This window comes from Humulus lupulus, chromosome 3 (assembly GCF_963169125.1).
Source record: "Humulus lupulus chromosome 3, drHumLupu1.1, whole genome shotgun sequence".
Lineage (NCBI taxonomy): Eukaryota > Viridiplantae > Streptophyta > Magnoliopsida > Rosales > Cannabaceae > Humulus > Humulus lupulus.
The window spans coordinates 177,971,747-178,043,446 of NC_084795.1; the positions used below are offsets into that span (position 1 = coordinate 177,971,747).

The window sequence follows — 71,700 nt, forward strand, 5'->3', positions numbered from 1 at the left end:
AGTCTCTGGGAGAGGTTTATCAGGCCATAAGTTCTAGTGTGCCTTATAAAAAACCTGGCCCCATTCGAAAGGATATTTCGAAGAGGGACACTACCAAATTTTGTCGTTACCATAACGACTACGGACATGACACCAACGAATGCAACCAGCTGAAAGACGAAATCGAGTTCCTTATTAGACAAGAACACTTGAGAAGATACGTACGGGCCTCGAGAAATTCCCAACGAGAAGCTCCGAGTAGCAATGTGCAGGCGCCCACACGCCAACGCTCGCCACCCTTACAGCCTGCCCCCGTGACTGGCACATTATTGACCATTTGTGGAGGCTCGCACCTCGCGGGAAATAGCGGAAAGGCCAGGGAACGATATGCTCGGACCCTGCGCCACGACCAGGACATCGAGATGATGACTGTGGAGGACCGCGTGCCAAAAAAGGCTCGATCAGAAGAAGGCGAAATAACCTTCTCTGGTGGCGATGCCCAACACGTCCGATTCCCACATACCGATCCTCTGGTCGTGGATATCCAGATGGCTAACATGATGGTAAAGAAAGTGTTGGTCGATACAGGAAGTTCGGTGAATATCTTGGATAAGTCTTCGCTGGAACGCATGAAGTTGTCCGTTAAGGACCTGGAGCCCTGCAACCAAACGATATACGGCTTCTCTGGAGAAGGACTCGCCCCCGCCGGATTGATCAGACTACCGGTGACGACAGGTACAGCGCCTGCTACCAGGACATTACTCGCCACTTTTATAGTAGTCGATTGTCCTTCGGCGTACAATGTCGTCATTGGAAGGCCTATACTAGTTGATCTACGGGCCGTCATCTCTATGTGGCACTTAGCCATGAAGTTCCCAACGGACGCAGGGGTAGGACGCATGTTGGGGAACCAGAGGGAAGCCATGGAGTGCTACAATGCCTCAATCACAAAGGCAAAAAGGGGAACGCCAAAGAGCCCTACCTCAGATAGGTTGCAGATGGCAGTTGATACACAAGCCCAATCCGATGATGAAGTCACCAAATAGGGTGTTGCCCAAAGTGAGGATAGAGACTTAGATCCTCGCTTTGGGGATTTTGAAGAGAACGTTGGACCCGTCGAGGACCTGGAAGAGGTCCAACTCGATGAAAAAGTCCCGACCAGAGTTGTGAAAGTCGGGAAAAAACTAGAGCCCACCACGAAGCACACACTGGTGGAATTTTTGCGGAAGAACCAGGAGGTTTTTGCCTGGTCGCACAAAGACATGGCTGGGATAGATCCTGCAGTTATCAGCCATGTCCTAAATATAGACAAGACTTTTCCACCCGTGCAACAAAAGAGAAGGCTGCTCGATAAGGATAGATCGAGAGCCTTAAAGGAAGAAGTTGAAAGATTAAAGGAGAATGGGTTCATCAGGGTGGCATTTTATCCATCATGGGTCTCCAATCCAGTGCTGGTTCCCAAGCCTAATAGAAAATGGCGAACCTGCGTGGATTTTACAGACCTCAATAAAGCCTGCCCAAAAGACTGCTTCCCACTCCCAAGAATCGACCAGCTGGTCGATGCTACTGCAAGACACGAGATCCTCTCGTTCATGGATGCATATTCGGGCTACAACCAGATTAGCATGCATCCCCCTGATGAGGATCACACCAGCTTTCGGACCGATACGGGCTTATACCGTTATAGAGTAATGCCCTTCGAACTGAAAAACGCAGGTTCGACTTACCAGCGGCTAGTCAACCACATGTTTAAAGAGTTTATCGGAGTAAACATGGAGGTATACGTAGACGACATGCTGGTAAAGTCTAAGAAGGCAGAAGGACATATAAAGGATTTACAAGAGTGCTTTGATGTATTGAACAAGTACTAGATGAAGTTAAATCCCCTCAAATGTTCCTTCGGAGTTGGATCAGGGAAGTTTTTGGGGTTCATTGTAAATTCAAGAGGAATCGAGGCCAACCCCGATAAGATAAAAGCCCCGATCGACATGAAATCGCTGGAAAGGATCAAAGATGTGCAAAGTTTAACTGGGAGAATCGCAGCCCTAAGTAGATTTATTTCGAAGTCAACAGACAAACGCGTCCCCTTCTTCAACCTACTTAGGGGAAATAAGAAGTTTGAATGGGCAGGAGACTGCGAGCAAGCTTTTCAGGCCTTAAAATCTCGTATGGCACAGCCTCCCATCTTATCAAAGCTAATTGAAGGAGAAACTTTGTTTATTTACCTGGCGATTACAGAAGTTGCTGCGAGCGCGGTGCTAGTACGAGAAGAAGGAGGCGTACAGAAAGCGGTCTACTATGTAAGCAAAAGGCTGATCAGGGAAGAGCTGAGATATCCGCCCATTGAAAGGTTAGCATATTGCTTAATCCTGGCCTCTAGGAAGTTGCGCCCTTACTTCCAATCCCATCCTATCATAGTTTTAACTGACCAGCCCTTACGGCAAGTCCTCCAAAAACCAGAGGCGGCTGGACGATTATTAAAATGGGCAGTCGAACTAGGGCAGTTCGATATAACTTATTCACCGCGAGTAGCAGTAAAGGGACAAGTATTAGCTGATCTTATTGCAGAGTTCACAGAACTCCCAGACAGCGAGCAGTGCGAATCGCCTAGTGCGCCTGAGCCTAAAGAGAAAGCTCCTTCGTGGAAGTTATTCACGGATGGGTCATCCAACGAATCCCACACAGGAGCGGGAGTGATATTGATAATGCCTGAAGGGCATTGATTTCACTGCGCCATCAGGTTCGACTTCACCGCATCAAATAATGAAGCCGAATACGAAGCGCTCCTCGCTGGATTGAGAATGGCGAAAGATATGAACATAAAGACGCTTGATATTTACAGTGACTCACAGCTGGTCGTGAACCAAGTTCTAGGAGAATATCAAGCGCAAGGTTTAAAAATGGTGGCCTACTTGAATAAAACAAAAGACCTGCTAGCCTAGTTCACGGAGTACACCCTCCAGCAAATTCCGCGAGATCAAAATTCAAACGTAGATGCCTTAGCCAAACTCGCAAGCGCGAAAGATGCAGACACTTTGAACATCGTACCAGTAGAAAGATTGAGTGAGCCAAGCATGCAGGCGGTTGAGGCCAGTATGGAAATTCGAATGAAGGATACGTGGATGGCACCTTACTTGGAGTATCTGACAAATGGTGCGCTACCAACAAATAGAAACAAAGCCAGAACTCTATAGAGGCAAGCTGCTAGATACATACTGGTCGATGGTGTTATGTACCGAAGAGGATATTCAATGCCACTACTCAGATGCGTTACACCAGAAAAAGCTAAGGAACTCATGAAAGAAGTGCATGAAGGCTTCTGCGGGGATCACGCTGGGGGGCAGAGTTTGGCAAAAAAGATTCTGAGGCAAGGCTACTTTTGGCCAACCATGAACGAGGATTCGATGAAGTTTGTACGAAGATGCGATAAGTGTAAAAGGTTCTCCAAAATTCCACGAGCAGCTCCAAACGAGTTGAAACAAATGCAGAGTCTGTGGCCTTTTGCTGTTTGGGGCATAGATTTAATTGGATCTCTGCCAACGGGAAAAGGCGGAGTAAAATACGCAGTCGTAGTAGTTGAACCACTCGCTACCATAACAACCAAGAAAGTTCTTGACTTTGTCATCAAGAACATTGTTTGTTGATATGGTTTGCCCAGAAAGATAGTTTCAGACAACGGAACCCAATTTGACAGCAATTTATTTACAGACTTCTGCAAAAGACATGGAATTATTAAAAGCTTCTCTTCAGTTGCGCATCCCCAAGCAAACGGGCAGGTCGAGGCCGTGAATAAAACTCTTAAGGATACACTAAAGAAGAGGCTCGAAGATGCCAAAGGAGCACGGCCGGAATAGCTGCCTGAAGTCCTCTGGTCGTATAGAACATCTCACCGAACAGCGACAGGTCATACCCCATTTTCCCTAGCATATGGATATGAGGCTATGTTACCTGTCGAGTTAGATCCCCCCTCACATCGACGTATAACATACGACCAGGACCATAATAGCCAACTAATGATGGAGTCCCTAGACTCAATTGACGAGATACGGGAGAAGGCCCAACTCCGAGTTGCTGCATACCAGCAAAAAGTCGCCCGGTACTTTAACTCCAAAGTTAAGGAAAGAAAATTCAACGTCGGTGATTTGGTGCTACGACGAGTTTTCTTAAATACCCGCGACCCCACTGCTGGAGTACTCGGACCAAACTGGGAAGGACCGTACCTGTTATCCCCATTTCCTCTCAGGGTTTTGGGCCCTCGCCCTGGCCCACGGTTAGAGGGGCCGGTTCGGTATTCGGGCCCAACCCGCGGACTACGGACTGGGCCTGTGCAGGAAGGTCCGGGAAGTATCTCCGGGTTCATGATTCGGCTCGAACGGTCCCGGCACTGTCCAGAGTGCCCCGGATCATCGCGGCCATCGCGTCCCGCTCCCGGACCCAGAATGGTCCGGGTCCGAAGTAAACACAGCGGGCCCAAGGTAAACTAACCTGGACCGCTTCATCCCCAGGCTATGGGCCAGGCGTCCAGGACACTGTAGCCGCCTCATTTCGCGTGGGTCTTGTCCCCCCACTTTTCACCTGCAGAAAGGGTCTCCTTGGGATTGTCTGCTGGCATGTCAGGACTGCGCAGCCAAGTACTCTGACCGGTCTTGTCCCCTGAATCTGCCTCGTGATTCGAAGTGGTCAGAGCCAAAGTGCCGTTTTGTCGGGGGAATGCTTGCATCTCAGGGCAACTAATTGGGCCTGAGCTGGTTTGGGCTTGATGTACTATATATCTTTTTAGCTCGGACCTCTACTAGGAAGGCCCCCTGTACACATATTCCAAATGGGCCCGGGTCAGGCCCGGCCCAAACCTGGTGTCCCCCTCATTCTATAAATATAAGTTGTAATGCTCCATAGAAAAGGGGGCAAGAAACTCTGCTGAAAGACAGTTAGACAACTCCATTGTAAAAGCTTATTCTAGCTCTAATACAGATTTATATACAAACTCGTGGACTAAGGCTAGTTAACGCCCCAACCACGTAAAAACCTTGTGTCGATCCTCTATTCTCTTTATTATAATCAGTAAATATCCTTCTTTAGGAGAGTTGCCGAAAATCTCGGTTAACAGTTTGGTGCTTTCATTGAGAGCTGAAGGAAGCTAGCGCCAACGTCAGGCCTTTACTACGATGGTGAACACTCGTAACACCACCTTCGACCCTGCCAACCCGGAGCAGGGCAACGGAGACTCACTGCCTTCTCAGCGCGTCCCTCAGAACCTGCCTGAAGACGTGCCTCCTCAGACATCTCACCAAGACGAGTCGCAAGACTACGAGGGTGAGACGGAGTACGAAGTAGGAAACGAAGAAGAGTACTATGAGGAGGAGAACGAGGGGGAGTATCATGATGAAGCCGCGGATCCCGAGGTCCCTCACGACGATCAGCAAGACCCGGAGGTGACTAGACTGAGGCAGCAGATCCAGGATCAGGAGGCCAGGATGGCTGAGCAGGCGAGGGCGCACCGCCGGGTGCAAGAGTCTCTCCATGCCCTGCAAGCGCTGATGGCCGCACAGGGCCCGGCGGCCAACCCCGCAGGTGGCCCGCGCCCAGAAACACAACATCCCGCTCCCCAAGCACAAACCGAGGGCCCCAGGGGGGCCAGCCCGATCCGTTTCCCAGAGCCTCCCCCCGACACGGCTCCGAAAGTCCCGGACAAGGAGCGACGGGCGACTCGGAAAAAGACTACCCCCGTCAGTAAAGCCGGGGCACGTTCACGACCGTTACCTAGGAAAGAGAAGGTGTGCCTCGTCCCAAGACGAGGCCACCCAATCGATCCGCAGGGGGTACAGCCGCAGGACGATCAGCCCCGGCCCGCCCCAAGGGCGAACGGGAGGGAAAAGTCTTTGCACCCGAGTGCCTCGGTCAACAAGAACCATCGGGAAAGACCCCGCCGCGAGGATCGTGACATTCTCAGCTCCGGGGACGACACTTCCCGGGTAGATTTACGTGACGGACTGAATGCCCAGAAAGAGCGGGCCCGCAAGCAAAAAATCCTTCCTCGAAACGGAGATCTCAGGAACGACATAAACGACAGGCAGAACGAGAGAATCCCCCTGGAGGACAGCGCGGCCAGGCAGCTCATGGAGCAAATGGCAGCATTAAAAAAGGTCACCGACCGCTTGGTCCGCAAGCAAGAGGGCGCGGACACTGACTCCGACGAAGAGGACAAGGAGCCGTGCGCGAGACATATCTTAGACGCCGTGTTGCCCAAGGGGTTCAAGATGCCAAATCTCACCGCCTACACTGGAAGCACGGACCCTAGGGATCATCTGTCCCGGTACAACCGACTCATGACCGTGGCTCACGTCAGCGACAGCGGCAAATGCCTCTGCTTCTCCATCACGTTGGGCGGTCCCGCCGAAGAGTGGTGGAAAAGGCTCAAACCGGGGTCCATCCAAACATGGTCCGGGCTACAGTCGGCTTTTCGGAAGAAATTCGTGGCCGCCATGAGGATGGATATGCAAATTAGTGCCCTCGCCAATATTAAGCAAATGCCCGCAGAAACATTGAGGGCCTACATCCAGCGCTTCACTGAAGAAGCCTCCAAGACGAAGGTCGACGACGGACAGCGCCTGGTGGCACTACAGTCTGGAATCCGGGCCGGTTCCCCGCTCTGGGACGACATGCAGCGCAGTAAAGCCGCCACCCTAGAAGAATTTATTAGGAGGGCCCAAGGATTCATCAACTGGGAGGAGGCCCAGATCCAGGCCTTCGGGTGGCCCTCGGCCCCTCACCCAGTCGCTCAGACGATTTCGGGAGGTGCGGGACATTTCCCCGCGCAGTCCTATGCATCGCCCCCCATCGTCCCGGGGGGGGGGGGGGGAGTCGCGCCCGGCATTAGTTACACGCCTACGGTGTACGGTCCTGCCGTTTCGGGGTACGCCCCGGCCCAGTCAACGCCCTTCTCCGGGTATGGTGTCGCGCCGGCGGGGCACAGCATGGCCCCCGTCGTGGCCCAGCAATCGCAGACCGGGGTAACCGAGGCAAGCGTGAATCCCTCCCGGAGTAAGCGGGCCGGCAAAGGCCAGAACCGGCCGGAATCGGCCAAAAAAGGGAAGAGGGGCTATGAGCCCCAATACTCGGAATACACTAACTTGGTGGATACTCGGGAAAACATCTACCTGGCTACGGAAAGAGCGGTCCATTACCGGAAACCTAGCCCCATGTTTAGGGGGGGGAGGAACCCCAGAGACACCAGCAAACGATGCGCCTACCACAAAGATGTGGGCCACACCACCGACGAGTGTCGGCAGCTCAAAGATGAAATTGAAAACCTCATCAAGCTGGGACACCTCCATCAGTGGGTAAGGATGCCCATAGGCGTCCCGGGCATGGCAGCAAATCCCGCGCAGTCCGCGGCGCCGGCAACGACCCGTGCATACCCGCCCCAGGGAGGGTACGCGCAAGGGTTCCCGGCACAGACCCCTCAGGGGGCTGGCGCCACGCAGGCCCCCGGTCCTGGGATGCCCTACCCTTCCGGGGCAGCTCCCCCTCGAGTGGACGGGCACGTGTCGACCATTTCAGGCGGACCCCACCTAGGGGGCCCTTCGAAGGATGATCAAAAGCGCTATCTGAGCGAGCTGGACCATGACCAAGAAGTCTGCGCCCTCGTCCAGGCCCCCGCTCAGCGCCCCAAACTGATGAACCTCCCCATCACGTTCACAGAAGACGACGCCCGTAACGTCCATTTCCCGCACCACGACCCACTGGTCATAGATGCTCAAATTGCCAACAAGATGGTGTCCCGAGTGTTGGTGGATGACAGAAGCTCCGTCAACTTGTTGTTCAAATCCGCCTTTGCCGCCATTGGCCTGACGGAGGCTGATCTGGCGTCATGCCCGACCCAAATCTACGGCTTCAACGGAGACGCACTCCTCCCCATGGGAAAGGTCCAGCTGCCTGTTACTCTGGGAGACGCGTTGCAGCAATCGTTCAAGTTCTGCACCTTTGTGGTGGTGGATTGCCCAACCGCTTACAATGCCATCTTTGGCCGGCCCGCCCTGGTCGAGTTCGGGGCCATCACCTCCATCCGCCATCTATGCATGAAGTTCCCGTGCAGCAGCGGAGGGATTGGGACGGTCCGCGGAGATCAGAAAAGCACGTGGAAGTGTTACCATATCTCTGCCCGTCCTGTTTGTATGGTCCGGGATGAGCCCGTCGGGCCGGCACTCCGCCAGCCCGAGCAAGCTATTCGGGACAAAGATGATCTGGACCCACGGTTGGGAGAGGAACGAGCTCTTGAGCCAATGGACGAAATCGAAGAGGTATGCATCAGCGAGTCCGACCCTGCCAGGGTCATCCAAGTGGGAAAAAGCCTGCCGGAAGACATTCGGGCCGCCATTATCGCCCAAGTCAAGAAAAACCAGGATCTTCTGGCATGGTCCCACTCCGATATGACCGGGATCGACCGTAACATCATATGCCACGCGCTGAGTATTGACCCAAACGCAACCCCGGTCCGCCAGAAGCGCAGACCTTTGGGGACGGAGAGGGCCGAGGCCCTCAAGTTGGAGGTAGAGAAGCTGTCCTCCATTAACTTCATCCGCGAAGCCGTGTACCCCGTATGGCTGTCCAACCCGGTCTTAGTACCGAGGCCTAACGGGACGTGGAGGACCTGCATCGACTTCACGGACCTCAACAAAGCATGTCCGAAGGACTATTTCCCGCTCCCCCGAATAGACCAGATGGTGGATGCTACGTCCGGTTACGAGATCTTGAGTTTCATGGACGCCTACTCAGGCTACAACCAGATCTCCATGCGCGTGGCAGATCAGGAGCACACCAGTTTCCAAACTGACAAGGGCATCTACTGCTATGTCGTCATGCCTTTCGGACTCAAGAATGCCGGGGCAACCTACTAGAGGCTCGTCAATCGAATGTTTAGGGCCCAGCTGGGTCGAAACATGGAAGTATACATTGACGATATGCTGGTCAAATCCAAGACGTCGCGGGAACATTCGAGCGATTTGGCGGAGGCCTTTGCGGTTATCCGGAAGTACGGGATGAAGCTGAACCCTAAGAAGTGCACCTTCGGCGTCGCATCCGGGAAGTTCCTGGGCTTTATTGTGAGTTTCCGAGGAATTGAAGCCAACCCCGAGAAGATCAAGGCCCTGATCAACATGGCCTCTCCCCGGAAGCACAAGGACGTTCAAAGCCTGACGGGGCGAGTGGCCGCCCTAAGCCGTTTTGTCTCCAAGGCCACGGACAAGTGCGTCCCTTTTTTCAACATCCTCCGGGGAAGCCAGCGGTTCGAATGGTCACCCGAGTGCGAAGAAGCCTTCCAGAAGCTGAAAGAGCACTTGGCCAAGGCCCCCATCCTGGCGAAGCCAGTCGAAGGAGAACTTTTGTACTTATACCTGGCCGTGACCGAACACGCCATCAGCGCCGCGTTGGTACGCGAAGAGGAGAGGACTCAACTCCCGGTGTACTACGTGAGCAAGCGGTTACTAGACGCCGAATCTAGATACCCACTAATCGAGAAGCTGACTTTCTGTCTGCTGACGGCATCCCGGAAGCTTCGGCCTTATTTCCAGGCCCACACGATAAAGGTCTTAACCAACCACCCCCTGCGGCAGGTGTTGCAGAAACCTGAGGCGTCGGGGAGACTCCTGAAATGGGCCATGGAGCTGAGCCAATTTGATATATTTTACATGCCCCGGGTGGCCATTAAGGGACAGGCTCTGGCCGACTTCATCGTCGAGTGTTCCGGGATCACCCCAGAAGAGAGTGCCCCCGCGGCCTACATTTCTCCCGTTTGGAAGATCTTCGTGGACGGAGCATCGAACGTAAACGGGGCCGGCGCCGGGATCATCCTGGTATCCCCGCAGGGGCATCAGCTACAAAACGCTCTCCGTTTCCAGTTCAAAGCGTCGAACAACGAGGCGGAGCATGAGGCCGTCATAGCAGGTTTGCGTCTGGCCCGAGAAGTAGGGACGGCGAACCTCGAAATATACAGCGATTCTCAGCTGGTAGTCAGACAGATTTCGGGGGAATATCAGACCAAGGGAGAGCGAATGGCGGCGTACGTAACCCAAGCGAGGGAGATGCTCCAAGCGTTCGCAGCGCATTCCATCCGCCAGATCCCTCTGGAGAATAACGTCTTTGCGGACACATTAGCAAAGTTGGCAACCGACGCAGAGGGCGAGTTGACCGGGCTGGTCCCCGTCAACCATCTCCCCGTCCCAAGCATAGGGACTCCGACCGTCCATGCCGTCGATCACTCCAATTCATGGATGGGGTCGCTGATCCACTACCTGTCCACCGGGGAGGTTCCAAACGAGAGAACCGCGGCCAGGAAGCTTTTGTACCAGGCCCACCGATACGTCATGATGGACGGGAAACTTTATCGCCGGGGACTGTCCATGCCTTACCTCAGGTGCGTGTCCGGGACTGAGCTGGGCGCCATCATGCATGAGGTCCACGGAGGCTTTTGCGGAGACCACATAGCCGGACCCAGTTTGTCCAAGAAGATTCTGCGCCAAGGATACTTCTGGCCCACCATGAAAAGGGACTGCATAGACTACGTCCGCAGGTGCGAACAATGCCAGAGGTACGCGAAGATCCCTCGGGCCCCCCCAACAGAGATAACCTTGATGAACAGTCCCTGGCCCTTTGCAGTGTGGGGGATCGATCTTGTGGGATCCCTCCCAACCGGGAGAGGAGGGGTGAAGTATGCCATTGTGGCGGTAGACTATTTCACGAAATGGGTTGAGGCGGAGCCTATGAACACGATCACGTCCAAGAAGGCCTTAGATTTCGTCGTTAACAACATAGTGTGTCGGTATGGCCTCCCCTACAAAATCGTGTCTGACAACGGGAAACAATTTGACAGCCATCACTTCACGGATTTCTGCGAGAGGCACAGTATAGTGAAGAGTTTCTCCGCCGTGGCCAGGCCCCAGGCGAACGGACAGGCCGAAGCCGTGAACAAAATCTTGAAAGGGACACTAAAGAAAAAGCTTCAGGCCTGTAAGAGCAAGTGGCCCGAAGAGCTCCCCCGCGTGTTGTGGGCCTATCGGACAACCGAACGGACATCAACCGGGCACACCCCATACTCAATGACGTACGGATGCGAAGCCGTCATCCCAATCGAAACCACCATCCCGTCCCATCGTCGCGACACGTATGATCCCACCCAGAACCATGCCTTACTCCAAGAGTCTCTGGACCTTATCGAGGAAATCCGGGAAGAGTCGCAAGTGCAGTTAAAGATGTACCAGGGTAAGATCGCTCGGCACTTCAACTCCAGAGTCAAGAGCCGCAAGTTCGAAACCGGCGACCTGGTCCTGCGGAGAGTCTTCCCGGCCACTCAGGATCCGGGAGTAGGGGTTCTGGGCCCCAATTGGGAAGGGCCGTATGAGATCCAGCAAGAGATCTGCCCCGGGACGTACCGCTTGAAGCGGCTCGATGGTTCCGAGGTTCCGCGAGCCTGGAACGCAGAACACCTCCGTAAATACTACCAGTAGCCTAAGGGCTCGTCCGAGTTTAATGTTTACGCTATAACATGTACGCCTCAGGGCTAATTCCCTTTTGTAGAACAATGAAAATGACGTGTGCAAAACGTCATAGAGGGCTATTATTTCCATGAAAATGTGTGCCTCAGGGCTATTATCTCAAGTGACCATAGACCAGTCTCTGCTCACTTGCGGGGGGTGTCATCCCAGGCATAAAAATAAAAATAAAGGAAACCGAGCTCAAGGCCGGTCCCACCCCGGACGAACGATGTCCGGGAGTATAAATAAAGAGGACCGAGCCCAAGGCCGGTCCCACCCCGGACGAACGATGTCCGGGGGTATAAATAAAGAGGACCAAGCCCAAGGCCGGTCCCACCCCGGACGAACGATGTCCGGGAGTATAAATAAAGGGAAAGGAGCCCAAGGCCGGTCCCACCCCGGACGAACGATGTCCGGGAGTATAAATAAAGGGAACCGGGCCCAAGGCCGGTCCCACCCCGGACGAACGATGTCCGGGAGTATAAATAAAGAGGACCGAGTCCAAGGCCGGTCCCACCCCGGACGAACAAAGTCCGGGGGTATAAATAAAGGGAACCGAGCCCAAGGCCAGTCCCACCCCGGACGAACGATGTCCGGGGGTATAAATAAAGAGGACCAAGCCCAAGGCCGGTCCCACCCCGAACGAACGATGTCCGGGAGTATAAATAAAGAGGATCGAGCCCAAGGCCGGTCCCACCCCGAACGAACGATGTCCGGGGGTATAAATAAAGAGGACCGAGCCCAAGGCCGGTCCCACCCCGGACGAACGATGTCCGGGAGTATAAATAAAGAGGACCGAGCCCAAGGCCGGTCCCACCCCGGACGAACGATGTCCGGGGGTATAAATAAAGAGGACCGAGCCCAAGGCCGGTCCCACCCCGGACGAACGATGTCCGGAGGTATAAATAAAGGGAACCGAGCCCAAGGCCGGTCCCACCCCGGACGAACGATGTCCGGGAGTATAAATAAAGAGGACCGAGCCCAAGGCCGGTCCCACCCCGGACGAACGATGTCCGGGGGTATAAATAAAGAGGACCGAGCCCAAGGCCGGTCCCACCCCGGACGAACGATGTCCGGAGGTATAAATAAAGGGAACCGAGCCCAAGGCCGGTCCCACCCCGGACGAACGATGTCCGGGAGTATAAATAAAGAGGACCGAGCCCAAGGCCGGTCCCACCCCGGACGAACGATGTCCGGGAGTATAAATAAAGAGGACCGAGCCCAAGGCCGGTCCCACCCCAGACGAACGATGTCCGGGGGTATAAATAAAGAGGACCGAGCCCAAGGCCGGTCCCACCCCGGACGAACGATGTCCGGGAGTATAAATAAAGAGGACCGAGCCCAAGGCCGGTCCCACCCCGGACGAACGATGTCCGGGGGTATAAATAAAGAGGACCGAGCCCAAGGCCGGTCCCACCCCGGACGAACGATGTCCGGAGGTATAAATAAAGGGCACCGGGCCCAAGGCCGGTCCCACCCCGGACGAACGATGTCCGGGGGTATAAATAAAGAGGACCAAGCCCAAGGCCGGTCCCACCCCGGACGAACGATGTCCGGGAGTATAAATAAAGAGGACCGAGCCCAAGGCCGGTCCCACCCCGGTCGAACGAGGTCTGGGGGTATAAATAAAGGGAACCGAGCCCAAGGCCGGTCCCACCCGGACGAGCACCGTCCGGGTGTATAAAGTCCGTCCGACCCGGACGTGTTGGTCCTCGGAGCACAGAAGCACCAGGTCAACCCCGGAACAGACCCAGGACCTAAAATTCCAGGGAAAGCACACTCCAGGTTAAACAAAGCCCCAAGGGCCCCGAATAGAGCAAAGACTAGTCGTTGGTTTCGGTCCCGGCCGTTGGAACCGGGACAAAACCCCCTGCAATCAGTTAGTCGCGACATCCACTTCTTACTGAATGGTGAAAGGAGAAATCTATTAAAAACCAAAGGAAGAAGCAGTGTTCGAAATTAAAGTACAAGCTAAGCTAATTAACAAAAAAAAACGAGGCCGAGACAAGGGCCTACATCGCGTCCGCCCGGAGATCCGCATCCTCCCTCTCCTTGGCCTCATACTCGGCGCGCTTCGAGTCGGGATCGGGGAAGATAAGGAGATTCATATTCTTGTCCTTGCACCAGGCCATATAAATGGCCTCGTTAAAGGTGACATCCACTAAGTTGTCGGCCTCCTCCTTCTCCCGACGGGTGGTGCCGTGTGCCGCTTTCTCCTGAAGAAGGGAGTCACCCAGCTCAAGAACACGGGCTTTCAAGACCCGGATCTCCTCCTTGTCCTGGACGGACTGTGCCGCCGCCGTCTCCAAGAGAGTCGCCCTTTCGTCAGCCACCTTCGTCGTCCGGGACAACTCCTCTTCCACCCCGGTCTTGGCACGGCAAATTTCCTCGCGCTCCGCCTTCGCGCGGGCCAGCTCTTCTTGGAGGCGAGCCGTTTCCTTGCTGAGATTTTCCTTGACGATCTCCCTCTGGTTCTCGGCCGCCTCTAATTCCAGCCTGGCTGTCTCCATCTTGAGGGCAAGCTCGGCCATCAAATCGGCACTCCTTTGAGATAACAAGGCAACCTGGAACAAACGAAAGTTAGAAAAAAGAGTCACCATCAACGAACGACTGAAGAACATGAGTTGAAAATTACCGCGGTAGCCTGGTGGCGGAGAGCCTGAGAAATGAACAGCCCGTCCGGATTGGCTATCGTGGCGTACCTCTTCAGCTGGAGGTTAGACATAGTGCTCCCGACCTGATCGAGCAGATCAGCGGCCATGGGGGCAATGTCCTGGCCCAGCTTGGGGCGGAAGCCCGCCTCAGCAGCTAGCCGATCCACGATCGGTTGAGGAGCGCTGAACTCAGCGGGACGATCTGAAAACTCGACCTGGCGACGGATCATCAGGGCCTTGTAAGCGTCGTCTCTCCAGCATCGGCCGCTCTCCCAGGTCCGGTTGACCAACCGGGACTGCTCGTCCCGCAGGGCGGACTCCCCCTCCTCGAGAAGGGTTGGGCGGAGTGGAAGGACAGGCAGAGCAGGGATCTCCTTCGCGGTTAGCCTGCTCTCCCCGTGAGACTCCCCGGCTGTCTCTGACAACGTCGTCCGAGGCCTCTTCCCGAGGTTGCCCTCCCGGGCATCATCTCCAGGGCCCCTCTTCCCAGAGCTCCGGCTTGTGGCTTCGCCCGCTTCCAAATCGATTACCGGGGGCTGGTCCGGGAGACCGTCTGCGGCCGGCTCCATGGCCCGGAGTGGTACAACTGCCAGTGCCTCGTCTCGGCCGGGCGTTGTGCCGGGTTTTTCACTGGTTGGGGGGAGCTCCGCGCCGGCCACGACATTTGACCTCCTGGCCGCCTTCAAGGCTGATCTTTCCTTAATAAGCCTCCTCATCTCGCTGGCCGGGTCAGACATGTTGGAATCCTCTGCAAAAATACAGAAAAACAAAGTTAGTATGATAAGCCGAACGGGAAAGCGCAACAGTAAGAAGAAAGTATAAGCCCGGGACAAACCCTCGTCTAGGCCCCGGGCGAGACTCAATTCCCTTAAAGCAAATGAGTGCATCCGGTCTCCTACGTCGTCCGGGATTAGAAACCCCCCATACTGGACGAACCCGGACAAGAACATTAGGGTTTCTGATCCTACAGGGATGGGAGACGAGGGCCTCGTCTCCCCATCAGCCCCAAACGCGGGGCCCGGCGGCTCTAGCCTATCCTTAGCCAAATCCCCAACTTGAGGGGCATAAATTAAGACTAAAGGGGAGTTACCTCGCCCCGATACGCTAGCCCCGGGAGTCCCAACGTTTGGTAGGGCATCTTCGAAAATCCCTTCCAGCTCTTCCGAGGTGGCCTCTTCCACCGGGGGCTGATTCTTCTTACGCTGGGCTGCGGTGGCCCGCGCCGCTCTCACCACCCCGGCGATGTGGTCAAGGGCTAGCTGCTCCCGGACCTCGACGTTCTTCTCAAACGGGATGCCCCGGAAGCTAGGGACTACAATGGTCTGAGTGGCCGCGAGTAACCCTACTAGCCGGAGGTTTTTGTCGTTGACATAGCCCCCTACGTCCAGATCCTCCGCGGTCAGCTTGGCGTAGAACCTCCTCCTTTCCAGGAGAAAGGCGGTGAGGGGGGTTTGGATGAAGGGACCTGCGACCAGGAAGATACGATGAGAGATGAAAAACGAAAGGGAAGTGAAATAGAGGGTCCGGGGAAGTACTTACCCACTCGCTGGAAGTCTAGCAGCAGCGTGGGATTCTCGTCAATAAGGAACCCGGATGTCATAAACCAGTAATGCCTGACATCCAGGGGGTGCTTCCAGGTACTGGTAGGAGCCGGATAGCCACTCCGCGGCTGCAGCCTGTAAAAGCCGTCCTGGCTCTTGTCTTTGACGTTGACCTGCGGCACCAGCTTGTAGAAGTACAGGACTTCCGCCGGGGTAGGATCCGCGATTTCTTTCGCGACACAGAACACCTTCCACCCAGCAAGCAGACGGTACGCTTGTGGCAGCAGTTGGAATGGTGCGATCCCCACATACGTCAGGAACCGCACGAAGTAATCATGAAGCGGAAGCGTAGCTCCCGCGCTAATGTGGCCGGCACTCCAGGCCCCGAATCCATCCACGGACGTGTGCGCCCGCTCCTCTAACCTGGCCATACGATTGTGAAACAGGCCCGGAGTCGATTCGATGCCCAGCCTCGTCTCCAGGAGCAGCATCATCCGGTAGTTCCGGAACAGGTTGGGCGTTACGTCCATCTCCCACCTGTTGCCTTTGGGCGTCTTGGAGCCAGGGACGACTACAGGGGCCCTATTAACCTCCTCTTCGGAGTGAAGTGTGACGCCCGTGGCCATGAGTGACGATCTGGGAACAAAGAAAGAGAGGCCAAGCAGTCAGTACCTGAACCCAATAGAGTCGGTCGAGGTACAGGGAGTCTCCTAAGGACTGCTCGGAGTCCCGACGGATCAGGCTCGGGACCCCGAAAAGCCCCGGGTCCCTGATCGGGAGGAAAGGCTACTACGGTCCATCCCTTATCCAGGGGTCATCCGAAACGGTGCCGCCCAAACTGGGCGGCCTTCCTAGCAAATTCTAAAGCACGAAGCCTAGGTGCATGCGTCTAGAGAGCCTAGGTTCACAAAATTGACAACAGAATCAGAAAATACTTACTGTGTGGTGTCGATGGCTGAAGCTGGCGGTTGTCCGATCGTAAGGACGGCAAAACCTCGTTCTTGAAGTGGCACAGCCGGTAGAGCAGTTCGTCGGCGGGGCAAGTCCGAGAAGTGCCGTCGGGTTGCAGAGCGAAAGTTGAGGCCCTGGGAAACAGGCGGTGGCGCAGAACTAGTAAACGGCGAAGTATTTCGTCGGCGAGGTTGGACATGCAAAGCTCTGCGAGCGTTCTGGTTTTTCTTTTCTCTCAAGTCGGGTCGGAAATGGAAAAATGTCGAATGCCTGTAGTCTGAGTCTTTATATCAGCCCTCAAATGCTGGCCCCCGATCCAACGGTCAGATGCCTCTTCATCCGACGGCCGAGGATCGCGCAGAGGACATTTATGAGCTCTTTTGTGGTCGGGATCCTCAGCACCTCCGATCCGACGGTCCAGGAGTGGTGGATTTCAAAGGACGCCCCATCCAACGGTCCGCCCCTTTCCAAGGAAATCAATGATGACTCTCCCCGTGCGGATGAGATGCCTCGTGACGTGCGCTGACACCCTAGCCCAGGCCTAGCAGGCTTTAAGAGGCCTAGGCGACTCTTCGAGGCCCTCGCAACAATCACATGGCGACACGTGCCGCTATTCTTGAAGCAGGCCAAGGGTAAACGTCCCCGGGATACATCCAATGGTCCGGGCTGGGTAACCTGGCCCAGCCACTGCCTTCCCGCGAGCCTCCTGGCCCTGGCAGAAATTCTGGAGGCAACTTGGCAAGAACCGCGAGGGTGGTGCAACCCTCCCTCCGGATAACCGGGATGAAGGCTTGGGGGGTAAATGTTATCCCCATTTCCTCTCAGGGTTTTGGGCCCGCGCCCCGGCCCACGGTCAGAGGGGCCGGTTCAGTATTCGGGCCCAACCCGCGGACTACGGACTGGGCCTGTGCAGGAAGGTCCGGGAAGTATCTCCGGGTTCATGATTCGGCTCGAACGGTCCCGGCACTGTCCAGAGTGCCCCGGATCATCGCGGCCATCGCGTCCCGCTCCCGGACCCAGAATGGTCCGGGTCCGAAGTAAACACAGCGGGCCCAAGGTAAACTAACCTGGACCGCTTCATCCCCAGGCTATGGGCCAGGCGTCCAGGACACTGTAGCCGCCTCATTTCGCGTGGGTCTTGTCCCCCCACTTTTCACCTGCAGAAAGGGTCTCCTTGGGATTGTCTGCTGGCGTGTCAGGACTGCGCAGCCAAGTACTCTGACCGGTCTTTTCCCCTGAATCTGCCTCGTGATTCGAAGTGGTCAGAGCCAAAGTGCCGTTTTGTCGGGGGAATGCTTGCATCTCAGGGCAACTAATTGGGCCTGAGCTGGTTTGGGCTTGATGTACTATATATCTTTTTAGCTCGGACCTCTACTAGGAAGGCCCCCTGTACACATATTCCAAATGGGCCCGGGTCAGGCCCGGCCCAAACCTGGTGTCCCCCTCATTCTATAAATATAAGTTGTAATGCTCCATAGAAAAGGGGGCAAGAAACTCTGCTGAAAGACAGTTAGACAACTCCATTGTAAAAGCTTATTCTAGCTCTAATACAGATTTATATACAGACTCGTGGACTAAGGCTAGTTAACGCCCCAACCACGTAAAAACCTTGTGTCGATCCTCTATTCTCTTTATTATAATCAGTAAATATCCTTCTTTAGGAGAGTTGCCAAAAATCTCGGTTAACAGTACCAAATCGAAGAAGTCCTTCTTCCAGGCACCTACAAACTTGCACGCCTAAACGGAGATCTCGTTCCACGTTATTGGAATGGAGAACACCTGCGCAAGTATTATCAGTGAACAATCCTTTTTAAAGAACTGGCTTGTATAAAACTTTTCTTTTTACAAGTTTAGCAAAGAGGGTTAGCCACGTTGTATGGCTAATCGCTCGTATATGTAAGATTCTATTTTAGAATCACTCGTAAATACATGTTTAGTCCATTTTTAATACGAGAATATAAGGGACTGTGCACAGCCAGTCATTCTTGCCAACTTTTGTGAATTCATTTTTACAAGTATTTGTTCATTACGTGTGTTGTTTTGCTGTATTACAAGTATTGAGTTTCGTATCGAGCAGAAATGTTCAAACAGGTCGTGGTCAAGGCAAGTGACCAAGGACCTAAAGCTCCTCGATCACTTGGGGGGCATACAAGGCACATCGATAGCAAAGCATACCATGAGGTATGTAAACACATGAACAAAATAAGTGAAAGCATGCTACAGTACTTAGAGTATTTTTCAAAATTTATGATTTTGTTAAATCAAACTAAAGTACTATGCTAAGTTCGGTCATGCGAACAGGTATTATAATAGAAATATCATAATATCATTAAGGCAACCGTTTACACTGCGAGCATTAGTGCTCGGATGTAAATATGAAATTAAAAGGAAAATCCGTACGTCGCGAGCAGTACTGCTCGGATGTAATTGTTCAAACATAAGTAAAATTAGCTGCCCATGCAGCAATAAAAGGAAATTGTCTTTACAGAAAGGCCAGTGGGCTGCAAAAATTGTGAAAGATAAAAATATAAGTTATTTCAGAGCAGGAGCATTCTTGTCAGCTGGAGGATCATCTTTGGCACCAGTAGCAGGGGTCTGGGCCTTGGCCTTCTTTTCCGCCTCAAACCGAGCAGTGCATTCCGCCATTAGCGACTGTTACAAGTTCTCAGCTAAGTAGTCGATTTTGGCCCCTGGTTATGTTTCCAGAAATCATAAAAGCTTAGGAAGGTGGCTTCCTTATACTTCTCCAGATTTCTGGCACCATCCTCCTCGAGCTCTTGAATGCGCCCCTCAAGTTCCTCGACCCGCTTCCTGAGCCTCGTTACCTCATCTCTGCTGGCGGTCAGATCAAGATTCAACTACTTACACTCTTGGGTATTGAGGACAGCACTCTCCCTCCATTTTTTCTGCTCCTCGTTGGCTTTTTCTCGGGCATCTTCACTCTCCTAAAGCTCTCGAGTAAGAGTGGATTGGTCCTCGCATAACTGCTCGTTTAGCTTAGACAACTCCTTGTTCTCCACAAGCAGCTTGCTGTTTTCCTCGAGCAGCTTGCTGTTTTCCTCGAGCAGCTTGGTTTTCTCATCCTCAAGCACTTGCTTAGCCTGGGCAAGCCTGGATTCAAAGTTCTTCTCTCGAGAGACCATTGCCCCAACTCGGCGCCAGCTAGCAGTCAAGGATAAAAACCCCTGAAGGAAAAATGAGTTAAGTAAGGAAGTTTAGCGTAAAGGACAAAGCAACAGGAGACAACTTACACTGGCTTTCTCGTTCAGCCCTCTGTAGATGATGTCGTGGACATCCATTGTCGCAGTGTCATTGATGGCGACCTGGGAGCGCTTATGCTTGGAGAGCCGATATATCCTCTCCCTGGCCATGCCAACTACGTGGCTGGGCAGGGAACCTTCGGGCAAATGATCCATGGCCTCTTTGTCTACGGCCTTCGAGGAGGACCGAGGATTAGCAGGAGAGGGAGTTTGCTGCTCGGGAGCAGGCGAATGTGTTAAGTTCTCTTTGGAGGGAGCATCTGTGGAAGCATTTTCTGTTCGGGCTTTCTTCGCTGGGGTCTTGCTACTTTCTCCTCGGACCCTTTTACCATCCTTCGGGACAGAAGCTTCGACAGCTGCTTGATAGTGTGCGAAGAAGTCCCTTGAATTCATGCCTGCGCAAAGGATAACATTCAAACAATAAGTTTAAAGGATCGCAAAGAAACAAAAGTTAGAATGTAAGAGTTGCAAAAGTAAGGTACCCGAGCTATGCCTACTGGTCGTAACATTATCTACAGAACTACCTAGTTCCTGGAAGAAATCTGAATTTAAAGAAGGAGCGTTCCTAAAGTTGCTGTCCCCGTCAAATAGATGGACGGGAATGGGCAAGTTATTTAAAAACGAGAATTGTGTACCATGTACATCCGACGAGTCGTCAGATTGTTCGGCAGGCTCAGTAGTCTTTTGTTTCCCCTTGCCCTTAGGGACTGACGGTTCTGCTGCTCGATGGGTAACAGCAGGCTCCTTGATAGTAACCCCAGTTGGCCTCCTCCTAGGAGGTGACTGAGGCTGCTGCTCGGGACCCTGCTCGCGCCCCCCAGCATGAACACCACCCGCCGCAGGTTCACTGGTCGTAGGTGGAGAGCCCTTAAGGCCAGCCAACCTAAGGTTAGCCTCAGTGATCAAACTTTTTACACTCTTAGCAGCATTGGACATACTCGCTAAGAGTGCTGCCCTCGACTCCATTCCTGGAGTGGGGGTCGGGCGCAACCATGGACCTGGAATATAGTGGAACAGTAGAATGTTACGACAAGAAAAAGTTAAAGGGCAGGAACTACTGGTTTAAGGCTCATTAATTTCCTTACCTCCTCGGGTGAACGCCAGGTTGTTTGCAGCAATATCAGGTGTGAGGAAGTACTCCAAGTGATATTTCCCAGCATTAGAGATATGGGTGGTCTCGGACAGGAAGGTGCGTCCGGTCTCTTGATGGCAAAAATGAAAAAACCCCGTACCGTCTTGGTTAGGGTTGGATTTGAGGTCAAATAAATAGTTGACCTCGTGAGGGGAGGGGGCTGGCCATTTCTGGATTTTGTAAAGGATGTAAAGCGCAGTCAGCATCCTGTATCCGTTTGGGGTAATTTGGAAAGGAGCCACCCCGAAGTAATTAACCACCCCTTGAAAAAATGAATGCAAAGTCAGGGTGGCACCCGCCTCAAGGTGGTTTCTCGACCAGGCGCTATAAGCCCCACCTGGAAGGTTGGCTCGCTGGTCGACAATAGGTCTGACTAGGGTCACCCCCGTCAGATTGTACTTGGTTAAATAATTGGAGACCATTCAAATGGTCACCGTGCTCGGAGCTACCACGTGCCACTCGACAGCCGTCTGGTTGGCATGGCGAGGTCGGGCACGTGCCTGAACTTCAGTCTCAGGAGGAAATTCTCCTCGACCACTGGTTGAGGGAGCGTCAGCAGGAGGCTGACTTTGAGGAGGGTCGCGTCTTTTTCTGACCTTGGTTTTTGTTCTGGCCATTTTTTGGGCAGGAGCTGGTGGAGGATTTGGGTTAGGGCGTGAAAACGGGATTTCTGGAATCAATGTGGATGGATTCTCTTCACCTTCGAGCAGCTGGGCTAGGAGTTCGTCTTCGATAGGTCTCTCTCCCCCCCAAGGGTCTTGCATATGAACTGCAAACAGACAATGGAGGAGATCAGACACAATCCGCGAAGTAGTGTGGGGAAGCTGGGATAACGTTGCTCGTGCCTAAGTAGTCAGCAGCATTGTAACGCCCTACTACGTTAGAGGCGTTACTAAGTGAGTTTAAAACAGAAATTGTGCATTTAATTGACTCAAAGTGGTTTCTAAAACCAAAAGTGTGATTAAACCAGAGTTTAAGGCTGTATTCTTTTAAAATGGTCAACTTCATTGAAAACGTTAAATATAAAACATCTGGGATCCCAAAATAAGGTTTACAAAATGTTTACAACACAAAAATAGATTTACACTTGATCAGCTATCAAAAGAATGGTTAAATACAGCCATATACAAAATGCCCCCAACCAAAGCAGTCGGGCAGGCCGAACATGTACGCGCCGCCCCCACGCTCTCCATACTCATGGCCGGTTGACTGACTCCTTGCTTTTACCTGCCACACGGAGCACCCGTGAGCCGAAGCCCAGCAAGAAAACCCAAATAACACATAACATATGCAAAACAAATAGCTGGCAATAATTCACTAACACAAAGGAAAACCATCATAATAAACAAGTACGGCCATGCCGCTCCCAAGGCCTTACCAAAGCTTGGAGTTTCGGTTCTCACCGCGAGGATAACTCATGTATCCCTTGGGTCCCACCCTGAATATAAGCATCCCATGTGCTGTGTGTTACTTTCGGCCCCACGGCCGCCCCGGCCTACGCCGTACCCGGCCTTTGCCGTTCGTTTCATCATAATCACACATATAGTACATCCAAAATAAACATTCACACACATCACGGTTCATTTAAGGTTAAGCATTTGCACGTAATACAATCCGGGGCCATGCCCTACATCACACAGTGGGGCCATGCCCTAAACTCGGGTGTTACGGTTTTCTTACCTGTATCCCGTGCTTTCCAAAGTACCACGGTCACGAGCACGGTCCACAAGCACGAGCCTCTCCCAAAATCCTAGTCACAACACACAAAATACACTTTTAACAACCTTAAATGAGCTTCCAGGCCAAGTTCTAATACTCGGAACGTTGAAATTCACCAAACATGGTAAAAGACTCAACCCCGAGCACCCTAGGTTAAATTCCCAAGCCTAAAATCCCAAAATCCCTTAAGCGCCGCGGCATAGGCCACCCATGCCGCGGCATAGCCCCCAAACAGAACCCTCAAAGGCCCAAAAACAGGTAAAGGCCGCGGCATTGCTTGGGCCATGCCGCGGCCCGCCCTTCTCCATCAGCATACAACTTCTTCGAAGGGCCGCGGCTCACCAAGAACCATGCCGCGGCTCGACCCTTCGAACCCAGAAAAACCCACCATTTTACTCTCTAATCCTCACCTTAAACCATCCCAAACACATATCTCAACCACAAAACTCAATTCCAAACTTTATATGAACAATCTAACACCCTATAAACACTAGAATCAATTCAAAACATCAACACACCCAAGATCCACTCCTATGATTTCAAATTTCAGCAACTAACCCCAAAACCCAACAATGTTTAGCTTAGGCATTTAAATTCCTTAAATCAAAACAAAATCCATACTTAGATATGTATAAAACCTTTACCTCAAATGAAGAATCCACACAAGTCCTTGATCCACTCCTAGACTCCCACTTCTCCTTCTCTTCTTCTTCTTCTTCTTGCTTGCCCTAGCTTTTCTCTCCTCTTCTTTTCCTTCTCTTCTAATTTTATCAAGACACTCAAATGCCCAATACCCCAAACCGTGCCCCCCTATATCCCAGCTGCCTTTTGTCTATTACCCTTGCCAAAAGACCATTTTACCCCTTCTTAATAATCCTTCCTAACTAAACCTTCAAGGGCACTTATGTCTTTACACTTCTATTTCAATTCTATCACTTTCTATCTTAAAACTTGTTACCCACCACAGTTACAAATGGTTACCCAAGTTACCCAATAACTAATCACTCGTTCTCAACTCAACTTATAAGATTCCCGAAGTACCCCTAGGCTCCTCCCGAGCCGGGTACAACATCCCGTTGTGACTTTTAGACTAACTGGCTCACTAGGACCGTCTCGATGCGTGCATCCTGATAAAACATCACACTCACATGGCACAATTCACATAGTACAATTATCACAGATATGCCCAAACATGGCCAGATTACAATCATGCTCATTCTAAGACAATCAGGTCTACATGCATACTAATTCACATAGTCGTGCATCTCAATTAATCAACTAATCACATAACGTGCAATAAATCGTAATCATGCATTAAGCTCATTAAAGTCACACACAAAATCCCATCATGCCCTCCAGGCACACTTCCCCAGGCCCTTAAGCCTAAACACTGAATTTGGGTCGTTACAAGCATCCTAATCCTACGCTGACTTTAACGTGGATAAATCGAATCAGAAAAGGAAAGAAAAACATTTTCTAAAAAGAACCCTTTTTCAACTCCTAAAGGGCGGTAAAATTTTTCAGTTTTTCTTTCGTCTAGCCTAAAGGGTGAAACTTTCAACAGCCTAACAACCCAAATCAGAAACTCTACCTATCAAAGTCCTAAACAGACCCATACCAGGTATAAAGACGCACTTCTACAGAATATCAAGTGGTTCCTCTCAAAAACCCTAAAAGCCCTATTCAAGAACGCAGCACATCAGAGTAGAAAAATAGCATGCATGACGTAGTACAGATAAAAAAGGAACAGAGTTCTTACCTGGGCGAGAAGATGATTCGGAGGAAGGTGAAAACTTGAATCGGAAGACCCGCAACACAACGTCGAACTAGTTTTTGGAGCTCTGAACACTGGTGCGGGTTCTTGAAGACTTTAGCAAAGTTGATGAATAAAAAATTTTCTTGAAGGAGAAGGAAGATCTACTTATAAAAAGCAAAGGGACAGCCAAAAGGCGGTAATCATCATTTCTCATTTTTAAGACGTGGGGAAGTGGACAAGCCGTCAAAATTACATTTTTGGAAACTGAAAAGACTTGATTAGACATAATTATGTCACGGTTTACAAGAACGCACGAGGGTTCTGACAAACATCGTGGGGATATGAACAGTTGTTCCCTTAAGTTTCTTCGTTACTGGTCGTAACAAGCATATACATATAACATAATATTAATATATTTAGAATAAAATAGTAATTTGCTAAATAACATATTTAGTAATATATAATATTAAAAATATGATTAGACTATTTTACCACAAAATACAAAATAAAAAATATAGAAATTTAATTACTTTCAAACCACCATTTCTTTTTTGCACCAATCACCTTAATTAATGGATGATCATTGGGCTATTTCTCTACATAGCCCATAATGGAAAAAGTCACTGAAAGCATAGCCTTGTGCTGGACTTCAGGCATCTGCAAATGTGAGAGGCCAGGTTCAGTCCACAAAAAGAATTTTTGCAAGTTCTATAGTTCTGCCGAAAGTCCCACATTGCTAAGCTAACATATACTAGAAGCTTTTATATGGTTACCTTATAACTTATGTTCGTCCCTTCGGGACATCAGATAAAATTGTAACTCTACGGAGAAGATTAGCATGCCCCCTGTACGACACGCACAAAACGAGAAATGGTATAATTTTATTTCTTCCTACATTTGATGATTCTTCTTCTCGTTAACTTAATATTTCTTCCAAATTCCACGTTTCTTCTTTACTATGGTTGGGGCTTCCTCAGATTAGAGGTGTGTTATTTAAGGCTTTTATTTTCATTATTCTTCTTCTTTTTACAACTTCAGGTTTCTAAAACCCTAAAATCTATTATTTTCCAGAGTGCTCCTCCACCACCTTTCCCTTCATCTGCCGATCCAGCCATAGCCGAGGTGCCTCCATTTCATTCCTGGCGAGTTATCATCTGTTTGATTGAGTTTGTTATTTATTCTACTTTTGATATTGTCATTTATGCCTTTGGTTGCTTACCTAATTTTCTCTTATGGGTCTCTGGGTAGTGTCTGAGTTAAATATTCAATAGTTTTGAGTTTCTGTCTTTGGGCTTTATATATATATATATATATATATATATTTATGGTGTTGTGGACCAGCTGGGAAGAAGATGGTTGGTTTAGAAGTATATTAATTTTTTGCTTATTAGCCATGGAAATGCCAACAAGGCTTCATCATCTTTTCGAACCAATCTTAGTGTCTCAATAAAGAGATTTTTTTCTTTCTTTTTTGGATAATAATTATGATTAGCCTTTTGGGTTTTGATTAGGCAAGGGGTAGTAGTTTGATGTTTATAACTATTGTTCTCTTGTAGTCATCACCAATAATAGTTCTGAAGGCACTAGCCAGCAAATACGCCACCTGTTTTTTATGATCTCTATAGATATATGATTGTGGTCATTTGCTATTTTACACTTGAGTATCATAGTTTATAGCAGCTTGGCACCAAGTTTTTTTTATTAATCAAAAGTTCTAGGACGCTTTTGGTTAGGCACTATGACTTAAATTCTATTTAACACATAAAGTGATTAATGGAGGAGAAAGAGAACTGTGTGTAAATTTTAACCAATTGATAATGTTTTTAGATAAAATTAAATTATAAACAAAATTATTGGGGAGTTGGGATGTGTATGGGAGAAGTTTAATAACATATTTTCTTCTAGTGTTCCAAATTTAGGTACTACAATATGTTTTTCCTACTTATGGTTTCACTTCGTGTTAAACTGGGATTAAAACAGTCAATGTTGAGTTTGATTTAGCTTTGTTTTTGTCTATTTTCTAGATGTCTATTTTTTTCTCTGCTCATAAAATGTTAAAATACGATTCTTTCATATATGTAAATAGTTGACAAGGATGGAAGGCCAAGAGAACGTTAAGCATCTTGAGGACTGCTCTGTCTCCAAGTTAGTTTTTTTTATTTTGTTTATTCTGTCATTTTTATTAATTCACATATTGACATATGCTTCATTTCTTGTTTGTAAATATCCAACCCCCCATATCAAATGGGTGGGTTCTCATTCAATGCATTTTTAGACCTCTCTAGTTTTTTCATGTAATAAGAGTTTTGCCCATTTTGGGATATCTCTAGTTTTAACATTGACTATCCCTTATGGTAACTCAGTAAATCTGGTCAGCTAATGAATTTTTTTGGCTAGGTGCAAATAACGGTTTTCTTAAGGTCAAAGTTTAAAGTTGTCTTCATTTTTCAAATGATCATTTTAATTGATACAACACTATTCAAAGTTTTGTCTACACTACTCTGTGCATGCAACTCATATTCTTATCAATTTTTTTTTCCTTCATACACGTCTCAATGTTTGGATTAGATACTGCCTTTCTTCTCCATAGCTCTTGTGCATGTTACTCATATATTTAACATTAATCATTTAACTATTTAATGATAATAACCCTGAGTACATTGAGTTTGAGAGCACTTGATAGGCCACCATTGACCTATGTCTATGCGAGGAAGAAAGGGAAAAGTGAATTGGCTGCCAAGTCAGTGGAGGTTATTGCAGGGAATTTGTTTGTTAGAAAAGTTGTTATGTGAGCTAGTATAGCCTATGGGCGGGTACAGGGGTGCATGAGTGCACCGAGTAGTAAGGGAATAAAGAGTAAGGAGAGTAACTTGAGTGGGTGTGGAATAATTGAGTTGTGTAACTCCAATTTCCATTTTCCTTCTACCTTGGTTCAATATTTGTTGTTCTATGGGGTTTGTTTGCTAACCAATTTGACAGAATAAACCTATCAATTGGTATCAGAGCTCTCCGATCCTCTATGGCAAAGAAATTCAAAGCAGTGGGTGATGCTTTGGAAGGGAAATTTTCGGAACTTCGACAGGAGGTTCATTCGGAAATGGCAGCAATGAAAGCGGACATGGGTTTCACTGAAGGAAGGGATGGCTCGCATGCCTGCAATGGAAAAGGCCCTGCAATTGATTGTGGCACAGATGAATCAATCGACTTGCAAGGATTTGGGCGACTCTTTGGCTGTGAGCGCCGACCAAGCTTGCTGGGTAGTTGACGGCGATACAGCGACGTGAGGTCGACCATCGAGCTCGTAGGAAGCTCGATCTACGCATTTTCCTTCGATTACATAGTCCGACCAAGTGTTTTCAGGTTCGTGGTTTGGACGAGACTACCACCCTCCACAAATGGAATTACCTTTGTTTTCTGGTGAGAATCCTGAAGGTTGGATATATAGAGCAAAATGGTATTTCTTGTTGTCGAAGATGACCGAGGCGCATGTGCTTGAGACAGCTATCATCGGCTTGGAAGGCGACGCGTTGGCGTGGTTCCAATAGGAGAATCAACGGAGATAAAACACATCGTGGGCAACTCTGAAAACTCTTCCCTTATCTTGTCTTGATTTCGTGCTCAACCAGTTGGGTCTTTGTCGGAATTTCTGTCATTGAAGCAAGACTCCACGGTGAAGGATTATCGGCTCAGATGGGAGGCTTTGGCTTCTCGGGTACCCGACACCCCTGAGCACATTTTGGAAGGCAATTTTGTTAAAGGGCTCCAAGAAGAAATCAAAAGTGCTATCCACATTCTGAAACCTGTGGGTCTGGCCCAGGTAATGGATATGGCCCAACGGATGGAAGAGGGACACCAAATGTTGGGTGGGCCAAACCCTAGTAATCGAGCAGCCTCAAACAAGCCGACTCTCAGCCCAATCATTCCGACTCGATCGTCAATTTCAGCATGGACACCCAAGCCGCCGTTGACGTTCAGAGCGACCTCTTCATCTTCTTCGGTTTCAGCTCTGGTGACAACCAACACAGCGTTGGCGGGGAAGGGATCACAGGTGTGGTGGATCACGGAGGTTGAATATCAAGATCGTAAAGCTAGAGGAGTTTGCTTCAAATGTGAGAAAAAATGGCATAGAGGGCATGAATGTGAACAAAAAGCTTTGCAAATGATTTTGCTAATGGACGAGGAGAAAGGCAGTCTGCAAATGGAGTCCCCACCTTTGACCTCGGAACCTATGGAAGATATCATGAGTGAGGAGACCTTGGCCACATCATCCCTTAATTCATTGGTTGGAAGCACCTCCGCCAACACAATGAAACTGGCGGGCAAGATTGGGTAGCAACCAGCTATTGTGCTCATCGACAGTGGAGCAACACAATTTTATTTCCGTGGACATGGTTAAGGTAGCCAACATTCCTATCACAGCCACATGGTGTTATGGAGTGTTGTTGGGGGGGGAAAGTGCGAACTAATGGCATTTGCAGTTCTGTGGAGCTCGATCTAGGCATTCTTCGGGTAGTTAATGATTTCCTATCGTTAGAGTTGGGTGGGGCAGATGTGATTTTGAGAATTAAATGGTTGGAAACGTTGGGGAACATGCAAGTTAATTGGCGGACTATGGTTATGAAGTTTGAGGTAGGGGGGTCATGGATAATGTTGCAAGGGGATCCCAGCCTTTGTAAGTCTCAGATTTCTCTCAAGGCAATGATACACACGGTGCATCAAGAGGGTGGGGGGTTTTTGGGTGGAATTTGGGGCATTCGCAGTAGAGGAAGAACCAAGGATCAACCCAATATCGCCAACCGTGGTGGCCATTTTGGAGAAGTTTTAAGCTGTGTTTGACATGCCGCAAGGATTACCACCACCTTGAGCAAGGGAGCACGCCATATGCTTGAAGGAAGGAAAGGGATTGATTAGCGTGCGGTCATACTGGTATGCCCCAGCTCAAAAGGATGAAATTGAGAGGTTGATGGCTGAAATGCTACAAGTTGGAATTGTCAGACCAAGCACTGGTGCTTTCTCAAGCCCAGTACTGTTAGTGAAGAAGAAAGATGGGAGTTGGTAGAAGATGGGAGTCGACAATTTTGTGTAGATTACAAAGCTTTGAATAGGGCTTCTATGGTTGATAAATTTCCTATACCGGTCATCGACGAGTTATTGGATGAGTTACATGGTGCTAAAGTGTTCTCCAAGTTGGACTTGAAATCCGGATATCACCAAATTCGAGTTTGGTTGGGATTGTGAAAAGGGTGTGGAGAAAACAGCCTTCCGAACACATGAGGGGCATTATGAGTTTCTTGTTATGCCTTTTGGCCTCACCAACGGCCCCGCCACTTTTCAAACATTGATGAATGAGGTATTCCATGACTTGCGAAAGTTTGTCCTTGTTTTCTTTGACGACATTTTAGTGTACAACTCTACTCTTGAGGATCATGAGCGTCACTTGGGGATGGTTTTTGACCGGTTATGTCAGCACCAACTTTATGTAAATCGCAAGAAGTGTCTATTTGTGCAAAGTCGGCTTGAGTATTTGGGTCACATCATTGTCAGAGGAGGGAGTTTCAGCTGACCCGAGCAAGCTGGCTGCCATGGCCTATTCCCTAGACTTTACGAGATTTGAGAGGATATTTGGGCCTCACCGGGCATTGTTGTAAGTTTGTGAGAGGATATGGACAGTTTGCAAGGCCCCTAACGGATAAACTGTGGAAGGATGCCTTTGGGTGGTCAGAGGAAGCACAAGAAGCCTTTGTTCGTTTGAAGGAAGCTAGGTGTGCAGTACCTGTTTTAGCCATGCCTGATTTTTCTGCTCCCTTTGTGCTGGAAGCGAATGCCTCGGGTTAGGGGCAACCTTAATGCGAAATCAATGACCCATAGCTTTTTACAGTCAGGTCCTATCTTCTAGAGCTCGCACTAAGTCTGTCTATGAGCGGGAATTAATGGCAATTGTATTAGCAATACAAAAGTGGCGTCCTTATTTGTCGGGTCGCAAATTTTTGGTTTGTACGGACTAGTGGAGTCTCAAAAACTTGCTGGAGCAGAGATTGGTAGCTTCTGAGCATCAAAAGTGGCTGACTAAGTTGTTCGGTTACGACTTTGAGATTGTTTATAGGCCGGGTCTTGAAAACAAAGTAGTCGATGCCCTTTCTAGGATTTATCAGGATGTTTCCTTGGTTGCAATATCAGCACCAGCACTCATTTCCATAAGATTCGGAGTTGGCGAAAATTGTTCAAGAAATCAGTCGAGGTCGCAATACTGGAGGCTATTCTTTAGTGCAGGGCTGTTTGAAGTTTCAGGATCGACTGGTCATTCCCTCATCATTGCCATTCATCCCTATATTACTCCAGGATTATCACGACAGCAGGGCATTCTGGGGTATTCAAGACATTTCAGAGGTTGGCTAGGGATCTTTATTTGTTGGGTATGAGAAAAGATGTGCACAAGTATGGTACGGAGTGTGCCATCTGCCAACAAAGTAAATATTTATTCCAATCCCCAGCTGTATTACTTCAGCCATTACCTATCGTGGAACAAATTTGGGAGGATATTTCAATGGACTTCATTGAGGGCTTACAGATATCCGATGGGTTCGACACAATATTTTGTGGTAGTGGACAGGCTCACCAAGTACAACCACTTTATACCTCTTTGCCCCCCATTTTTAGTCGCTATAGTTGCCACGGTGTTTGTGCGGGAAGTGGTAAGATTTTATAGGATTCTGAGGTCTATTGTGTCTGATCGAGACAAAGTGTTTATGAGCCTCTTCTGGAAGGAGCTATTTCGCCTACAAGGAACTCAACTCAAGCATAGTACTTCGTATCATCCGCAGTCCGATGGACAAACAGAGGTTGTCAATAGATGCCTTGAGACGTATTTGAGGTGTTTTATAAGTACAAAACCAAAACAGTGGGTAATGTGGCTGCTGTGGGCCGAGTTTTGGTACAATACTTCGTACCATACGTTAGCAGGGATGACTAATTTTCTAGCTGTGTATCACAGGGATCCGCCCCCATTGGTTAGATTTGAGAATGGAAGTACAAAGGTTTTAGCAGTTGAAAATAATTTGAGAGCTCGGGATGATGTATTGGAGTTACTCAAATTGAATCTCCAGCGAGCCCAACAAAAGATGAAGATGCAAGCTGACCAGAAGCGGAGAGATGTCCAATTTTCAGTTGGGGACCTAGTCTATGTGAAGTTGCAACCTTATAGACAAAGTTCAGAGGCAAAATGCCGCAATGAGAAGCTGGCCCCACGTTTTTTCTGACCTTTTCCAATACTGGCATGAGTAGGAACAACTGCATATCGCCTCCAATTGCCTCCGGACTCAATCATTCACCCAGTTTTTCATGTGTCACTTCTCCGTGCTGCTTTGGGACCACATCAGCAGGCATCAGAGTTGCCTCTAGAGTTGGCAGCGGACCTGGAATGGATCCTTACACCTGAGAAGGTGTTGGATGTGCGCCCGAGCACACACAAGACTCCTCCGCAGGCCTTCATCAAATGGGTCAACTTTCCTGAGTTTGAAGCCACCTGGGTAGATATTCCAATTCTGCAACAACAATTCCCTGAACCTCAAGGCGAGTCTTTGAGCAGGGGTATGATAGGCCACCATTGACCTATGTCTATGCGAGGAAGAAAGGGAAAAGTGAATTGGCTGCCAAGTCAGCATAGATTATTGCGGGGAATTAGTTTGTATAGAAATTCAAAAGAATGGTAGGAATTATATTTTTATTGAGATGAATATGTTACAAATATAGAGGCTTTACATGATATTCCAACATAAATACAAAATCATTACATAATATTCTAACATAAATCCAAAATGAGATCAAATTCTAAATATAGAAATTAAATATATATACACAGCTAATATGCTTGATTTCTATCTGTCAATACTCCCCCTCAAGGTTGACTATAAATGTTGATAAGTCCAAGCTTGTGTGTAAGGAAATCAAATACTTTTTCAGATAATCCCTTGGTAAGAATATTTGCCAGTTGTTGGTCTGTGTGCACATATCTAATTTTGATAACACCTGACAAAGTGACAATCCACCTCTACGTGTTTTGTTCTATCATGATGTATCTGGTTCTATCATAATGTATCCAATTATGAGCAATACTAATAGTAGACTGGTTGTCACAGTAAAGTTGAACTGGAGCTTTATATTCAATCTTTAACTCTTCCAACAGTCTCTTTAGCCAAATTACTTCGCACACTCCATGGGCCATGGCTCTATATTCTGCTTCTGAACTACTTCTTGCAACAACAGTTTGCTTCTTACTTCGCCATGTTACCAAGTTACCCCATAATAAAGTACAATATCCAGATGTGGATTTTCTATTGTCAATTGATCCAGCCAAGTCTGCATCTGTGAATACTTTAACTGTTCGTTCAGGAGCTTTCTTGAAGAATAACCCTTTTCATGGTGTTTGCTTTAAATACCTCAACACTCGATACACGACATTGAGGTAACTTTGGTGAGGGTCATGCATATATTGACTTGCTAGACTCACGACGAGCGCAATGTCGGGTCTAGTGTGTGAGATAAATGAGTTTTTCAACTAACTGTTGGTATCTCCCTTTGTCAACTGGATCTCCCGTGAACATTCATTTTTTATCTCCAAGTTCGATTGGAGTTTTACAAGGTTTACTGCCTAGCATTCCAGTTTCCTTTAGAAGATCAAGAGTGTACTTTCTTTGTGATACAGAAATACCCCTTTCACTCCTAGCAAATTCCATACCCAGGAAGTATCTTAATACTCCAAGATCTTTGACTTCAAATTCATTTGCCAACAATCCCTTGATCATAATCATCTCTTTGGTATTATTACCGGTGACAATTATATCATCAACATACATAATCAGGATAGTTATTTCTCCTTTTCCTGAGTGTTTAATGATCAGAGTGGTCTGTTTGGCCCTGTGAGTACCCAAGACCTTTGATTGCTTTCAGAAATCGATTGAACCATGCCCGAGGAGATTGTTTTAGGCCATAGAGTGACTTGTTGAGCTTGCAGACAATCTTGGAAGTAGGGGTATCTTCAAATCGCGACGATTGAATCATATAAACTTCTAACTCTCCATTTAAGAAGGCATTTTTTACATCCAACTGATGTAACTCCCAATCCAGATTGGCTGCTAGCGAGAGTAAAACTCTGATAGCATTGAGTTTAGCAACAAGAGCGAAGGTTTCAGTATAATCAATCCCATATGTTTGTGTAAACTCTTGATATGTTAACACAGAATGACAAAGCTAAAACAATCAATTCAGTAGCTCAAACAATTCACAGCCAGCCTTTTCATTGAAATACCAAGAATTCGAGAGCTTGGTTCTCTCCAAAATACAATAAACTCTTAGACAAAATGCACACCCTCTCACACTAACCAAACACACTATATACTAAGGCTTACGGCTCTATCGTATACCCCAACATACCAAACAATTTCCCCTCTAACTAACTCTACTCTTCTGATGACTTGGCATTCTTTTTGCTTCTATCCTTCCTGGCATACACGTAGGTCAAGGGTGCCCTATCATTACCCCCGGCCCAAACACGCACCTTGTCCTCAAGGTGGAAACTTGGGAATTGTTGCTGAATTGTGGTGAAATTCTCCCAAGTAGACTCAAACTCAGGCAGGTGCAGCCATTTAATTAGCACTTGAGGTTGTTCCTTATGTGTTCCTGGGCGCATATCCAAAACAGCTTCAAGTTCCAAGAGCCATTCAAGCTCTGCTGTCAATTCCTTGGGGAGAGTGGTTTCTGCTGGGTGAGGACCCAAGGCTGGCCTGAGCATAGATACATGAAAGACGGGATGGATTTTGGCATCTGCAGGTAGCTGTAGCTTGTACGCAGTCCCCCCTACCTTGGACAGAATCTGAAATGGCCCAAAAAACAGAGGTCCCAACTTTTGATTCCGCCTCCTGGCTAATGTTCGCTGCCTATATGGCTTGAGTTTCACATAAACTCGATCCCCAACCATATACTCGATGTCCCTTCTCTTCTTGTCTGCCTGGTGCTTCATCTTTTGTTGGGTACGGTGTAAATTCAGTTTCAGCAAGTCCAAAGTCTCATCACGAGCCCGCAGGTTGTGCTCCACAGCAGAAACAATTGTTTTATTGCCTTCAAATCGGAGTAGTGGTGGTGGATCCCGGTGGTACAAGGCTTTGAAAGGCGTCATTCCCGCTACAGAGTGATAAGAAGTATTGTACCAATACTCAGCCCATGCTAACCATTTTATCCATTGTGATGGTTTAGAACTCACGAAACAACGAAGATAAGTTTCCAAACACCGATTTAGCACCTTGGTTTGGCCATCCGTTTGTGGATGGTAGGCTGAGCTATGCTTAAGCATCGTGCCTTGCAACTTGAATAACTCTTTCCAAAAAAGGCTGAGAAAGATTTTATCCCTATCTGTCACAATAGAACTTGGAATGCCATGGAGTTTGACCACGTCCTTAATAAAAACTGAAGCGACTGTGGCTGCTGTATATGGATGTCGAAGAGGGACAAAATGTCCATACTTTGAAAGGCGATCAACTACAACAAGGATGGAGTCAAATCCATGAGAGTGCGGAAGGCCCTCTATAAAATTCATTGAAATATCATCCCATACTTGCTCCGGTATAGGGAGGGGCTGTAGCAACCCAGCCGGAGACTGAGCCAAATATTTACTTTGCTGACATGTGTGACATTCAGCTACAAACTTCTGTATATCTCTCCTCATTCCATGCCAATAGAGGTCGGCAGCCACCCGTTGGAATGTTCGAAAAGCCCCCGCATGACCCCTCACGCTACTTCCATGATATTCTTGCAGTAGCAGTGGTATAAAAGGTGAAGAAGAGGGAATAACCAACCTGCCCTTAAATTTTAAACAACCTTGATTGAATGAGTAACTGGGGCACGCCTTCCCTGCTTGAAGTTGCTGAATGATCTTGGACAAAATAGGGTCAGTAGCGACATGGTCCCACAAATCAGGAATATAAACCAGGTTGGGCACCGAAATGGCTTGGCACTCCATCACTGGAGGAATTCTTGATAAGGCATCGGCAGCTTTGTTCTCAAGTCCCGGTTTGTACTGTATTTGAAAATCATGTCCCAGCAATTTCGTTAGCCATTTTTGATGTTCAGTTGCTACCACTCGCTGCTCAAGTAAATACCTTAGGCTCCTTTGATCAGTTCGAACAATGAATTGGCGTCCCAACAAATAAGGGCGCCATTTTTGTATGGTTAGCACCATTGCCATGAGTTCCCTCTCATATACTGATTTACAACGAGCCCGGGGTGATAAAGCCTTGCTGAAATAAGCTATCGGACGCTGCTGTTGCATCAAAACAGTCTCTACTACAAAAGGAGCTGAGAAATTGGGCAAGGCTAGAACTGGGACTTCGCACATGGACTGCTTTAGTTGTAAGAATGCTTCTTGTGCCTCCTTGCTCCAGCTGAACGCATCCTTCTTTAATTGATCCGTTAAAGGTCTTGCCAACTGCCCATACCCTCTAACAAATTTCCTATAATAGCCGGTAAGGCCGAGAAATCCCCATAGCTCCTTAAGAGTTTTTGGAACTGGCCATTTGGACATTGCAGCGAGTTTGAGCGGGTCAGCTGAAACCCCTTCTGCTGAAACGATGTGTCCCAAGTACTCAAGTTTAGATTGAACAAATAAACATTTCTTTTTATTTGCATAGAGCTGGTGCTGGCTGAGGCGAGTGAGGACCATTTCTAGGTGTTGTAAATGTTGCTCCATTGAGGCGCTATAGATGAGAATGTCATAAAAAAAAACGAGTACGAATTTTTGCAAAAATTCGCGAAATACTTCGTTCATCAAAGCTTGAAAGGTTGCAGGTGCGTTGGTCAGACCAAATGGCATCACGAGAAATTCGTAGTGCCCTTCGTGTGTTCGGAAAGCCGTCTTTTCTACGTCCTTTGCTGCCACTCTTATTTGGTGGTATCCCGACTTGAGATCTAGTTTAGAGAACACTTGTGCCCCGTAGAGTTCATCAAGGAGCTCGTCTATAACTGGAATGGGAAATTTATCGGCAACCGTCTCTCTGTTGAGAGCCCTATAGTCCACACAAAACCTCCAACTGCCATCCTTTTTCTTCACCAAGAGCACCGGGCTCGAAAAAGGGCTTGTGCTCGGCTGAACTAATCCTGCTTGCAACATTTTCGCCATTAACCTCTCTATTTCATCCTTTTGGCTCTGTGCATATCGATAAGGGCGAAGAGAGGTCGGACCTGCCCCTTCCTTCAAGGTAATATGATGCTCATGGGATCGTTTTGGAGGTAAGCCCACCGGCATGTGAAAAACGGAATCATGTTGCTGTAATAATTCGACCACCTCTGGTGACAGTTCGGTTTGACCCTTAGCTTGGTCGACTGTCAAGGAACCAAGTTGAATCCAATACCCCTGCCCTTCTTGTTGGACTGAGTGAATCAAAGCTTTTAGAGAGATTTGAGATTTACATAAACTGGGGTCACCTTGTAATGTAATCCAGGAACCCCCTAATTCGAATTTCATCACCATCGTTTTCCAGTTGACCTGCATATTCCCCAACGTCCCTAACTATTGAATCCCCAGAATTGCATTTGCACCTCCCAATTCCAATGGTAGGAAATCGGTTACCACGCGCAAGGGCCCCAATTCCAGCTCAACGTTAGCACAAATGCCCTCAGTTCGAACCCTGCCGCCAGTCCTCAATAGCACACCATAGGAAGTGGTTGCTGTAATTGGAATCTGAGAGGCCTCCACCAACTCCTTAGAGATAAAATTATGGGTTGCCTCACTATCGATGAGCACTGTCACTTGGTGTTGGGCGATTTTGCCTGATATCTTCATTGTGTGAGCCGATGAGATTCCTACTAGAGAATTCAGTGACAACATAGTCAATTGTTCCTCGGACACTGTATCAACACTTGAATCAGGGCTGGGTGGGGGGACTCTTGAGTTTCTGACCCTTCAATGTCATCGGCGACCAGCATCACTTGCAAAGCTTTCTGCTCACATATGTCCTCGATGAAACTTTTTGTCACATTTAAAGCATACCCCACGATTCTTCTTATCTTGGTATTCCGCTTTTGTCAATCGTCGCTGCACAGGAGTGCTAGTTTGGGTCCCTGTCGTGATCCCTGTATTCCCACTCGGCTGCCCGAAGTTGGCTGGAGAAGGCACGGTCGAACTCCTTGAGGAAGTGGTCATGGGCGTATATCTTGGTATGGCCAGTGGGTTGGGAGTAGCCCTAACATTTCCTCCTTTCTGATGAAGGCCCAACCCTCTCAAGTGATGACCCTCCTCAATACGTTGGGCCGTTTCCATTATGTGGGCTAGGCCCGTTGGTTGCAACACATGCAGTGGCCCTTTGATTTCCTCTTTCAAACCCTTAATGAAGCTTCCTTCGAGGATATGCTCAGGAACTCCAACCACTCTAGACGCCAGGGCCTCCCATTTAATCCGATATGCCCTCACCGTCGTCTCTTGCTTAGCCGATAGTAGCTCCTCTGCCGTGGATCCCACTGGTAGTGCTCAGAATCGCAACAGCAGCAGGTGCTTCGTCGTGGCCTAGGAAGTGATTGGACGTCGTTGATGTTCCCACTAGAACCAAGTCAGGGCATCGCCCTCTAGGCCGATGATGGCTGCCTCAAGCATATGAGCCTCTGTGAGCCGATTCAACAGGAAATACCGTTCCACTTGAAATACCCAGCCATCGGGGTTCTCTCCCGAGAACAGCGGTAGCTCCATCCTAGGCGGTCTGAAATCCCGTACCCCTGGCGACTCCATCGGAGGAATCGGGAAACTCGTCGACGTCATCGGAGGAGGGTAGGTCGTCGCCTGGTCACCCGTCGGCATACGAGATGATGAACTATCGCCGTCGACTGCCTTACGATGCCGAATTTCCACCTCACTTGTGCCCCCAGCTCCTGTGCGAGTTGAAGCTTGCAGTAGCTGCGTGATGTGTCCAATAAGGTACCCAACCTTCTTCTCCTATCCTGGGATTCTTTGTGTATCAGCCCTAAGTGCTTCCAATTCTTGTGGAAATTGCTGCACCTGTGCTCGAATCTCAGACACCTCCCGTCGAAGCTCCAATTGAACCTCTTCTAGCTTTTCCTCCACCATTTCCAACTGAGCAATTTGCTTAGGTACCATGTTAGATCTGGGATCTGATACCACTATGATTTGTTAACACAGAATGACAAAGCTAAAACAATCAATTCAGTAGCTCAAACAATTCACAACCAGCCTTTTCATTGAGAAACCAAGAATTTGAGAGTTTGGTTCTCTCCAAAATACAATAAACTCTTAGACAAACTACACACCCTCTCACACTAACCAAACACACTATATACCAAGGCTTACGGCTCTATCGTATACCCCAACATACCAAACAATTTCCCCTCTAACTAACTCTGCTCCTTCTCTGCTAACTTGGCATTCTTTTTGCTTCTATTCTTCCTGGCATACACGTAGGTCAAGGGTGGCCTATCAACCCTTTTGCAACTAACCGAGCTTTGTACCTGTTTAACGCCCAAAATGTGATTATACTAAGCGGTAGTTGTAGTAAGATCGGGCGGTCGATCCACAAGGAGGTAACCTAAAATCAAAAGATTAGTAGAAAATAACACAAAAAGTTAGTAACAAGAAATAAATAAAATTGTAATGGAAAGAGGTTTGAGATTTTGGTATTGTATTTTTGATAAAGTGATGAAATGAGATAAGTGAAATAAAGGTAAAATGTAATCAAGAGTTTGAGAAAATGAAAGGTTTCAAGAATCATCCATATGCTTGTTTAGTTACTTGGTTACTTGATTTACAAAAATACACAAGTAAATAGTTCACATCCCAACATTTACTTGGTAAATCTAACATTAAAGTCCATATTTTTTTTTCTAACAAAAGTTCATTTGAGTTATAAAGTTCTTTACTTTAAAAACACAATGTTAATCTTATGATAAATCTAAAAATGACAAAATACCCAAGGACAATAATGAAATAGAAGATTAGACATAAAATTATGTATCAATATTACTTTTACTAATTAGAAGCACATAGAAAGAGCATGACTAATCTTATATACTATTAGCATAAGTGAATAAAGATAACAAAATAAAGATAGAGATGAAAGAACATAAATAACTCAAATATATTACATTAAGAACATAGTAAATCAAAGTAACAAAATAACACCACTAGCATATGGAAGATTAGGCTATTATGCTCATGATTCTCACAAAATTCTAAAAAGAAAACATGAGAAGAAAGTGGAAATTTTGCTATAGTTTTTCTACTCTAAAAATTACATGCCTATTATGAAGAAAGAGTCCCTATTTATAGAGGGGGAAAATGACTAAAAAGAAATTAAACAACAAAATGAGGTTTACAAAATAAATTTGAAATATTAATAATAAAATATGATTTTGAAAAATGAAATCTTATTATTAATATTACCCTAGCTATTTTTGTGTAGTCAAAATGCTCATTTTCTAAAATATCACAAAAACATGATATTTAAAGCTCAAAATAGCAATTTACAAAGCCCAATACCCACAAAACATGGCTGGTGACACAAGAGGGTTTTGACCCATTTTCAGCCAATGAGGGAGTGTCACGTAGGCGGGCTGCTGAGCTGAGTTGGGCCTTGAGGACTACATTGGGGTGCTGGGCGTGCTATGCCTGCTGGAACCGTGGAGCTAGAGAAGGCTGAGGAATATGGGGCCTTGAAAGGGAGCTAGGGAGAACTGGGCCTGCGTGGGGGAGTTAATGCATTGGGCTGGAAGTTGCTGGCTTTGGTGCTTTGGGCTGATGTTGTTGAAGCAATTTGGAGGACAGGTGTCTCAAGCTGGGGGTCACGTTATTGCTTGAAGGCTGGTCACGTTGGAATTGCTTGGGCCATGAGGGATGCACTGGCGTGAAGGGCTGAAGGAGGCAAGCTACTGGGCAACTGATAGGTGACGTATGCGGACATGTGGCGCACGCTGGAGGCAACAGCTGGGCATCTAGGCAACGCGTGGCGGGCTGTGACGATGACACCTGGCGGCTGGCAAGGAGGGAAGGGCTGTTGCTGCTGGGCTTGGGCCTCTGGAGTGGGCCTTTTGACTCCAAAAATACCACATTTCCTTTGTTTCTTCAATTTTATTTGCTTCTTTCTTTCTTCTCTTTCTTTTTATTTGTTTCTAAGTACCAAAAATACCAATTAAATCCCATAAAATAAAATAAACTATATTAAAATTAGATATTTTCATTTATAAATTAAATCATATTAATTCTATGAAAATATTAATTAAAACTTAATTTATTTTGACTATTAAAATCAATAAATGTGTATTGTTTTGGCACTAATCAGTACCTTTCGATAGATCCACTTGCATTATACTTGACAGTAAGCACCCATTTGCATCCTACCACCTTTTTCTTAGGTGGTAATTCCACTAATTTCCAAGTCTTATTTTTCTCAAGGGCTTTCATTTCTTCAAGAACAGCTGCTCTCCATTCAGGAATATCAAGTGCTTCTTCGATGTTCCTAGGAGTGACAATTTCTGACAAACTAGAAGTAAAAGCTTTAAATGAAGATGACAATTTTGAATAAGAGATGAACTTGGAGATGAGATGTTGAGTGCAAGATCTAGATCCTTTTCTTAGGGCTACAGGAATGTCTAGATCAGTGTTTGAGTGATTATTACCTGAATCATCTGGAGGAAGAGGATCTACCATCAGGTTGGCTTCCTGAGTGTGTTGAGGATTCATGGTTTAGTTATTTCTTTGTCGTCTAGAATAAACATACAATTCTTGTTTTTCTCAAGGGCTTGGAGGATGTGCATCTGTTTTTATTGACTTAGAAGATGAGGCAAGATCTTTTGAATTTGGATCTGCTGGAGGGTGACCGGTTTCTGGAGGAGATGAGCCTGTGGGATGTGATGGGATTATAGATCGACTCAAAGGTAGTTCTAATCCCCATGACCACTGAGCATTGTTCTCTGGATAAGTGTTGGTCTCCCCCTGAAGCGAGGTGGGAGAGAAGTATAAGTGGTTTCATAGAAACTGACATCTTTGGAGACAAATTTTTTTTGGTAAGAGGGCAGTAGCATCGATAGCCTTTTTGAGTAGGAGAGTAACCAATGAAGATAGTTTTTATGGCTCTAGGGTCAAGTTTGGTGCGATCCTTAGGATGGATATGGACAAAAGCGGTACACCCAAAGGTTTTGACAGGAAGACTGTTTGAAGATAGATGGGGATAGGAAATATGAAGGAGAGAATATGGTCTCCGAAAACCAAGTGGATGACTAGGGAGACGATTGATGAGATAGGCAGCGGTAAGGATAGCATCTGCCCAAAGGTATTTAGGAACATGCATAGTAAAAAGTAGAGCTCGGGCAACTTCTAAAAGGTGACGTCTTACGTTCGACAATGTTATTCTGTTGAGGGGTAACGACACATGAACTTTGATGAATATGGCCTTTTTCAGATAGGTAGGGACCTAAGATAGAATTGAAATATTCTATGCCATTATCCGTTCGTAATATACGAATATAAGTTTGAAATTGTGTTTGAATCATGTTATATAAATTTTTAAACACATGAAATGTATCAAACTTGTGTTTGAGGAGATACACCCAACTAAGACGTGGGTAATTGTCAATAAATGTGATAAACCATCGATGACCATGAGAAGTGGTGACTTTTGAAGGTCCCTGTGTCACTGTGAATTAAAGAGAAAGGGCTGGTTGGAGTGTAATGTTTTGGAGGAAATACAGCTCGTGTGTGTTTAGCCAATTAACAAACATCACATTGTAGAGAACTATAATTATTATTTGAAAATAATGATGGAAACAAATGTTTTAAATATAAAAAACTTGGATGACCAAGTCGATAATGCCATAACATAATTTTACTAAAGTTTGAAATGGAAACAGAAGCCAAACTAGATGAACTAGAGTGATGTATTATTTGTTGACGATTTTCAAAGAAATAAAGTCCACTATGAATCCTAGCATTGCCAATCGTCCTTCCCGATGATAGTTCTTGAAATTGACAAGAATTGGAAAGGAATTTAGCAAGGCAAAGATTATCAGTAGTCAACTTACTGACAAAAATTAAATTGCATGTTAAAGAAGCAAATTTAAGAATTAAATCAGCTGACAATTTAATGGTACCAATTCCTGTAATAGGAGAAAGCGTGCCATCTGCTATTTTGACACTAGAAGGTTTAGAACATGAAGTATAGGATTCAAACAGGGAATACAAACTGGTCATATGATCAGAGGCGCTAGAGTCAATTATCCAAGGTGTTTGAGAGTCAGTGATAGCAGAGGAAAAATTACCAGAGTGGGCAACAAAACAAGACGCACTATGAGACCCGGATCCCGAGGAAGAGGACTGATTCAAGAGAGCATTCAACTGTGCAAGTTGTTCCTTACTGAATGGTAGTGAGGCAAAGTTTGGTGGAATATCAGTGATGCCTTGGTTCTGTGCTTGGTACACCTTCCTCTCATATTGACGCCGAGGAGTCCAATTAGCAGGTTTTCCATGAATCTCCCAGCAAGTGGAGTGGGAGTGTCAATGGCGTTGACAATGATCACACCAGGGTCGTTCGCCCTAGCGGTTTGGGCGTGGATCAGGATTGGATTTGCCATAAGTTGAAGAACCAGATTGGGAAATGAGAGTAGAGCCATCAACAGGTTGGGATTCAGGAATAGTAAGCATGACTCGGCATCGTGCTTCTTCACGACGGACTTCAGAAAAAGCTTCCTCGGTATCAGGTAGAGGAGAGCGACTAACTATACGACCCCAAACTTCATCAAGATTGTTGTTTATCCCTGTAAGGAACTCGAAAACATGTTCCTTTTCCAATTGTTGTCTTTGGATTATGCTACATCCAGTACAGAGAGGTGTGGTCTCGAGATACAGATCGAGCTTCTGCCATAAATCTTGTAAGTCTGAAAAATATTGAGTCACAGTCCTATTACCTTGCTTGATCTCTTTGAGTTTCGTGCGAATCTCAAATATCTGATAAGTATTCCCCAGATCAGAATACATTTTCCGAGCAGCATCCCACACTTCCTTAGCCGTCTTAAAAAATAGATTCCTGCAGCTGATTTTCGAATCCATAGAATTAATGAGCCAAGCAACCACAATTGAATTCTCAGCCTGCCATACCTTGTAAGATGCTTTGGTCAATGGAGGCGCAGGGAGGTCACCAGTGATATAGCCTAGTTTTCTGCGACCACAAATGACAATTTTCACAGATCAGGCCCATTGCAAATAATTTTTACCCTCGAGTTTGTGTAGTAATTTGGATGGAGCCATTGTTATGGCTGTAAAGTGATCCCACGGAACCCATGGACTGAATTGGGGCTAGAGAAGTGGTGTTCGATTGTTGAAGGGAACTGACTGGGCTGCTGGACTGAGAGGAGAGCTCTTCGCTAAAAAAAGTTTCAAGTTAACAGAGAAAAAAAAAATTGCCGAGATTGTCGAGAGTGATTTTGAGATTGTCGGAGGACTTCGCCTGATAGGGATAGGACCGTGAGAAGGGCTCCTGAGTTTGTGGGTTGCGACAGTACTGTGTAATGGGCTTCTGGTTGTTTAACTGAAGGAGGACAAGGAACAGAGGCTACCGGTGCCAGAGAAGACAACTGGAGCTTTGAACAATTTTTGTTTTTTCTTCGAGGAGAGAATAGAGCCTATAGCTCTGATACTGTGAATGCAAAATATTGACCAAGGAAAAAATCTTTGGTCCCTAGTTAGAGGACATGGCTAAAGGTCGGGTATTCATGCTATTGGGCTCGGAACTGTGGGTCTTGGGAATACAGAATAATTTCCCTTAGAGCTTTCCTCAATGGAAGTATGGAAATTATGGGTGAACATTTCCCTAGGCTGATGGCCTCGCGCCATCAGAGCGATTCGCGCCTCAGATGGGCCTCATGCCTAGAAGGGTGTCTCGCACCATGCCACGCCTAGCCTTGCGCAGCGAGACACCACAGGCCTCATCTAGCCTCGCACAGCGAGGCGCTCCTTGCCTCGGCCAGCCTCGCACAGCGAGGCACTCTAGGCCTCGCCCAGCCTCGCACAACGAGGCGCTCCCTGCCTCGCCCAGCCTCACCCAGCCTCGCACAGCGAGGCACTCCAGGCCTCGCCCAGCCTCCATGCCACGCGGATCCTCGCGCACCCGAGGGTCTCGCACCCTCGTACCCTCGCCAGCGCCTCGCACCAACGCACCCTCGTACCCTCGCACCCACGCATGCCTCGCCGCGCACCTGAGGGTCTCGCACCCTCGCATGCCTCGCCATGCACTCGAGAGTCTCGCACCTTTGCACCCTGTCATGCCTCGCCATGCACCTGAGTGTCTCGCACTATGTTGGGCCTCGCACCCTCGCATGCCTCGCATGCATAACCATCAGGTACAAAGCACCCGTATGTGTACGGGTGTAAGATGTACGACCATGAGGATGACAGAAGCATGACCATGACATCTGTATAACAGAAGTAGTGGAGGTACGGATTTGTACAAGAGAGTGGAAGCACTACATGCTGCCTTTGACTAGGTACCAAGCCGACACCATGACCTTCTGCCCCACCACAACTTGTGTCACTACCCTGACAATGTACCTATGTACAATCTTGTCCCCAGGGACCACAATGTATGGGGAGCCATTAGAGCTCCATTATAAATAGATCATCACCCCTCCAGAAAAGGGGGTTGGAAAATGGATTGTATGCTAAGGCTGTTAAGCAATATACAATTTCGACTCCATTGTAGTTTTGCATATTTACTCTTTCAAGTTTTCTCCATCTTCTTCTAAGATACCTTTGGCAATACAGTCTTAGTTTTCTAACCTTATATTATTGACGAGATTTCATCGTCAACAGTTTGGCGCCGTCTGTGGGAAGAACAAGCATCAAGTCAACGTTCTTTCATCACTTCCAGAAAAGAAAGATGCCAAGGCGTTCACAACGCTTGCAGCAGCTACAAGACGTTGAGGTTCACCTGAACGGAGAACGAATGAGGGCTTCCAGGAAAGACCCTCCTCCGCCTGGGCATGGAGATATGCCGGAGGAATGTCCTCCCCTAGGGGAGGAGAAGGAAGCATCGTCCTCGGCTGTCCAGCCCGACGGAGGTTACTCAATGCCGCCAGTGTACCCACATCCCCGGTTCCCGGTGGCACCATGCTCAGACCACCAAGACCCGGGTCCCTCGACACACAAGCTAGGCAAGAGTCCCCAAGTACACTCGGTAAGTTCTGGCTCAAGGACTCGCTTCTACAAGGATGAGATTCGCGAGTTGCATAAAAAGACTCGAAGGCTAGAAACCACGATAGAGGACTTGCTTAAGGACTCGCTTAAACGACCTCCTGCAAGGAAAGTCAAGCATACCCCTTCCTAAGTGTAAAGAGAAGGAGCGTGAAAAAGGGGAAAATACTGTCCTCGCAGACGATGGGAGAACCCGACTCTCCAGCAATAAAATTCCCCAAAATTCCCCAGACAAAGTACCATGAGGGACCTAGGCCGACGAAATGTCCCCGGGAGCAAAGGCGGAGGGAAGACGATGGTCGTAAGAACGAAGCAGAGGTCACCTCAAAAGAGGCGCCCCCTGGCCTAAGAGAAGAGCTCCATGGGAAGAGGTCAGAAGTAAGAAACGCACCCCCCGCGGCTCCCTCGAGGAACACAACCAAGGCAAGGGATCAGCCTGAGAACCTGCAAGACTCCTTATACCAAAAGAGGAGGGAACTAGACATCAAAATGCAGCACCCCACCGCACTTTGGGGGCACAGAGATGATGAAGAATTTGACCATGATTCACCCTTCACAAGGGAGATCCAGGCTGAGTAAATCCCCGCCAAGCTAGGAGAGCCTCGCATGACTCCATACGAGGGTACTACGGACCCGAAGTATCACTTAGACTACTTCAATAACTTGATGAGGTTAAAAGGGGTCAACAGCAGAGCAAAATGCCATTTCTTTGTTGTTACACTTAAAGGTGTTGCATACAAGTGGTTCAAAAGGTTAAGGCCAGGAACAATCAAATCATGGCAGCAATTCTCTAGCGAATTTCTTCAGCAACACCATGCGGTCTGTGATTACGTTATGCCAATTACCAGCCTCGCTAACATAAAGTAAGGCGAAAATGAAATCCTGAGGAACTATATCCATAGGTTCAATATGGAAGCAACAAAGGTGGGGAGTTTAGCCAAAGCGAAGCTCAAGATAGCTATTACAGCCGGAGTTCGTCCAGGAAGCAAGTTATGGGGTAGCATGCTCAAAAGAGAAGTTTCAAATTTAGATGATTTCTTCGAAAGAGCACTGGAGTACATAGGGGTGGAAGAGGGCCATAAGAACTCGCATGTTGAAGAAAGCGAATCTTCCTCCAGTCGCCCTACTACCAATACGTCTGAAGAGTCCATATAGAAGGAGACGTCATGCTAGAGGGGTCGCTGACCAAGTTTAAAATTGGACGAGGACCATCTAGCCATAAAAGTCCCGACACGAGGGGAGATCACCTCAAAAATCGTAAAAGGGTCTTAAAGTAGACGCTTGCAAAAATGGTCTCAACGTAGACGCTCGCAAAAAGGGTCTCAAAGTAGACGCTTGTAAAAAGGGTCTCAAAGAAGGCGCTTGCTAAAAAGGGTCTCAACGAAGACGCTTGCAAAAATGGTCTCAAAGAAGACGCTTGCAAAAATAGTACTATGCCTAATGAGGAGAAGGACGCTTCTTGCAAAAAAATAATAAGCGCGCACTAAAATACATAAAAGGATAGCAAGAACCCAAGGGGTCAACATATCCTTATAAGTAATCAAAGTGCACCACACCTAGTAGTACCACCAGCGCAAAGTGAGTGTAGCATTACTATGAGTTTACCAGGAAGCCTAAAGACTTCCTAATAGACTGGGGGGCAAGTGTGAATGCAAAAAATTGACCAAGGAAAAAATCTTTGGTCCCTAGTTAGACCACATGGCTAAAGGTCGGGGATTCATGCTATTGGGCTTAGACCTGTGGGTCTTGGGAATATGGAATAATTTCCCTTAGAGCTTTCCTCGATGGAAGTATGGAAATTATAGGTGAACATTTCCCTAGGCTGATGGCCTCGCGCCATCAGGGCGATTCACGCCTCAGATGGGCCTCATGCCTAGAAGGGTGTCTCGCACCATGCCACGCCTAGCCTCGCGCAGCGAGACACCACAGGCCTCATCCAGCCTCGCACAACGAGGCGCTCCTTGCCTCAGCCAGCCTCGCACGGCGAGGCACTCCGGGCCTCGCCCACCCTCCATGCCACGCGGAGCCTCACGCACCCGAGGGTCTCGCACCCTCGTACCCTCGCCAGCGCCTCGCACCAACGCACCCTCGTACCCTCGCACCCACGCATGCCTCAACGCGCACCCGAGGGTCTCGCACCCTCGCATGCCTCGCCATGCACTCGAGGGTCTCGCACCCTGTCATGCCTCGCCATGCACCTGAGGGTCTCGCACTACGTTGGGCCTCGCACCCTCGCATGCATAACCATCAGGTACAAAGCACCCTTACGTGTACGGGTGCAGGACGTACGATCATGAGGATGACAGAAGCATGACCATGACATCTGTATAACACAAGTAGTGGAGGTATGGATTTGTACAGAGAGTAGAAGCACTACATGCATGCCTCTGACTAGGTACGAGGCCGACACCATGACCTTCTGCCCCACCACAACCTGTGTCACTACCTTGACAGTGTACCTATGTACAATCTTGTCCCTAGGGACCATAATGTATGAGGAGCCATTAGAGCTCCATTATAAATAGATCATCACCCCTCCAGAAAAGGGATTGGAAAATGGACTGTATGCCAAGGCTGTTAAGCAATATACAATTTCGACTCCATTGTAGTTCTGCATATTTACTCTTTCAAGTTTTCTCCATCTTCTTCTAAGATACTTTTGGCAATATAGTCTTAGTTTTCTAACCTTATATCGTTGACAAAATTTCACCGTCAACAGATACCATATAGAAATTCAGAAGAATGGTAGGAATTATATTTTTATTGAGATGAATATGTTACAAATATATAAGCTTTACATGATATTCTAACATAAATACAAAATCAGATCAAATTTTAAATATAGAAACTAAATATATATACACAGCTGATATGCTTGATTTCCTATTTGTCAATAGTTTGTTTGAAAAGTTGTTATGTGAGCTAGTGTAGCCTATGGGCGGGTACAGGGGTGCATGAGTGTACCGACTAGTATGGGAATAAAGAGTAAGGAGAGTAACTTGAGTGGAATAGCTGAGTTGTGTAACTTTGGAGAGAAACAGGCACTCGAATTCCTGTATAATTCCAATTTCCATTTTCTTTCTACCTTGGTTCAGTATTTGTTGTTCTATGGGGTTTGTTTGCTAACCAATTTGACAGGATAAACCTACCAGCACTCTTTTTAAATTAAACACGCTTACAGATCACATTTTAACTCTTCATAGTAATTCAGATTGTAAGGTGCTAGTGAAGATTTGAAGCTGTTGTCACAATCTTTAGCCAGTATTACGTGGGGATTATTACAAAGGTTTCACCAAATCCAGATTATCTGAACTATCTCATTTGTCGGACATTTGTATTTATTTATATTTTACTTTGAATGCCAATGTTGATTAATTTTGCTATGTCTCGTATTCATCCCTATATCTGATGTGAACTTCCTCTACAAAGAATTTTAGAGTTATTATCTATGTTGACAGAATGGCAAGGGCTTTTAAAGTTTGTTAATATGCACAAATCTAACAATAATGATATGGTTTTAAAAATCATTTACATTATGAAAATGACTTGCATTAGCTTGAACTTTCTGTCATCTTCCCCTCTTCTAGTCCATTTCTTTATTCCCTAACTTTACTGAATAATATGGATCATATGCAGTGCATTGGGGACTTGGGTATTCTCTGTAGCAGGGGCATTGTTAGCTATTCCTGTGGGAATAAAAAGGAAATCTTTAGCGCCTCTGGTGTTCTTTGGTACAACTGGTACGATGCTCGATATCATTATGGGAATAACTGCCTGCGAAAGAGAGCACGCAGAGCGCCAAATGAAGCTATTAGAAGCCCAAAACTCACCAAATGATGGTAGTCTCACCTCTGAAAGTGGAGGCGAGTCTTAGTTTCATTCATTTTTAGCTATGTTCTCAGTGTGTGCTGTTCCATTTGGTTAGTCTGAATTACCCAGTATTTTGATTCACTCTATATAAGTGTAATTGTACACATAAGCATTACCTGTGAGTAAGGAGCATATATTGGTTTCTTTTTTCTTTTCAGTTGTGTTTCGTGATTTGTCTTGAGCTGTTTGTGGGAGAGTAGATTGCAAAAGTGTTTTTATTTCTGCCGACTCTGGTTTTGGTATGAACGAAAATTGGAGAGCAGCTGCATAATTTTTACTAGGACGAGATTAAATGAAATGTAATCTAGAGGCTTTTTACTTTGGTTTGATGATATGCTTGGTTTAGGAATATGGTATTCAAACAGAAACCATTTCAAAAGGTCATCGGCAAGCTTATCTCTCAAGTCTCTTTATTAACATGTTCCAAACTCTTTGTACTTTACCGATCAGCTAATAATTTGTGATTATCATGTTTTTACTTTTCACATATCAGTACTAAAAATACCATCTGAGAGTACATTATGAAGTTGAAAGTTTGCTATGAAAATCCAGAATTGCCCATTGGAGAGGAAACAACTAAGGATAATTCCCCAATAATGAACTGAAAACAAATCATTCAACAAATAGTTGGATCTATAAATTTGATCCATGCTTGAGGTTGGATTAAGAATTTCAAATGCAATGAACAGAAAACTGTAGGGAGTTGAGTGCAATAATATGTTAAATCAGACCAGAGAATGGCATATAGCTGTACATTTTTTTCTTTTTTATATACAACCTCTTCACAGGTCTGCTTGCAAATAATCAGAATGAGGAATATTTCTCTCTTAGAATAGCAATAGGCTTCTTCTATAACACTGTAAACTCTTCATTGGAAGCAAAAGAGCAAAAAAGAAAAAAGTGGTGCCTGCTTCTTCCCAGGGAAGTTTGCCAAACCCTACTGTTCCAGGACTTGAGTTGGCCAAAAGTGCTTCCACCTAGCAATCTCTTCCTCATTGTAAAGCTTTCTAATTCCTCCATAAAATCCATCAGCTTCATTCCCTTCTTCACGATGATCCGTCCTATTTATCAATGTTCGTTTCCATCTTGATCCAGAACTGTACTGATTGAACTTCAGTACTACTGTGTCTGTTATCAACACACTTGTGAGATATACTGTGTTAAATGTATATTCGTATCTTCAGTTTTCAATTCCACATATCATATCAGACATATCACCAGTTTTCAATATAACAAAATATTATATTCCTATCTTCCAACTCTCTTTTTTGTGTGATAAGCTTAATTGGGACACTTCATTCTCTTTGTGTAATTTATTAGCAACAGTATGGAATCTGTAGTAATTCTCACATCTATGTAATGAAATGAAGAAAAAGAAAAATTAAAGTGCAAAATGTAAATGACATTCTCACCACTGTAATGACAGCGGCAGAGAGTCTCATTTCCATCACAGGGCTCCAAGTGATCAACATGGCCATACCACCAACCTACAATACAATTTCAGAAACAGTAAACCTTGGTGCCAGTTAAGTTAACAGTTAAGAATGGGACAGTTGACAGTTCAAAGACAAAGCTAACCGTAGGGAAATTCTTTGTTTCTTCTCCACTGGATCTCAATATAGTCACCAGGTTTTAAGTCAGGTAAACAATCAGAAACATGAAGCACAAATGGAGGAGTGTTAACTGGTGGAGCTCTTAGCCTATCCCACCCTATATTTTCCTCTACTGTTCTCCGTCCATGAGACGAATACCTGCCATATGGGACAAAATTGAGTCTGAATTCAACAAATGGCCTTGCTTAACAGGGGAACTTATCAGACATACAATCAATCAGTTCCCCCTGGAACAATAAAGTTCATTTGAAATCTAATTACTGTTAAAAGAATTCTATGAGACTACCGGTTCAAGATCTCAAAGTGATTCTAAAATCTAGTTTACTTCTTAAATCACACATACAATCCTGGATCAGTGAAAACTGTGAGAGTAACTCGCGAAGAATGCCATTCTGCCCATACCTTGCATGAAAGTTGTCAGTTTCAGAATTGTAGCTGAGCTGAGCATCATAACATGACAGCATGAAGCCTATATGACCATTCTGCATCCAAAAAACATTAAAAGGCTTATATTTAATTGTTCAACAACAGAGAGAAGCAAAGCAGTACTACCAAATGACATCTTAACAAAGAATATGTAATGTCTAATGTAGTACATAAACTCTAATGCTTTACAAAAATACCTCTCGATTGTAGACCTGAGCTGGGAACCAGGATTTGCCACTCTCAAGAGAAAGATACCAAGCCATGATTGAGTCAACTGGTAAAGTAGTCCTCACCTTGCAACTCTTTTCTAGTTTTGGTGTAATCCATGAGAAGAGCCTTGCACTAAGAAGAGACTCAAATAGTCCCTTTTTCTTGTCTTGACCAGAGAGGCTGGGTCCATTTCTGTAGGCCACCTGACATTGCCATTCTCGGTAAGCGGCATCGCCAATCACTTTGCCCCATTTCTTCTTTAAATGTCTCTCCCATAAATGGTCACTAGTACACCTCTCCCTCAAAGAAGAGCAAACTCCAGCCATGCTGCACAAAGCCGCCGGTGAAAGCAGCTCAAAGATGCACTCCAAGGTCAATTCAGGCAAATCAAGAAGGGAAATCCTCTCATTTTCCTCTACATTCTCTACCCTTGTTGAACACAGGGCCATCTTTTTCAAAACAAGGGTCATGGGGCTTTGGACAAAACTCAAAGGGATCCTACTTTTCCGGAACCAGGACAGAAGAAATTTGGAAAATTTCCCACAAAACCAGATTGACAACAGTTTTAGCACACCCTCACATAACTGGAGTGTCCTTTGAGTAAAAGACTCAGAAAGAAATATCAAAGGGACACAAGATATAAAAAAGCAAAGCATAGGATTGAATGAGATCGCAAATTTTGAGTTTGACATGAAAAGTGAAAATAACTTAAAGAAGAAGAAGATGATGAAGCTATCTTCAGATGAACACAAGTGAATGTATCCCTTTATATTAGAAGAAGGATGCAAAGCAAACGACTGTTTAAGCCATTACTTCTTTGGTTCTGATTGAGCATAAGGTCCACCAATGGACGGTGCGACAGTGCTGGTTAGGCGAAAATGGACAGCTTAGCAGAGCGAACCTTTCTCTCTACAGTTATTTAAAACAAGATATATTTGTAGACACCACAACCGACAAGCTATGGTTGATGGTAGTTAATAAACACACTGAAACTTAGGGTGAAAAACACACTGAAGAAAGCTTCTTCAAAGTTCAAACAATGCTGAAAGGGTATCCAGATACAGTGAATTCCCACAACTAAGAGAACCAAACTATGAGGACAGTGGAGGGCGGCTGTCAGTTCAAGATTGAAAAGATGTGAAAGAAAAATAAAGAATCAAATCTTAGGAACAATTTTTCAGATAGATTTAGAGAAGGTGAGAACCCATAAAGAAAAACACAAGAAATGTGATATTTTTTCTTCTTAAGAATGAGACCTCCACATGTCAAAATCTACACGTTTGAGAAGAGGTGTAAATACTAAATGGACCAGAGTTGCACAAATGTGAGACTTTTATCAAAATTCCAGTAAGAAAAAAAGAAATCTTTCAATTGAATGACATTTACCAAAAACTTGGAACTGAAGTTTTGAAAGTTGATGAAGATGGAGGACGAACCATAAAGCGGATGCTTCCCAGTTCGTCCAAAACTTCACAAATCTCTCTCTCTCTCTCTCTCTGTAAGAAGAACATAAATAGAAATGGGTTTTAAAGATTTAAAGAGAAAGATGATGTAGTACTCTTTATTTTGGGTTGGAGTGTTAGGGTTCATAAAATGAATATGTGATAATTAATCAGAAGTAAGAGCCATAAAAGCTGTCCCGATCCTCTTGCCTAACTTCCACCGAACTCAACACCTTCCCATTTCACAACCATAAAAATTGCTGGACAAAATCATGCTCCATTTAAAGACTTGGATTGTGACCGTTTGTTTACATGGGAATGGGATTATAATATTAATAAATAATAAGTTTTTATTTTTTATTTTTTTTAAAGGAGTAAATAAAAAGATTAATTATTCTTATTATATGCTTGTGTTGTTTGACGTGAATAAATTTGTGAATGTTATTTGTTCATTACAAAAAGACAAGGCCCACTTATTTTGCCTTGTTATCAATTACAAATTACAATGATGCCTCCAATGTCTTTTCATGTTGTTTTCCTCTACATCATGCTATGCAACTATAGGTTTTTTTTCTCCTTTAATTATCTGATCTTATATAATTATCATCACACTTCTTCAAAATGATTCATCCTACCACTCTTCAAAAACCAAACTCTTACTTGAATTTGACTCAAATTTCTTTTTTATTATTTAATTTTATTACAATTAATTTTTAAATAGTTTTATAATAATAACAACAATAAATTTATATACATAGAAATGCAACAAAACATTTACAATAAATTAAAAAGTATTGAACGCACCCTCTTTCTTTTCAACCTTTTTTTTCAACATTCTTACCTAATAATTTATCATTCATTTAAAATATGAAAATTTTAAATAAATCCTATTATATATATTTTTTTTGCAAGACCTATTATATTTTTTAAAGGGGCAAATAATACAAAAAAAAAGTAGTAAAAAAATTAATCAAACTCAAATGATTGTTTCATACAAATCACTAAGCAAAATGTGTATTTTCCCTTGTTATATATGCACTTTCTAGTTTCCCTTTTCAATATAATAACAATCTACATTTTATATTATTTTTGTTTTGTTGTTTGGTTTGATAATAAGAGAAAATTACAAAAGAAATATGCTTAATTTTTGGCCTATAAGTCTTATTTATAGATGATTTTATTTCGAGGGTCTTACTATGATTGTATCACCAACCAACCATTACCAACATCAATTCTTTTATTATAAATTAAATAATTAATTTATCTACCATTGCGGCTGAGAAGATGATGACAAAAGTAAATGATCAAGTCTTTGTAGGTTTTTTTTTTTCATTGTGTAAATCATACAATAAGATATGTATAGTAAACCCTCTAAGGGAAGATAACCTTCCTATCATATAAAAGTGCATTGTTAATTAATGCACCGTCTTGGAAGAAACGACACCAAATCATAAAAATTGGAAGAAAAAAAATGCATGCAATAGTTGTTTGGGAGATATTTTTAGGTAATTGATTATTTTCCCCAAGTTTTGGTTAACTAAAGCTAATACCACTTTATTATCTAGCACTCTCACCTTTGATGTAACACATTAACGTTACACCTTCGTTTACTGTTATTAAAGTATGAGTCTTGTAAAGTAAAGTAAGTACAATAATAATAAATAATTAAATGCCTTTGTTGCTTTTTGAAATAAAATATTCTCACCAAGATTAATTAATGAGTAATTATTTGTTATAACCTTTTCACTTTCAAGGAAAAAAAAAATACGAGAAGTTGTTCAGTTAGAATTACCCTTTTTAATTGATGTGGTCAAGTTTTTTTTTTTTTTTTTTAAGTAAATAATTGACATTAGAATTCATGATGCCAAAAGTATATTATCTCTTTTATATAATAAGTGTGTAGATAGCGAAATTTTTTTATTTTTAATATTAATTTTAACCGAATATTATTATATTTAATGGTAGTTTGTAAATACTTAAACTTAAATAAAATAAAATAAATAATTAAAAAAAATTAAAATATGATATTTTTAAGATATTTTACAATGATAATTATTTAAAAATAATAAATAATTAAATAAATCAAAATATGATATTTTTGAGATATTTTATAATGATAATTATTTAAAAATAATAAAATCATACGTTTTATCTTAAATAAAATTTAATTAAACTTAAACTCATTTTTTAAAATAATATCGTATTAAACACATAATATAATGTACTGTCAATTAGAAACAAATTACTTTTTTAAAAAAACTAGCAGGAAACTTAAATTTAAAATCCACGTATAATATTTAATATTACATTAAACATATAATATATAATTTCTTGTTGTCACTCTCAAATTAAAAAACTAGAACAAACATAAACTTAAACAAAAATAAATAAATTATTTAATTAAAATAAAATATTTATTTAAAATTTATATGACATTAATATAAATTTAATAAAGATAATTAATAAATTATATAAATAAAATTAAACAAATGTTACTATATAAAATAAGGCTAAATTATATTTCTAATTAAAAGAATTTACAAAGGTAGAGTTGTATGTCAGTGTCTTACTACATGAATTTGACCAAGTTTTTTTTTGGATGGGGGTTGAGCTTCAACTTATTGTAAATTATTTTCGTAATTCAACTTTTTGATTATCAAACTACTTATAAATTCAACAATTTTTGGTCTTTTAATTAGTTCTACACAGGTTATCTACTTGTCTTTGTAAATGTATATATGTAGCTAAAAAGGGTTGGTGTTAGCCTGGGTGACTTTCTCATGGTTTGCATACTTTTTTTAGGTGATCTAATTACTTATATCATGTACCTAAAAAACTCAAAAACGGTAGCCACTTTGATCTTATTGATCGAAAATAGGCAAGAGCTACTTATAATTATTAATCCACGAATTCAATAGAACTATCAGCTGTTTAATAAATATTAAATTGACCCAATTAAACGAGGTTTAATTTTTAATATAATCGTATTATAATTAATGACCGGCTAATTAATGTGGAGGGCACTTAATTTAAACCCTCGGAAGGAAAAAGTAGTGTACATAAATACGTGTCTACCTTTACCTATACCTAATAAATGCATGCATACATATATATATATATATATATATATATATATGAATAAAGGTAAGTAACTATTTGCTAACTCTGTTTTTGCAAATTATCATTTTGGTATCCTCTGTTTTCAATAATCCTCGAATGGTACCCTGTATTTTAAAATTGTACATATTTTGTACCCTAAACTCAAATTTAATTAATAAAAATTTACAAATTTAATCAAACTGCTGTCAATTATGTAAGTTCTAAATTTAAATTTAATTACTTAATTACATATAACTCATGACAGTTTTATCATATTGATAAAATTTTATCTATCAAATCTGAGTCTAGGGTATCAAATATGTATAATTTTAAAATACAGGGTACCATATAAGCATTATTGAAAACAAAGAGTACCAAAATGATACTTTATTAAAATATAGGGTACCAAATGAGTAAATTCACATATATATATATATATATATAAAATAAATATAGAATAATTTTGTCAAACACCGCATCAATACAATTGTTGATTTACATAAAAATAAAATTTATTGATGCAAAGTTTATTTAGATTGGTGTGTAATGATCAATACTACAAATATTATAATGACAGTTCTCTATGTATGTCTCTTATTTATTTATTTTTTTCTAAATAAACTTCTACAGATATTTAAAAAAAATTAAAATACTTTTTATACTCAATTTTTATTTAGCACTAAGTTACACATTTGTAAAAAAAAAAATCATTTCAACCCTATGCTTTATTATTCTAAACAAATAAAAAAAAGTAATACTTCTAGGCAATTTTTCAAATAACAAATAATTGCAATATTTTATTTTATTCTTTTATACATAAAATAAGGATAAATAAATATAAAAATACATTAAAATTTTGAAAAAATTATCTCAATAAAATTAAAAAGATAGGGAGCGGTTGTGGTATGCCTTTTTTTTTACGCACCAGTACGTCCTTTTTTAATTTTTGGTATATAGATCAATCGTAACGCAATTTTTTTATAAGACAGTGTATACTATAGTTATTTAGAATATCTTGCAAATTTTCATAAAATTGTAGATAATTTAGGATGCTGAAAAGAGAGTTTCAAATAGCTTAGGGTGTGATTGGTTTGGGATTTGGAAATGATTTTATGATTTTGAAAACTTAAAATTTGTGGGACCTACCAAAATATTTGATTGGTAGATTATTTTTGAAAACTATATCCTAATCAGAATTCTAATTTTGTGTTGTAATTTAGAAAACAACAATTTTGCGTTTTCTTTGTTTTGTGATTTTTTCTCCAACAACTTAAAATCAAAATCATGATTTGTTTGCTCTCTTCTACTCCTATCCTTTGTATCATTGCTTGTATTTATTTATTTTTTTTACCAATTTTTATGACTTGAGTATGTTCCCACTAGTAATAAGGTGTTTATGGAACATTTTATGACATTTATGCACAATTCAAAAATAAGTTGTGCTAGTATTTTTATAGATGACAATGCAATATTGTTATAAATTTAATCAATAATTATTATTAAATTTTAATTTATCAATATAATTAAATTTTACTTAATTAAATCTATTGATAAATCAAAATTTAATATTATACAACCTATGTATATAAAATATATAAAATTACAATAATATTCAAATTCAGCTATTCCAATCACATATTCAGTTTATGTTATATTTTTAAATTTAATACCAATCAAAGATTCATTTTTTTAAAACTCAAAAACAGTTTACTGACATTGAACCAATCACATTTTCAGAAACATGATTTTAGTCACTAAATTCAGATTTTCATTTTAGAATCTCACTTTTTAAAAATACAGTTTTCTAATCGCGAACCAATCAGACCCTTATTTTACGCATGCATAAAAAATACAGGCACATGTGCAAAATGCTATTTGAATATGGATTTCGGTACCATAAATTATTTAGATATTAATAGCAAAGATACCTAAGTTCATCAAATTGTTGCGATTACCTAATTCTTTTTTTGTTGAAAAAATACACTCAGCTACAATTTCGTTGCATCAATAGGTATCTGTTGGTATTAAACATGTAAATCAGAGTGTAGCAGAAAGTGTATTGGAAAAAAATTATTTTTAATACCAAGTCAGGATCAATATATATGTACATATTAAATCAAACACAATAAAAGATAGATCTAGATCTAATGCCTCTTGTAACCTATTAAGTGTCTTCACTAAATTTTAGTATATAATAATGAACATCCAATCCACAAGATTGCACCAAGATCCACACCGCGATCTTCCAAGCCAATCCTCCTCAACACACTAGGACGTTTGTGGGCACATAGGATGATATGAACAATATAGACTATCTTGATGTACTCAACACATGAGATCAAGATATGTTAGAGAAGGAGAGGCTAAGAGAGTGTATGATTCTTTTTAAGGTTTTCTCTAAAAAATGAATAAGGTGTTTTGCATTGAAAATCACGATACATTAGATTTTTATAATCCTAAAATGTCCATCAATATAGACTCAGTCAATAATTGATTATTTTTAAATTTAATTATTTAATAAATATTTTAATCAAATCAAAATATATCTTTTAAATAATAATTTAATAAATAAAATAATTCAAATTATAACATTTAAAATTTGAATGAATCAAATTTATGTCTAACCGTAGGTCACATGCCAGTCATTATGCAAGCACTGTTGTGCTTCCCTATTTTTTTTTTATTTAAGTAATAAGATAACTGTTGACTGCCTTTTTCACTGCCAACTTAATCTGAGAGATTAAAGGATAAACAAGGAAAGACATAAGATTTTACATGGTTCAGGTTGTAAATGAACCTTAGTCCATGAGTCTCTATTATTTAGTGAGCTTGAAGCTTGTGATATCAAGCTTCAATGGCGATTCTCAAGCAGCGTATATATTGCACTGAGTACAGAGTTTCTCTCTCTAAAAAACCCACCCCTATAAGGAGACAGCCCAGCCCTATTTATAGAGGGTGGGTTCATTAATGCTAATCATCCTCCATTAATATTAGGGTATTAATGCTAACTTAATACACAAAGGGATGTGTTACAATAAAGACTATGGGCCACACAGATTCTACGGGGACCATTGCAGAAAACCACACACCAACTTTATGGGGAACATATCTGCGACTGTCAGGGTGTGGTGCACGTTTGCCCGTGTCAGGCGACGTTGTGGGAAATGCCGATTGTCGAGTGTACGAACTTGACAGCACTAATCGAGGATCACCAAAATTTGTAAGACGATCATCTCGAGGCCCACACTTGCAGTGATCGACACCTGACATTCCCGAGGACCGGAATCCTGGACTTGCAGAAAGGCCAAGTTAGAAGGCCCCCTCGGGGTGTAACAATACTTGGAGACATCTTCTCCTCGAGGTGAGACCTCGGGTCATGGTCTCACGTGGTTATTTATACTTCGGAAACACCCTCGCCTGAGAGAAGACCTTGGGGCATAACCTCACTTGAAGGCATTCTTGACTCGGTCGAACTGGACTACATCAATGAACTCGCATCCCGAGGACTCCATGGTCTGTCGCTAATTACTCTTAATTGCCATGTATCGGATGGTCAAAACACGGACAACATTTCCCCCCCAAAAAGGTCTTCAGGAAGAGACGTTTGGGCTTCCTTTGACTTCTTTGAAAAGTCCGTGCCACAAGTTGACTCCTTATTGCTGAGCCCATCAATTTGTGCAATTAATGAGAAGTCCATTCCACTACTCAAAACGTCCACTCCGTACCCTAGGCGTCTTTTCACTCCATACCCAAGACGTCGTTTCCCAAGGCCAATGATCACTATTCGTGCTTTTTTAGAATCTGGTCGTTGGATTGTTCTCGAGTGCTTACGTCGTAGGTAATCCGACGGTTGGGGTGTAGCTGCTTCCCTTCCAAGTCTTGAGTATGAAACTCGATAACCGCCTCTCAGAAAACACACTTACCATTCAAAATTTGAAAACCTCTAAACTCTCTCTTCTTCCTTAACTTCCCTGTCCATCAACCATTCCAAAATTTCTTTTGCAAGTCTGGATGATTGGCGAGAGTTGTCGTACTTCTCGGCAGATGGCAAGCAATTCTTCAGCGTCAGAACCTGCTTCAGCACTTATCGTCGCTACATCTTAGGTAAGCATTTACTGGTTTCATGTTTTTGTTGGGTTTAATTTCAGAAGTTTTAGATGCATGCGTAGGAATGGGCTTCTTGTGATACCTTGGGAGGAAGTTTTGACCCCTTACCGGCCTTTTTAGGTGCATTTTGGCGTTAGGAGTGGCCAGAATGGTTTATTTCCCATCTTGGTTAGCTTTTGTCTTTCTGGACACTCGATCGAATTTGGAAAATCTCCAGATTCCTACAGAGTTCATAAGCTCTGGTGGTGTTCTTCGGTGCTGAATTTTTGACCCCGAGGATATCCCAATCCTTTAAAGACTTTTTCTTCTCCTCTCCAAGTAGTAGTCTTAGGGATTCCGCTTTGACCCATCTCTCTTTGGACACAAGGTGCTAACTGCTTGGTTTGTTGTTTCAGATGTCTGACGAACCTCACCAATTACACCAACAAGGATTTTACGCCTTTGACATCGAGATCCTCCAGATGGCCTGAGAGGTGGGGCAACACTTCGAGAAGGGGAAACAAGTAGCCGGTAGCAGCCAAGCCCTCATAGTACAAGAGGGCTCCGACCCGGTGGCGAAGAGGCCTCTCCGAGCTAGCCTCTCAGAGAAAGAGGCCAATGCATGCCCGACACTAGTGGACAACACCTACCATGCTGTGAGATTTGTGGCAGAGGGCATCCCTAGTAAGCTACAACTATGGGGTGGATGCCAGTGAGATGCTAGTGCCTCTGTCCCGGGAGGACAAGAAGGCACACGAAAGCATTCACGGGTTCGGGCCCTAGAGTGCCTCCCATCTACAGGCTGGTGTGACCCCACCCTTGCACCAGTACTATGTCGACTTCCTCAAGTTCATCGGCATAGCCCCCTTCCAGTTGTCCTCGAATAGATATCGGGTACTGGCGAGACTTTACATTTTGTACAAGAGGCAAAACTGGCCCACCCCGTCCCCCGCCAAAATATTGTACTTCTACATCTTTCGGTAGTGTTCAAAAAAGGTGGGTACTACACCCTGATGAAGCACACGGTCCTAGGGAGAGGCTACAAATCCCCGAGCGGCAACGAGAATCATGCTCGGAACTATAAGGACCAATTCTTCTAGGTGAATAAGTTTCCAACGGGGACCAATCCTATTGTACTCATGGACTTTGCTACAGTTAGTAAGCACCTTTGTCCTCGCATGATTTCATTCGATAGTACTCGACTCCTAATTGATCTTTGACTTTAAAAACATCTCTTATCAAGTCCCTATCGTTGCACCCCTTTCGTTGAATCCTTTGAGGAAAGGCTTCGGGCGATGAACACCCTTCGTGATGAGGAGTTGGAATTCCCCTTCCTCGTCACCAATGCCCACCTTCGACAGTATGGGCTGCTGCAGGCGGGGTAGAGCATAAACTAGGTGGTCCTCACCAAATTCCGGGACTCAAGGCAATCTTGGCAGACGGAGAGGCTCCACACGGACTATTTGGCGGACAAGGCATAGTTCCAATACACGCAGTGCCTTCGCGAAGAGCACGCGGAGAGTGTCCTCGCTATTGAGGCAGTCGCGGAGGTGAAGGAAGATGAAGATCTCGAAGCGGAGCTCAAGGCGGGGATTGAGTCGTCTTCCATGCCTCAAGGTAAATCCCTAATCCTTCTTCATTATGCTAGGCACGTAGGGGAGGGAACTAGTTCTGACCATTCATCCTTCTCTCCCTCTCTTCTTGAATGCGGCCAAGTCTCAGGGCATCGCTGGTCCGAGGAGGAGTATCAACAATCCCAGGACCTCTTCGACGTGTTCCTCAGCAATTCGAGGAGGAAGAGGCACCCCCAAGGCTTCGTGCCTCTTGGAGAGATAATGACCATGCACGCCACTTGGTTTTGTCAGTACGAGATCAATCTAATGCAGGAGATGGGTCAAATCATAAGCGATATCTCCCATTCTGTCCTCCATTCCGAGGAGCCTAATCGCGGTGGGGCTCGTGAGGAGTTTTATACTTGGTCTCACATGCGTTTTTATTTGTTTTGGTTTTTATCTCTTCCTAGGGACTAACCAGTTTGTTTCCTTTGGGTAGAAAGCATGGGCCTCCCCGAACTGGTCCGGTCGAAGTGTTAGAGGGTGTCTGTACGCCCTGGATTTCCCACGGGCTGTTTAGCAGGACGATCCTCGGACTAAACATGATTTAGCCCGAGGCTCCCACAGGCCAGAGGCTTTATCTTCAGGACGGGCCCTTTCTAGCTCGAGGGGATGGAGTTTCCTGCTCCTTCTTGTTGTTCCAGGAGCTGGGAACAACATCCGACGACCACTGAAGGATCAGCTCGGGTTATGGATTGCTCTGGTAGCGAGCTTCTCAGGAAGCTCTGACCCTATGGGAGGTCAACACGCAAGATAAACGTGCATAATCCTGCCATCACGTGTCCGATATCCCCCTGACTTCTCGGACACGCCGCAGGAACGTGCGTATTCAGACACCCACGGATGGGTTGGGCCGTGCGGCCCATTATCTCCTTCCATACTGATTAGACCACACTTGTGTGTCAGGTTTAGGAAGTAATCATAAATATCACAGACTTGATATGACAAATGGTAAGGTCACGGGATGACCTCCCTACCAATTTCCAGGTGCCTTCTCCTATAAATATGGAGACCCTGGGAATTGATAGGGGTTGGAAAAAATAGTCTTGTAAGAACTATATATTTTGTAAACCAATTACCCAGAAAAGATCAATAATATTGACTAGTGGAGTAGAAGGATTTTAACCTTCGAACCACTTAAAAAACGTGTTTAGGGTCACCTAGTTCTTCTCACAAAGATTTCATATCTGCGGCGGTTCTACTTTTAAGTACTAATCTCTTTCTCTTCTTCTCTTAATTACCTGTTGCCGAAGAACCGCGTCAACAGTTTGGTGCTTTCATTGAGAGCGAATCCAATTAGTACTACCACAAACATACAACTATGGTGACCACTCGATCCAAACATGGCAACGAGACAGAACAGCATGATGGGCAGGAGGCCCGCCATGTTGCCCTCCCCGAGGAGCAAGTTCCTGAAGTCCAGCAAAGGCCAGGAAAGCAGCCGGCCGGCCAAGACGATACTGGTAGTTCGACGCCCCGGCCGCCTAATCCGAATCCAGGTTATTATACTGCGGTGGAGATGGAGAATGCTCAACTGAGGAGCCAGCTAGCAGCAGCTGGTCAGCAAATCCAGGATATTCTGAGTCGACTACCCCCTCTCACAACCAACGGTAACGTTGGAGAGAGGCAAGGCGAGGCTCCTAAGTCTCGCTGGAGTAATCGATCCAGGTATAGCCGTTCGGGTAGACTCCCTGCAGCCAACTCCACCCCTTCATCACGCCATCAAGAGGCGAACTTCAGGGAAATGCCTCAGACCGAACCGCAGCAGTACAGCTGTTCAGTTAGGACATCAACCCCTAGATCTCAGCCTTCCTCGAGGACACCCAGAAGAGATAGGGGAAATTCCCAAATGAGGGCCGAGGAGATCCGGAGACGTCAGCCCGTCCCCGAAGAGCGTCCAGTTCCTCGTCCAGATCGCCCAGCACGAAACCATCAAGTTGGCAGGGCCGAGAGGCCCCCACCAAATTTAGTCCGTCCAGACGGCACTAGGATCGCCTCTCCGGTCAGACATCCTCCCTCTCCCATCAGATATCCGTCTCCTCAAACCATCCGAGACATCCCGACCTACGGAAATAGTAGGAGAGACCCGCCATCGGCCGGGCCTTCCCGCCGCAGCAGGGCGCCGGGAGGAGGAGCAGGTCGGAGCCGCCAAAGACGCACATCGAGCCTGTCCAGCAGGAGTCACTGGACCGGTAGCGCACGGAGTGATCTTTCAGGAGGGGACCTGCGACAGCGACTAAGTTCAGCACAAAGTCACCATAATTCCCATGGAGGCGACCTTCGAGATCGCCTCAACTCTCACAGAGAGGGTCCAGTTAGGGATGGTAGCCAGGCCCGCTCAGTTGGGGTTCGATCCGAAGTACGTAATGGCAGGAATGCCCCAAATGACCTATCTCCAGATAGGAGGGGCAATAACCCGCCTAATATGTACAACGGGTCCGGAGCTGTTGAACAGCCCCGGAATAACCCAGGATCTCAGGACAAAACCTTAGAGCGCTTAACTCAAATGGAGGAGCTGATGAAGAAGCTCCTGTCAGAGAAAGAAAAAGACGAATATGATTCAGGGGATGAGATGGAGCTCTTCGCCCCCAACATAGCAGCAACGGCATACCCTTCTGGCTTTCGTATGCCTCACTTGTCAAAGTTCAACGGGGATGGAGACCCATCTGACCACTTAGGGATGTTCAACACCCTAATGATGGCTCATAACATCGGGCCAGAGCTTCGTTGCTTGATCTTTCCTTCCACCCTAACTGGACCTGCCAGGCAGTGGTTCAAACAAAGTAAAAGGCAGTCAATCAGCTCCTGGAAGACCTTTTCGGCTGACTTCAAGAGGGCATTCCGCGCCTCTCAGGCCGCCAGGGTCCAGGCCGACTCCCTAGCTAACGTGAGACAGCAACCTGGAGAAACGCTAAAAGCCTACTTGAGCAGATTTGCAAATGTCGCTGCTCGAGCCAGAGATGCCGACGACAGCTCCAAACTCATGGCTATGAGGACCGGGATCCTAGTAGGCGAAGATCTGTGGAAGGATATTCAAAGGAGGGGGGTCAGCTCAGTTAGTGAATTCCTTAACAGAGCCCAAGAATGGATAAACTTGGAGGAAGCTGAAGCTTCAGCCGCGGGGACCAGCCAGGTCCTCGAGAAGCCCGCTGGGGCGGGAACAGAGATCGTAGTAGCGACTCCCGACGTCACGCAGAGCAACCAGCCCGGTGGCGGCAAAAGAAAAGGAAATGGTGAAAACGTCCAGCACGGTCAAAAGAAGAATAAGTCCGTGGATAAATTCAAGCCCGTGTTCACAGCGTATACCGAGCTCACCCAAACCAGAGAGAATATTTTCCTGGCCAACGCTACGCGAGTCCCCTGGAAAAGACCGGAGCCAATAAAGCACCCTAAGGGAAAGAGAGACGCTTCCAAATTCTGCCGTTTTCATAACGACGTCGGGCACAATACCGACGACTGCAGGCACCTCAAAGATGAAATCGAGACTCTCATCCGAGCAGGTCCGTTGGCGCAATACTCGCGGAACAGGGTCCCCACAGGTCGACCCGCTCCGGAGGTCCCAGCCAGTCAACTTGGACCTCGAGTAGATCAGGACGTCCCTCCCCCCGTGGTCGAGGGAGAGATTTCCACCATCTCTGGAGGGCCACACATGGCTGGCACGAGCAGAGGCACCCAGAAGAGGTACATAAATGAGTTGAAGGCCCACAATGGAGGGGGGTTCGTCCCGGAACAGCTTCAATCAAAACAACAAAGGTTAGAGAAACAACCAGTCACTTTCACGGAGGAGGACGCGGGCCATGTCCAATTCCCTCATAACGATCCCTTGGTCGTAGCAGTCCAGCTCGCCAACTGGAGAGTAAGGAGGGTGTTAGTGGACAATGGGAGCTCGGTGAATCTCCTATTCCGTTCAACCTTAGAAAAAATGGGTCTGACCGTCTCCGAGCTAAAGGCAACCTCGATGACGCTATATGGTTTTTCAGGCGAAGGGTCAGCAGCGATAGGAACGATCGAGCTGGTGATCACCCTAGGCGACGAGTCCCGAACAGTGTCCAAACTGCTCGAATTCGTAGTCATTGACTGCTCCGCTGCCTACAATGCAATTTTGGGCCGACCAACGCTCGTTGCTTTCGAAGTCATCACATCCGTCCGGCACCTCGCCATGAAGTTCCCTACTTCGACAGGGGTCTGCACTATCAAGGGCGATCAGCTCGCTGCCAGGGAATGCTACAGCATTTCCATGAAGGGAAAATCTAAACCCGGGCAGGTGGCGATGGCCATTCAGGATGAAGAGGAATCGCAGGGACCCAAGGCGGCCCCTGAGATTGAAAAACCTCGGGTTTCCGAAGACGAAAAGCTCGCCTTAAGCGAGGACATTGACCCCCGAGTAGGCGAGGACAGGTCCGAGCTCCAAGCTATTGAAGATCTCGAGGAGGTAGGCATCGATGAACAAAACCCTTCACGGACGGTGAAGCTCGGAAAGAACCTCTGCGATAGAAGAAAGGCGGATCTGACCGCGTTTCTGAAAAAGAACCTAGACGTATTCGCATGGTCGCACGAGGACATGATAGGGATCAGTCCGAGCATAATCATGCACACGCTCCACCTAGACAAAAACGTCCCTGCAAAGTCTCAAAAGCAGAGGCGTTTAGGGACAACCCGAGCCGAGGCCCTTGAAGAAGAAGTGGCCCGGCTCAAGAAATGTGGCTTTATCCGCGAAGCCAGATTTCCCGTTTGGGTTGCCAATCCCGTGTTAGTTCCAAAGCCCAATGGCAAGTGGCGGACCTGTATTGATTTTTCCGACCTGAATAAAGCCTGCCCCAAGGATTGCTTTCCGTTGCCGAGGATCGATCAACTGGTGGATGCCACGGCGGGGCACGAGCTCATGTCCTTCATGGACGCGTACTCGGGCTACAATCAGATCGCGATGAATCCAGAAGACCAGGATCACACCAGCTTCATGACCCCGACTAATGTCTATTGCTATAAGGTCATGCCGTTCGGTCTAAAGAACGCCGGAGCTACCTACCAAAGGCTGGTAAATAGAATGTTCGCAGATCAGATCGGGAAGAACATGGAAGTGTACGTCGATGATATGCTTGTCAAGTCAAAGACTGCCACCAACCACGTTGCCGACCTGGAAGAATGTTTTAACATACTGCGAGAATATGGCATGAGGCTCAATCCTCAGAAATGCACTTTCGGTGTTGCATCGGGGAAGTTCTTGGGTTTCATAGTCAATACCCGAGGAATCGAGGAAAATCCCGACAAGATCAGGTCACTGCTCGAGCTTCCATCCCCCAGGTCGCGGAAAGATGTCCAAGGACTCACAGGAAGGGTGGCGGCACTGAACCGGTTCATTTCCAAATCGACCGACAAGTGCCTGCCTTTCTACAACCTGCTCCGCGGAAACAAGAAGTTCGAATGGACAGTAGAGTGCGAGGGCGCATTCCTCGACCTAAAAACGCACCTGGCTGAGCCACCTGTGCTATCAAAGCCCAGGGTAGGGGAACCTCTTTTCCTCTACATGGCCGTGACTGAGGACGCAGCTAGTGCCGTTCTGGTGCGAGAAGAGGACCGGGCTCAGAAACCGGTTTATTACATCAGCAAGAGACTCCTCGGAGCTGAGTCAAGGTACTCGTTGATGGAAAAGCTGGCGTTCTGCCTAATCATGGCCTCGCGAAAACTCAGGCCGTACTTCCAGTCCCACTCTGTACACGTCATGACCGATCAGCCTCTAAGGCAGGTTTTGCAAAAGCCTGAAGCCTCGGGACGCTTACTAAAGTGGGCGGTCGAACTCAGTCAGTTCGAGATTTTCTATAATCCCCGAACTACCATAAAAAGTCAAGCCTTGGCCGACTTCGTGGCAGAATGCGCGGGATTCCGTGAGATCCCATCGGAAGATTCACAGCAGCTCATATCCTCAGGCTCATCGTGGAGGATCTTCGTTGATGGCTCATCTAACGAGAACGGCTCCGGGGCCGGAATTATTCTGATATCCCCAGAAGGACATAGATTCCATTCGGCGCTAAGATTCGGGTTCAAGGCGTCCAACAACGAGGCAGAGTACGAGGCCTTGTTAGCCGGACTTAGGATAGCTAGCGAGCTAAAGGCAAGCTCTGTCCAGTGCTACAGCGACTCCCAGCTCGTGGTGAATCAGGTCTTAGGCGAGTATCAGGCGCGGGGTCCCAAGATGGCCTCTTATTTGGCTAAGGTAAAATCCGAATTATCTACGTTTGGGCAAGGGTCGATTGAGCAGATACCTCGGGAGCAGAACGCCAATGCAGATGCTCTCGCCAAGCTCGCCACCTCGGGGGAGGCAGAAACCCTGGGGTTGGTGCCAATTGAGTTCTTGGACAAACCAAGCATAGACGGAGATCGAGCGGATATTGAGATGATTGACATCAGGCCGACCTGGATGACTCCCATTGTTGAGTACCTCGTCGAGGGCAAGTTACCCGAAGGGCGCAACGACGTACGGCGAGTCCTTTATCAAGCTCCGAGATATACGCTAGTCGAGGGGGTGTTGTACCGACGTGGGCATTCATTACCTCTCCTCCGGTGTGTTCTTCCAAGTGAGGCGAAGGCCATCCTGCAGGAAGTTCATGACGGATTCTGCGGAGATCACACTGGGGGGCAAAGCCTGGCCTTGAAGATCCTTCGGCAGGGTTTTTACTGGCCGACTCTGTCCAAAGACTCGATCTCATACGTAAAAAAGTGCGACAAATGTCAGCGGTTCGCCGCAGTTGCACGAGCACCCCCGACCGAGCTAAAAATGATATCGTCTCCCTGGCCCTTCGCCATTTGGGGCATAGATCTAATAGGCGCCCTGCCCACCGGAAAGGGCGGGGTCCGTTACGCCGTGGTAGCCATTGACTACTTCACAAAGTGGGCCGAAGCAGAGCCGTTGGCGACAATAACATCGAAAAAGGTGCTAGACTTCGTGGTTAAAAGCATCGTTTGTCGCTTCGGCCTACCCAAAAAGATCGTTTCCGACAATGGCACTCAATTTGACAGCGACCTGTTCACCGAATTTTGCGAAAAAAACGGAATTGTGAAAAGTTTCTCATCCGTGGCCTATCCCCAGGCGAACGGCCAGGTCGAAGCTGTCAATAAAACTCTGAAGGCAAGCCTCAAGAAGAGGCTAGATGAGGCAAAGGGGATCTGGCCAGAACAGCTCCCCCAAGTTCTGTGGGCCTATAGGACCTCACATCGGACTCCCACGGGTCACACTCCTTTCTCCCTAACCTTTGGAAGTGAAGCGGTCCTCCTCGTGGAGGTAAAGGTCCTGTCGCACAGGGTCCGGTCCTACGAACAGGACAAGAACCGCGAGCTCCTATGCCACTCCTTAGACTTGATGGATGAGAGGCGAGAGGATTCACAACTCCAGCTCGCCCATTATCAACAGAAAATCACTCGCTACTTCAACGCTAAGGTCAAAAGACGTGCCTTTAGCGTCGGCGATTTGGTCTTGAGGAGAGTTTTCCTGGCCGGGAAAGATCCCAAAGATGGGGTTCTGGGACCAAGCTGGGAAGGACCATACCAGGTCATCGAAGTCATCAAAGAAGGGACGTATAAATTAGCTCGACTTGGTGGAGGGGCGGTCCCGCGGACTTGGAATGCAATCCACCTAAAGAAATATTATCAATAAACATGTGTAAGACCTAGAAGGTCACCTCCCATGTATAAATAAAAATCAAATGTTTCTCGTTATTTGCAAGGGTAATTTTAAAGTAACAACGAAAGACCCTTTCCCAGTTACTTGGGGGGCATATGGTACCCGGATATATCCAGGTCTCCTTAACGACTTAGGTGTTAATTTTTATCTATGGATAAGAGTTATCACAAACTAAGTCCTATCCTGGTCTTAACCAGGTCATAAAACTTAGAAGTTAGCTAAAATTTGTTGACCGAGGTTCTTCTTTAAAGAGCCCGGGATACGGATAAAAGTTGACACGAACTAAGTTTTTTCAAAATAAGCTCCTGGTCTTAACCAGGTCATAAAACTTAGAAGTTAGCTAAAATTTGTTGACCGAGGTTCTTCTTTAAAGAGCCCGGGATACGGATAAAAGTTGACACGAACTAAGTTTTTTCAAAATAAGCTCCTGGTCTTAACCAGGTCATAAAACTTAGAAGTTTGCTAAAATTTGTTGACCGAGGTTCTTCTTTAAAGAGCCCGGGATACGGATAAAAGTTGACACGAACTAAGTTTTTTCAAAATAAGTTCCTGGTCTTAACCAGGTCATAAAACTTAGAAGTTAGCTAAAATTTGTTGACCGAGGTTCTTCTTTAAAGAGCCCGGGATACGGATAAAAGTTGACACGAACTAAGTTTTTTCAAAATAAGTTCCTGGTCTTAACCAGGTCATAAAACTTAGAAGTTAGCTAAAATTTGTTGACCGAGGTTCTTCTTTAAAGAGCCCGGGATACGGATAAAAGTTGACACGAACTAAGTTTTTTCAAAATAAGTTCCTGGGCTTAACCAGGTCATAAAACTTAGAAGTTAGCTAAAATTTGTTGACCGAGGTTCTTCTTTAAAGATCCCGGGATACGGATAAAAGTTGACGCGATCTGAGTTTTTTCAAAATAAGCTCCTGGTCTTAACCAGGTCAGAAAACTTAGGAGTGAACTAGAAAATTGTTGAACGCGGATCTTATTTAAAGAGCCCGGGATACGGATAAAGTTAACTCGAACTACGTTCATAAAAATAAAGAGATAAATTATGACCAAATACATGAAAATATATATGTAAAACTGGTTGAGCAAATTGTCTCGAGGCGGAAACGCCTCACATAAAAAAGAGAATTACAATAAAAAAAAAAAAAGAGTTCAAAATACGAAAACAAGAAGCATCCTAAGCCCCATCAGCTGGCCCTTTGGAGGTCGCGGTCTCACCCTGCTCCGCCGCGGCAGAGGCCTCTCCAGTCTCCGATGGAGGAGCCTCCTTATTCAGACGGGCTTGAAGCCGCGGCAACAGGAATGCCCAGAGGTCCGTCGGCATGAAGGAGAAGTCCGCGTCCGGATTGTGGGACCAGCAGTGATAGAATAGGTCCTGTAAGGACTGCTCCGACACGGCCCGCTCGTCTTTCAGGGCGGTCTGGGAGGTCTGGACTTTGGCCTTCGCCACCTCAAGGTCTGCCCGCGATGCGGCCAGGGAGTTTTTAAGCTCTAGGTTCTCGGAGCGAAGCTTCTCTAGCTCGGATGCGGCCAGGGAGCGTTTAAGCTCTTGGTTCTCCGAGCGGACCTTCTCTAGCTCGGCTTTTGAGGCCGCCAAGGCGTCTCTCGCCTCCTGAGACTCCTGGAGGGCAGTCTGGCGATCTGCTTCCAAACCCTCGAGCTGGGCCTTGGTCCTAACGATGCCTCTATAGGCGGCAGCCATGCCCTGCAAGAAAAGAGTGATAAATTAGCAAACTGGGAGGAGAAAGGCGGCGTGTGTGTGTCAAAGCCTTAAAAGAAGGGGGCACTTTACCGTTAAAGTCATGTCCATAGCGGACTCTATAACTCGGACCGGGCTCGTTGTTTCGATGGCCCGGAGCTCCTTCTCCCTGATATTGTAATAGTGGCTGACGGCGTAGCTGGCCGACTCGTACACCGTA

At 45.7% G+C, this 71,700-nt stretch overlaps 2 protein-coding genes and 1 pseudogene across 5 annotated transcripts; 2 read left to right on the plus strand and 1 right to left on the minus strand.

Annotated features, from left to right (window-relative positions):
* Positions 1 to 25,163: 25,163 nt before the first annotated feature.
* LOC133823303 (uncharacterized) lies at positions 25,164 to 50,038 on the plus strand. 3 transcript variants are annotated; one of them, XM_062255965.1, is made up of 4 exons: positions 25,164 to 25,393; positions 25,559 to 25,642; positions 26,607 to 26,665; positions 49,386 to 50,038. In XM_062255965.1, exons 1-4 carry the CDS (start codon positions 25,391 to 25,393, stop codon positions 49,621 to 49,623), a joined length of 384 nt encoding a protein of 127 aa, XP_062111949.1. In that variant the 5' UTR covers positions 25,164 to 25,390; the 3' UTR covers positions 49,624 to 50,038. The 3 variants fall into 3 exon arrangements, with proteins under 3 accessions (XP_062111949.1, XP_062111948.1, XP_062111950.1); XM_062255964.1 differs by having other exon boundaries at positions 25,166 to 25,504; positions 25,592 to 25,642; XM_062255966.1 differs by having other exon boundaries at positions 25,167 to 25,393; positions 25,592 to 25,642.
* Positions 25,310 to 25,405, plus strand: LOC133827653 (U6 spliceosomal RNA; annotated as a pseudogene).
* A 284-nt stretch (positions 50,039 to 50,322) lies between the features above and the next one.
* Positions 50,323 to 53,529, minus strand: LOC133823302 (F-box protein At2g32560-like). Of its 2 annotated transcripts, none has more exons than XM_062255962.1 (5): positions 51,856 to 53,524; positions 51,635 to 51,714; positions 51,198 to 51,370; positions 51,032 to 51,106; positions 50,323 to 50,747 (listed from the first exon to the last, which is right to left on the minus strand). In XM_062255962.1, the coding sequence occupies exons 1-5, from the start codon at positions 52,558 to 52,560 to the stop codon at positions 50,557 to 50,559; spliced, it is 1,224 nt and encodes a 407-aa protein (XP_062111946.1). In that variant the 5' UTR covers positions 52,561 to 53,524; the 3' UTR covers positions 50,323 to 50,556. The 2 variants fall into 2 exon arrangements, with proteins under 2 accessions (XP_062111946.1, XP_062111947.1); XM_062255963.1 differs by having other exon boundaries at positions 50,531 to 50,761; positions 51,856 to 53,529.
* Between the last annotated feature and the right edge of the window lie 18,171 nt (positions 53,530 to 71,700).

Excerpts from the sequence above, each read along its gene's own strand:
- LOC133823303 (XM_062255964.1), top strand. The coding sequence starts at position 25,421 with ATGATTCTTCTTCTCGTTAACTTAATATTTCTTCCAAATTCCACGTTT. Across the intron at positions 25,505-25,591 it reads GGGGCTTCCTCAGATTAGAG|AGTGCTCCTCCACCACCTTT; the intron begins GTGTGTTATTTA and ends ATTATTTTCCAG. Across the intron at positions 25,643-26,606 it reads CCGATCCAGCCATAGCCGAG|TTGACAAGGATGGAAGGCCA; the intron begins GTGCCTCCATTT and ends ATATGTAAATAG.
- LOC133823302 (XM_062255962.1), bottom strand. The coding sequence starts at position 52,560 with ATGTCAAACTCAAAATTTGCGATCTCATTCAATCCTATGCTTTGCTTT. Across the intron at positions 51,371-51,634 it reads ACTGACAACTTTCATGCAAG|GTATTCGTCTCATGGACGGA; the intron begins GTATGGGCAGAA and ends CCCATATGGCAG. Across the intron at positions 51,107-51,197 it reads AAACAAAGAATTTCCCTACG|GTTGGTGGTATGGCCATGTT; the intron begins GTTAGCTTTGTC and ends ATTGTATTGTAG.